Below are 71,889 nucleotides of genomic sequence, written 5' to 3'. Positions count from 1 at the left end.
ACTGCACTATATATGTGAAACCTGCTATAGGAGCAGATCTTAAGTATTCTCACCACACACCCATCAAGGTAATGATAGGTGATGGGTGTGTTAATCAGCTTGACTGTGTGATCATTTCATTATATGTGTATCAAACCCTGACGTTGTACTCCTCAAAGAGAGACGATAAAAAGTAACATCAATTTTAAAAATATCGTGGATTGAAGAAAATACAAAATTACTCTTTACAAAATGTCTGTTTAAGCAGCAAATCCCGTCAAGACAGAGCAGGACTCCCTGATGAGGACGAAGCTCCCCAACTCACGGACACAGGCCCATTAAGGGGATGCTATACTGGCTTGTTCACGACGATTATCTCATTTGGTGATTTTTTTTTTTTTGGTCAATTTCCTTAACAGTAAAGAAACTGAGTCCCCAACAGGAGAGTGATTTTGCACACAAGTGATGGCAGGACATGGGGACAGTGCGATCTCCCAACTTTAAACCATCATCAAACCCAACGAGGCTGCTGGTCTGACACCCAGGGGAATGAAAGCTTTTTTAAAAAAATATATGAGATTGTATTATCTACTTGAATATAATTCATACATCTTTATTAATATGTCTAGGTAAGAGTCATAGGGTTAACACACAAACACACACACACTTCTAAGTAGTTTATTAAAAAAAAGCACAAGTCAGAAATTCCCCCCTTTTCTCCCTCCTGAGATATTGATTTTACCTGGATGAAAAATGGCCCCAGGACCTCTGTTTCCTTGTCTGCACAATGCCATTCCTGGTTTGAGCAATTTCTAGAACCACTTTCAGTTCAGAGAGTCCAGGATTCTAATTATCAGTCACACTCCTGGTTTCATTTGGGCAAGTGTAGAGTTGCAAATCACCTGATTTTCAACAATTCCACAATGAGAGAACAGTACAGGGTGCTGGAGAGGAATTTTAATCAAATGATTCATGAGGAGGTGCCTTTTATTTCTTCCTGAGGTGGGGAAAATGCAGATTTTTAAAAAGGCACTGTCATGTGAAATACAGCTTAAGTCAGGTATTTCAAACCTTGATCCCATTAATAAAAATTTTGTTGCCAGGTCACTGGAATCAATATCTTCATGTGATTCTGCATTTTGTTTGTTTTTCAAGTATTTTCAGGAATAAAAATGTCAGTGTTATGCCTGTGGAGAATGTAATTTTCTCTGGAGGGAGGAGCACAGACACGCAGGGATCGTGAGTCCAGATCTCCTCCTACCTCTCTCAGTTCTTAGACTGGCTGCCTTCACTGTGCCAAGAATAATTATTTACATCTTTTAAAAGGACAGCAACAACAAACTCTTAGTCATCTTTGAACTGGGGGGGGCGCTTGGGTGGCTCAGTCAGTTAAGCCTCTGAGTCTTGATTTTGGCTCAGGTCATGATCGCAGGGTCGTGAGATCAAGCCCCATGTTAGGCTCTGCACTCAGCACCTTTTCTGCTTGGGATTTTCTCCCTCCCTCTGCCCTTCCTCCCCCCATGCTACTCTCTCTCTCTCTCTCAAATAAATAAATAAATCTTTAAACTGAATTGGAATTAGAAACAGCTAATTAGCCACGAGAACATCAGCAGGAGGAACAGTCCAAACATTCGGTCAGCTGGGATAAAACGGTTCTGGGGAGTCACAACACACATTGGGCTGGGTTTCAGAATCAGTGCTTCCATAAGGTTACTGATCTGGGAAAGTCCAGACATACATGCACATACATAAACTAGCCACCATTAATTAAATGCCATGGCGTTGAATAAACAGTTCAAATAATGTCAAGTTTCAAATCCATACCCACTAATGAAACAGTCTTGATACAAACTTGACCATGGGATTACCTCTGCTGGGCCATGATCCGTGAGGTTCGTATGCTTCTGTTTGTTTTTAGTTGTAGTCGGCACACAATGTGACATCAGTTTCAGGTGTGTAAGACAGCGATTCAAGTTCTCTCCCCACGAGCGTAGCTGTCACCTGTCACCACACAACACTATGACAATACCATGGACTCTATTCCTTCTGCTGTGCCTTTTAATCCCATGGCTTCTTCATTTCATAGCTGAAAGCCTGTGTCTCCCATTTTTGCTTTTAAGTGTACGGCAGACATCAACCCCTGGGATGTTTTATAAATAGAGAGTAATTTTGAAGTTTAAGTGAAAACTGGAAGGTGTACTGTGTTCAGTGGAGCGCGTGGGGCTGGGCTGCAGAAAGAGTGGTGTTTGCCCCGTGCACAAACTTTTGTCGTGTGAGGGGAATGGGTCCCAGAAGCTGCAAAGCTGGGACTCAGAGGCCACCTGCACGTCAAGGAGGAAGATGACAAGGATGAGCAGAGGGAGGGTCAGGACATTAGATAGCAAAATCTATACGTATTTGCCTCATGGCCTCAGAAAGGAATCACATGGTTTTGAGGCTTTGTACAAATGATGGACATCAGGAGCTTTTTCCAGGAGCTTCTGTCTTGGTGAGGACCCTGGGGACGGTCCTGTGATGACCCAGGTTCTTAGCAGACCCTCTCCTGGGCACTGGTGGGAGACTGCAGCCCTCAGTGTTGCCAGCATGACCTGTGGGGGTGCTGGGAGCCTCTACAAGCCAGAGGGTTTTGCAAAACAGGTCAGAGAAGGTGCCCTTGGGTGGAGACGGCCCTGACCGAAGAAGGGCCCCCGCCTTGGGCCGAGCTGGGACACACAGATGAAGGTGAAGGGCCCAGACATCGCTCCAGTCTGAAGGGCCTACGTGACAAACAGCTGCCTGCAGAGTTCTGTCTGGACACCACAAGCATCCGTCATCAGGAGGAAGGACAAGGAGGGCGGGGGCTGCCCCGGCACAGGGGTGCGAGTCTCAGAAGTGGGCTGGCCTGAGATGGTCTCACACTCTGGGCCAGCCCAAAGCCTGAGAGGCCCCGGGGTTGATTTTCATCACAAACTCTCTGGCTTACTCAACAGCCAAACAGCAACCCCTCTGCGGGCTGGGCCACCTTTGAACAGGAGGGACAGTCCAGCCTCCTGGGCAGAGGGAGGAGGAGGGGAGCCCCCATACCCAACACCAACCAGAGGAGCTGCCGGTGGGCTGGGAGATGACACTGTCAGTCGTATGTCCCTGCTGTCAGCCTCTTCATGAAAGCTGGAGGAGAAGAGGAAAGACACAGACGGGAACCCCGGCTAACTGGAGGGTTTGCAAGCACCGCAAAGGTCCATGGAGGCAGTGGTAGTGAGGGGGAGGGCAGAACCAGGGGATGCAGGGTCAGCAGGAAATCCCCTTTCAGGAGGGGTGTTCCAGAGGGGCCCCAAACACCAGCCCCATGCTCAGCACTGCCAGTGAGAGACACAGTGGTCCTCTGTGTCAAGATCTAAAGAAGGAGGCCTCCTGGGGGTGCTGCCCCCAGGACCTCAGACCCCGGCTGCCTCCTTGCGGCTGTGTCTTATGGACGGGCCACCGCCCCCCAGCCAGGGCAGCCCTTTCCAAATGGGCTGGCCCCTGGGCCCCAGTGCTGCCAAACCTCACCGGGCCAGTGGGGTGGGGACCAGCTTCTCCTCTTTCCCCATGAAAGAGGACAGGGCGCATTGCACACATCCCACGTAAGCTGGGCAGAGTCAGGGCTGAACTAGGGAAATGACCAAGGTCCACCACCCATCAGGTCCTAAAATCGTGCTTATTCTTGGGGAGGAATGCAGCATTCCAGGAAACTCGAACCACCACCAAGTCAGCCATGATTAGGTTTTCCCGTTGGGAGAGAGAGCCAAGTTCCATGTGCAGGGAGCATCTTATTCCTTGAGGGTTATTTCAAAGACACATCCCAAAAGGCAAATGTGTGTGACTTTGTCCCCAGAGCAAATAAATATTCCAACACATTGAAGGACAGGAACATCATGTTAACACAACAGTGTTCACACTTGGGCTGGCGATGGGGAAGCAGTACGATGGACCCTGTGAGCTGGGACTCTGTCTGCAGGCTGGGCGGGCGCCCGGCACCCTACGAAAACTTGCTTATAGTGCTAAGTAAAAGGGGAAGGCGAGCCTCATCTTTTTTGCTTTCGATTCCAAGATTATCCCCTGCAAAGAACCTTTATTGCAGAAACCTCAGTTCTCTATAATGGTTCCCAAATTTTTCAGAACAAGTGTGAGAAAGAAAGCTGAGTTGCAATCACTAGTTTCCTTCTCCCTCTTTCCATGTGCGTGTGTGTGTGTTTGGTTGTCTAAATAGCAAGTTATCTAGCTTTCCCTAAGTTATAAATTATGTTCTTAGATATTACTTCATTAAATCTTACAGGCAAGATTATCATCCCCATGGCAGGAACACTGAGGCTTGAAAGCACAGAACTTGCTAAAAATGGCCCAGTTTGGAGGAGTGGGGACTGGGGAGAGAGGAAGGAATCCAAACTCTAAGCCTGAGGTCCTGTACTCCACACACGGGGCAGATCTGTCTTTCCGAGGTGACAGAGGGTGTCCTGGGCAGCCCCACGGAGGAAAACAATGACGTGTGTCTAAAATTGCTTTCTCTGTTAAATGCCAGGGAACCTCAGACATAGTCTTGATGTTATAATCAAATCGCTTCTTAATATTAATTTGTGCTGATGCTTGCAAAGAAATCCCTAGGAGACCTAAAATATGCCATACATTTGAGCACGTTTTATCTCTCGTGCATCAGAATCCTCCCAGAGTTTAATTTGGCTCATGGTGTAAACAATTCCTCATTTTCATCGGGAATGTGCAGCATGTTGCTATGTTTTCGAGAAGGAGAAAAATCATCTTAATTTATGTAAAGAGAATTCCTAAAGATATGTATAATGGAGTCCATGAGGCGTAAACACCAAATGTGTAAATATCACAGAATTATCTCAGCACATATTGTCTCAGAAATGGAAACAAATCCTTGTGCTGCAAACAGTCACTCAGGAGAACCTTGAGTTTTGTGATTTTGCTATTAATGTGCACATGTAGGGCGCTGGGAGGCAGAATTCTGAGAACATCCCCCAAGATCCCCACCCCTCGGCTTTCTCCATCAAAGGCTAATCTAGGTGCGCCTGGCAGGGGACTGTGCAGATGGAATTAGGGTTCCTGATCGGCTGACCTTAACACAGGGAGAGCATCCTGGATTATGGAATGGGCTCAGTGTGGTCCCAGGAGCCCTCACAGGCACCAATGAGAGAGACGTGGCAGCGCGGAGCACAGAGATACCCAAGCAGGAGAGGGACCCCCTATGCGCTGGCCTGACGCTGGAGGGTGGGGACCAGGAGCCACAGAGAGGGGCTGCCTAGACCTGAGGGTCACCCAGCCAACAGCCTGAGTGGGAACGCGGACCCCACCAACTGACCCTGGAAGCGATTCATTCCCAAGCCTCCCGCAAGAAGCACGGTCCTGCCAATACCCCAAATTCATCCTGTGAGCCTCTAAGCAGAGAACCAGCAAGACGCAGACAGAAGCTGTGCCGGGTTCTGACCTCCGGAACCGGGCGTAAGCAACAGGTGTCACTTTAAGCTGCTAACTGTATGCTAATTTGTCACAGTAGCAATAGGAACGTGATACGGTTGAGTGGGAGAGTGGCCATGAGCACACGTGTGTGCAAATGAGCAAAAGCGCCTTCTCCACCCTCCTTTCTCCGTAGGCTACGAGAAAAACCGTAGAAGTAACACCAAAACGGAAACCGCCTAAGTGAGTTCACAGGACTTGCAATGGACTCCCCGGGGCTCTTCTTTCTTTATAACTGTTGTGGGCTTTGTACCCACGGAGAGCTTCACCGGCACAGAGGGACTGCACACAGCTAGAAGGCGAGAAGCTTTTTTATATCTCTTACTCCCCAAATCATAAGCACTTAACATTCGTTTGCATAGGCTAAATGTGCCAAATATAAAATTTAGGGCACCAATTTATCACAAGTGCTCCTTCTAAAGCAATAATTAACACATGTCAGAGTTCCTCACCTCGACATATTTTTACGTGTGTGCCAAACATGAATTTTCAACATATACACTGCATTTACTTTCCTCATTCAATTTCTTTTTTCTTTCCGATGGGGAAGAAGAGAATCCTCAGTCAGGCCTTTCATTAAATTAAAATAAAATAGTAGAACACAACATCTCTGTACCTTATGTTCCTTCATAGAAGAAGCACAAAACAAAACTAATGTGTTGGTGATAAATAAGCTTATGGTACCTACACATATTAGCCATTGAAGACTGTATTGAAACTTGAGTCATAGATTCAGTAATGACGAAGACACCATTTAGCTGTCCACTTAAAAGAGTCCACAAGAGACTTTTAAAAAATATCTCAAGCAGGTAGAAAGCATTTTTGCTGGGACATGAGTTCCATTGAGGAGCTGTGATGGAAACACAGAGATTAGGCAGAAAATTGTCAATCCACGGTGTTGCAGAGACAAGCACACACTCACGCTGCTATCCTGCATTAAGAGCTCCTAATTCAAATGCTGGAATAAGACCATTTTCCTGGAATATAGTGGTTTGCATTTTTCCTGCAAATTAAGATTCCTTCCATTTAAGAAAAGAATCAAAGAGGGCCAAAGAATTTCATAAATAAAAACAGAAGAAATGCCTTACTGCTCACTGAACGGGAGGGAGGAGTAAGGAATCCCGCCCACACTTGAGGGTGATGTTTTAAAATCCCATTTTATGTACACAGAACAGAAAGAATGATGGGGAAGGAATATATTCTATCATGGGCAAGCTGCTACCTTGGAGATGGTGCGTGACAGACTTTGAACAAGGACATGTGCCAAATGCAAAAATGTAAAGAATAAAGATATTTTAAGGATAGTGTGTCTCTCAAGGGTTCTTAGCCTTTCTGGTCACGTGGTTCCCTTGGGCCATCTAGTGAAGTTTATTCTCAGAGTAATACTTTTAATGACCTAAAATAAAATATATGGGAGTAACAATACAATTTATGGACGAAAGATTTAAATAGACAATACCAAAGATGGGAATTGAGCAAACAAGCACAGGAAAAGATGCTCAACACCATTAGTCATTAGGGATATACAAATTAAAACTGCAATGAGATCCCATTACTCACCCATACCAAAGGCAAAAATTAAAAAAGGGAAAAAGACTAAAAAAATAAAGGAAAAAACTGACAATATCAAATGTTGGCAAGGGTACAGAGCAATGGGAACATTCATGCTCTGCTGGTGGAAAAGCAAAGGGTATACCCACTATAGAAAACAGTTTGGAAGTTTCTTACCAAATTAAACACGCATGACATGCATCCAACAACCCCATCCTACTGACTTATCCAAGTGAACTGAAAACCTAGGTTCACACAAAAACTTATATGCACATTTACAGCCATTTTATTCATACATGCCACAAACTGGAACTCACCCACATGCCCCCCAACTGGGGAAAGATGAAAGGCACGGTGGTCCTTCCGTACAGCGGAACACTACTCAATAAAATGGGATGAACTATTGATACACAGCACAAGAATGATTCCGAGATCCATACGCTATGTGAAAGAAGCCAGACCCAACAGGCTCTGTAGTGTATGAGTCCAACTATATGACATTCTTGACAAGGCAAAATTAGAGGGATGGAGAACAGACCAGTGGTCACCAAGAGTTAGGGATGGGCTTGGAGGGTCTCACTGTAAAGGTACAAGGGATATAAGATGACAAAGGAAGGTAATTCTACGGAAAGAAAGGGGTCAATTTTTTCACCATCTAAATTTACAAACTCTGAGTTTTATCCACAAGCTCTCAAGAGACCCCAAGTTAAGAATTCCAGAGCCCAGACCAACATACTCAGGAATGGGATGGAGAAGAGAGTCCTGTGGCCCAAACGGCTGGCATTCCCTGTACCTTCTCAACGGGTCTCCTGCTTCAGGTCACAGCTCTCAACCCATCTGACCATGCCTGGCAGAAAACCTTAGGGCACACTTGTCCCAGGGAACCTTTTGAAAAGGTCACGATAGGGGCGCCTGGGTGGCTCAGTTGGTTAAGCGACTGCCTTCGGCTCAGGTCATGATCCTGGAGTCCCGGGATCGAGTCCCGCATCGGGCTCCCTGCTTGGCAGGGAGTCTGCTTCTCCCTCTGACCCTCCTCCTTCTCATGCTCTCTGTCTCTCATTCTCTCTCTCTCAAATAAATAAATAAAATCTTTAAAAAAAAAAAAAAAAAGAAAAGAAAAGGTCACACTAGATTAGCAAGTTCTTGGAGGCAGTGACCACGTGACTTTTGCGTCCCTAACACCTGATCTAGAGCCTTGATAAATCAATGAGATTTATCATATATTTGTTAGACAAATAAAATATCTATCTTTGCTGATTTCTAAAAAATATCAATTTTACCTATTTGCCATACAACCCACACTTCCAAGTAATTTGCCTAAAAAAATTTATTGCATTAATACTAAGGATTTATATAATAATTTAAATGTATAAAGGTATTTATAACTTTATTATTTACATAGCATACACCGTGGAAGAAATTAACCTGAAAAATTACAGTTGACAGAACGTAATTACATCAGACACCATGGATGCAAAGGACCTCCTAATTTTATTTTACAGCGAGTATTAAACTCCTTGCCCCAAATAGAATGGCTTAGTGTTGTAACTTAAAGTGTATACCAATCCAAGGTTTAATTTTACTTTTAAGATTAAGCAGCACATGTGTAATTTAAAACTGATTTGAAACAGCAAACAATGTCATCGGCCTTACAATTAATGAGGTTTTGACAAGTGCAAACAAACTGAATGCATAAATCTATTCACAACAATCGCTATAGTTAACAAACATGCCACTTTGCATGGCTATTCAGCTCATTTTCTTTTCCTACGGTGAAAGCTGATTTGTGCTGACCTTGACCTCTAAACAGCGCTCAGTGTTTTGTTCAGCTATAAAAGTTGGGCTGAAAGCAGGACGATATGAAACTAAATGCTACAATTGTTCTCTGATGTGACATGATGAGTGCAGCCCTTATCTACCAAACACTGTGCTTTCCAAAATGTTATTTCAAAGGGAGACACGAATTCCCAGCACACACCTCCAAGTCTGCATCCAGGACAGGATGTTGACTATTTTTCCCTTTTCATCAGGCAGCCTTGCAGATGGACTCAGGATCAGACAAGCATGCTAATCTAACCCAGCACAGCAAATCTGTCACATGCCCAGAAGAAATGGTTCTCTGTGCACAAAGACCATTAAAAACGTGAAAAAAAGAAATGGATCGGCATAGGGAAAACCTCCCACAGAAGGACGGATGGAATCGATATGAAGCAATGATCAAGTATGCGTTTCAAAACAGTTAAAGAACTGCCCTATCTGCACTAAGTTTTCGACTATTTCCTTCCTGCTCCGAAAGTCCAAGCTCTAAGGAAACACACAGAGGCCTGTCAGTAGTAACAAACGCAATTTACTGAAAGAGGGAGCAGGCCAGGAAGTGGGCATACCGCAAGACACCTAGACAAAACAAGAGCAATCAGAGGATGGTTTCTTCGTTAAATTAAGGGAATTTTAAAGTTTGTTCAAATGCTTTGTGTAATAGGTTGAAAATAAGTGAAAAACAGCCAATCTCCCAAACAAATCTTCTCTGAAGTTCTGCTTTAACCATAAATCTTAAGGTTACCACTAATGCAATAATATGAATCTTGAGGAAAAGAAGCAATTCAGGATTACCATATGTAGGAAATCAATATTCTCTCTAATAGTTTTTGTAGAGGGCATCAATTTTCTTAGCTAAAAAATGATGATGCTTTCTGTGTTTTATGGCTAAATACAATATAAAATATGGGAAAAGCCATCTAAAAAGGAAAAAAGCCATAATGCTTCAAATAATAATGGTAATACAATAATAATACGTAGTACATTAAAATGCACCAGGTATGTAGGAATTGCCTTTCTCTCTGAACAATAAAATTAAATCAGGAAAGTGATTTACTTTATGCCCCACCATGGAATCAGAATCATCTGTATTCTGATATAAATGACTAAAATACCTCACTCAAAAAGGTTACTTGTATTTTCTTCAGCTATATACTTTATGCCAAGATGTGACCATCTCAGAATCATGGTCTGGAAAGACAGAAGGAGGCGCATACATGCTGCCTGGACTCACAGGCAGCATCCCCTCCAAACTGTTTCTCCTCAGGGAGACCTAGTGTCCAGGTCTGGCATGCAGACGACCCTGGGCTAGGGTCCCGGCCCTGCTGCCTTCTAGTTATGTGGCCTCGAACAACTCATTTCACTCATCCAAGTCTCAGTTTACGAACCTTAAAATGGGCTGACATCTCACACACACGCAACTCTTAGACTAAAGACAACTCAGTCCCACTAAGTGAACCTACAACCTCCTCCTGCACCCTCTCAGAGGGGGGCATCTTGCCCCAATGAGTATGATTCTAGTATTTAAAGGATTATGTTCTTTAATAACACAGCCCCTGAAAATATAAGCCAGTACTTCATTTCTATCAACCAATGACCCCTATAGGTTCTAGCACTAGAGAAAAAAGGAGCCGAATCAGTCTACCTACCACGGGGGGGAGGCCACTCCACTGCACCTGCCTGTTACTGGGCAAAAAGCAACAGGAACTATGAACGCACCTGACCCATGGAGGCACCTGAATGGCAAAACCATTATCAGACACTCTCTCTCATCTCTTTATTACATTTTGGGAGCAGCTGTCTCACTGGTCTCCCCGCCTGCTTCTAGTTCCTCATCAGCCGGTCCTTTGTGCTCCCATGGCTCTCAGGACTGTTCTGGACGTGCAGAACCTATCACCAGCCTGGAGCGGAGAGTCTAGTCTCCATCTGGCTTGCCACGCCCACCTGGTCCAGGCTCCTGCCCAGCTGTCACCTCAGGGCCCCGCTCTGTTATCCAGGAAGCGTGAAAGCAGTTCGAGGAAATGGAACAAAATATTTCTGCTGTAATGTGAAAGCCTCTTACAGAAGGAAAAAAAATATGAAAGGTGAATCTTCCAAATGTGACTTCCCAGGTATAACAATGCGTGCATCTTGACCCATGCAAATGTTCTGAGGTCTTACTTCTTAAATTGCTCTTTAAACAGCCTAGCAGGTAAGATCAAATAAATACAAGCTCTTTAAAAATTGTAATAGCCCACACTTCCTTCCAGACAAGAATCATTTACAGCGGAGAAAGAAAAAACCCTCTGTGTGTGTGTGTGTGTGTGTGTGTGTGTGTTTCAGACAGCATGAGAGATTATAAGCAGTTATCTATAAACCTGAAACACTTCCTCACTGTGAGCAAAAGAGGAAGCCTAAGTGCTGGCTACTCTGCCTTGAGAAAACCCAATATACAGAGTCTTGATCTTCAAAAATAAAAGGGTTAGGAAGTGATTATTTGTTCTCTAAAAGGATTAGCTGCTTTACAAAAGGATTATCTGCAGACTTCTAAAAGGTATTAAGCTTAGCCAGTGTCTATAAACCACAAATCAAATCAACGTAACTTTTCAGGAATACATTAATGTTGTAATACTGGGTACACTTGAGACAAAAAATAACCCTTGAGCTCAGTACAAAGCAGGAGGTAGAGTGAGCACCTGCTCTTTGGGGGCTGCCCTCAGCATCCCCACTCTCTTCCTACTTCCTGGCATCCCTTACACCTGCCAGTGCAGGATCCCACCTGCCGGCCCCGCCCTCCACGTACCTGTAGCCAAACTGTGGCAGGGAGGTGCTACGGGCTCCGACCATCAATCCTACCCAAGACTTCGACTCTTCAGGGTGAGTCACAGATCCAGGGATGTTTCAGAAGTGTTCTCAGAAGCCCCAGCCGTGAGAGTCCGCTGCCAGCCATGCCCAGCAGTATCAGTGCCACGGACCACAGGCCACATCCTTACCAAAAGCTTCCTGTGGCTGCACCTTAATTGTGGTTCAGAGCCTCCTGGGCTCCTGTCCCTTTTCTGAGCCTTGTTCTCCAGACTTCCAGTTGATTCTGAGAACTATCCAGTCACCTTCTGTCCAGTTCCTGTTCTCGTTCAGTTAACCAGTCAGATTCGGTGGTGTCCGGCTAAAAGCCACAACTCATAAACCCAGGATAACAAAAAAAAGGAGGGTTCCTCACCCTCACATACTCTTTGGAAAGGGCTGCTCATTCTTGCCTGCATGAACAGGGCCAACCCATGTGACCAGTAGAATACTGCAGGAAAGACAACATGACTCCTGAGGCGAGGTCCTAAGAGGTGGTGGCTTCTGCCTTGCTTTCCCTGGGATCACTCTCTCTGGGGGAAGCCAGCTGCCGGATCATCAGGATGCTCAGACAGAACTATGGGTGGATCCCCGGGGGGAGAAACTGAGGCCTCTTGCCCACAGCCAACATCAGCTTGCCAGTCATGGAAGTGGGTCTTCGAGTCCTGGCCGAGCCCTCAGGTGTGCCGGCTTCAGACGGGTGGGATGGGGCAAGACTGCCAGTCCTGTTCTAGAACGCAGAAAACTGCATTAGCCTTGGTCAGAGGAACAGTCTCTTGCATGCCTGGGAAGGTGCGTTTCCAAGAATCCCAGGGACTCCGAATTCCTCTGCAGAACAGGGAAATGGTGCTGATGGGTGGGGTTTTCTGGCTGTTGGTTCATCACAACAGCTACTCTGTAGCAAGCTCGGCTACCGGTTGCACCAATGCTCCATAACTTCAGATTTAAAGGTTATACATTACCAAGAGTTTTTTAGGAAAGATGAAAGCACCAAATTACGTGGGTCCGTGCCATGTTTTCCACGGTCTGTCACCCAAGGGGACCCTGTTGAACACTTGCCCAGGTTGTCCCGGTTAATCTTGCAGTTTTTGGTGCTTGGGTTATTAAATATTCCGCAAGCACAGCGAGGAGAGGTGGGCAGAGGGAAACATACTGACTGCGGGCTGATGGCGAAATCCTGCTGACCAGTCACATAGCTACGTGACCTTGTGTCGTAAAAACATGTCGCCCACCTTCCCTTGGCCTTTCTGACGAGAAAAGCCATGCCTGTGCCCCTGTGACTCATCCCCATTTAGAGCACCAACTCTTTCTCAATAAAAGCCCTTCACAGTTCGTTCTCACACCTTCCTGTAACTTGTTCCGACAGCCGGTTTCCCAGAGACACCTTCGGCCTCGCGCACCGTGCTTAATGTGACTTTCACACATCGCGACACAGTGTTTAAGCTCCGCCCGCCAAAATGCGCTGGAGCCCTCCCGCAGAGAAGTCACCCCCCCCCCCCCCGCAGCCCGACAAGGCAGTGTTCACACAGAGTTCACTGGGCCCCGCTCTGCGACTTCATGGGGCGCAGCGTCCACCCACCAGAAATCAGGCGGCGGGGAAGGAGCGGCCGGAAGTAGGCGGCACTTGCGGAGGTTCACTCCCTCCCCAGGCCCCTGCAGCTCCTGCCAGAGATACCCACGCGTGAAATGCCTGTGGTTTGGACACCACCTTAGAGAAAGATTGTCACTCCCACAGAGATTGTGGGGTGTCTTGAGAGAACTTTGCTCAAAGCAGACTCTCTCTACAGAGCCCCTCAAACGGATTCAAAATGATTTTCCATCAGAAGCAAACCGGGCAAATCATTCCATCGTCCTGTTCTTCACAGACCTGCAGGCCTCGCCCTGGGCGCTAGGGGTCAGGGGCCCTGACTCCCTGTCCCCTGGACTCGTCACGCGATGAGGCAATCGGATCATCTCCTTGAGACTGGGCAACAGCAGGGAGAAAACACTGGCTATTTCTTGGACTAGCTTTGCTATTACTCATTTCAAAAGAATGGCATGCCCGCAGCTCTGAAGGGCGAAGTACCAGCTCTCGAGGCCTCTGGCCGGGCAGGAGTGCAGGGTGGGAAAGGCGCCAGGGGCACGAGGCGGCCACAGCTGCTGGCAGAGCCATGGCTGCTGCCACTGGGGCCAGCGTCTGGGGTCGCGGCAGTCAGCCCATCAACCCCAGCGTCCCGTCTGCAGGAGCGGGAGCCCGGCGGGCTCTGGGGTCCTGGGGTTCTGGAAGAAGCCCCAGCGGTGAGGCTGTGAATGGGGAAAACCAGAGAGAGGACGGGGAGTGAGAAGGAGGGAGGGGAGCCAGGGAGAGGACAGGGCCCGACCACGGCCCCACAGCCGCCCTGTCTATATGATGCTGCTGCCGGCCCACCTTGGCCTTGGTCTCTTTTGTATGCTAAAGCCAGGAGAATCACAGGAGCACATACTGACCACAAGACAGACGGTGCCCTTTAAGAGAGAGCCGGCAAAAGGGCCCCACATTCAGGTTTTACCTGCTTGCTCTGAGGGCAGCCACTCGGTCATGAGCACCTCAGTGGCAAGAGGGCCCCTGGTGAACACACAGTCAGGATCTGCACAATCAGGAACAAGGTGCGGGTCCCAGCACAAAAGGCCTTCTCGGCCCCCCCTGGATGACCTGAGGACCTCAGGGCCGCCCACGATGGGTGCCCCTGGCCCGCTCACCACACACTGTCTCTACAACAAGCCTGAGCTGGGCACTGCCAGGCTTCCAGGGGAATCCCAGGGGCAGATGCACAGACAGACACTGAAGGCTAGGCCCCAGGGAAAGATGCAGAGCAGGACCTGTGGATTTTGTTCCCTATCCCCGGCAGGTCTCCCATTGGTATCTGCTAAATGACTGAATGAATGAATGGGCGTCATGTCAATGACACCAGCATCTCCCGTGGCTGGGAGCCTGCTGGGAGTAACGGCCACCACCGCGCCACCGGAAACCCCGACCATCAGCTCTCTGCCTCTTTGCTTTAGGCCTCGTCTGCCCCAAGCTGTCCTCCTTTTAAAAGCCTCCCTTTGGGGACGCCTGGGGGGCGCAGTCTGTTAAGCATCTGCCTTTAGCTCAGGTCATGATCCCGGCGTCCTGGGATGGAGCCCTGAAGCCCCATGTCAGGCTCCCTGCTCATCAGGGAGTCTGCTTCTCCCCCTCCCTCTGCCCCTTCCCCCCACCCCCACTCTTGTGCGTGCACTCTCTCTCTCTCTCTCAAATAACTAAGTAAAATCTTTAAATAAAAATAAAAGCAACCCTTTGAACCGGCCCTCGTGAAGTCACTAACACCAAGTGGCAGGTTATCTATCGACAGCTCTCTGCTAGGACAAAAGCGGCTTGAGCAGGAGCTTGCAAGAGAGCAGAGCGCACAGGAGACTCACCAGGACAGAAGTCTCTTTCGGTTGGGACACTCAGTTGGTCCCTTCCCGATGGCTTGGGTTCTAAGAGCTGTCGGCACCATTCGGTGTGTTGGCTGGCCCTGCGAGGCGCCGATGCCTCCCTCCTGCCCGCCCCCATGGTGGAAAGTCCTGACCTCATTCCTGGGCCTGGGTGAAAGCCCCATCGTTCTCCACCCTGGTGTTGGGATTCCCAGGGGGGTGCTTTGTAAGACACGCAGCTCCCCAGCCCCACTGCACATACCCACGGTGCTCTGGGACCTCCCCTGTGACTCTGATGCACGACCTGCCATAAGAGAGCACCAGAGAGCCTGTCCTGGCCCTGCTCTGCTCTCCCAGCCTGTTCCCATCCACCCTGCATGCCAGTCCCTCCCTCCTCAGCGCTCTCCACGGCCTCGCCCAGCCCCGAGATGGGGCCTGGGCCCTCCTCAGATGGAGACCTTTCCCAGGAAGGCTCGGTGTCCTCCCATCACTGTGCTCCCTGAGCGAAGCTGGGGTCCACCTCCCCGAAAGGCCCCATGCACCCCCCACACCTTTCCTCTACGTTGGGGACCACCGGGTCCTTCTGTGAGTTTCAGTCCCCGCCCTGCCCTGCCCCCTCTGGGCCTGCATTCCCTCTTTTCCAGAGCAAGCCTAGTGCTACTCGGGCCTCGCGTGTTGCTGTCTGTACTTTCACATACGAAAGTACTGGGAGTAGGCCCGGTCCAGAGCAATGGTTACTAGTATCATCACAGATATTGCCTTATTTACTGCCATGACCACCCCCCTCCCCAAATATCGGACCTGGAGAAGAGAGGGCTGATGGCTCTACCATGGGCTTTGTGTGTCCACAGACTTGGTGGCTCCCAGGTCTGAATTTTTAAAATGATGTTAGGTCACAGCAAAGGGGCCAGGGATGCTCATGCTGTCTGCCCGTCCCGCCACCTGCGCAGACAGAAGGGGGGGCGGCCTGCTGCATGCAGTGCAGCGCTCACATAGTCTGCTCCCGAGACCTGCACCCCAGCCTCGGCCCCAGCCGGGTCTGAGGCTGCTCCACCTGCCAAGACGCCAAGCCAGGAAAGAAAGCATCATCTCCTCAAAACTCTTACGGATCACTGCCGTACGCAAAACAACAACAGAATCTATTACAAAGGAGAATAACCAGAATCGATGTCATCGATTTCTGCCTGCCACTGACCATCCATTCAGGATATGCATTTCTATGTAACAAATAATAAATCACTTGCTAAACAAAAGCACACTACACGTAAGACATACACATGCGACGGGCTTCTAAAATACCCGCTGGAAGCAACGTGCCAGGCAGAAACCACACCCAAAAGAACAGGCCTGTGTGACCCCAGCCAGGCAGTCAAGAGACGGATGCACAGCAGTGAGCTAGTAACACCTCACCTCTGGGACCTGCTCAAGGTTAGAATGCACTTCCACCCAAACAGACAAATAAGGTAGGCATTCATCTCATGGAAGTAGATGAGGGGCCTCCATGTCCTGAGACACCCCCCCACACACACACATGGACAGTGTGTCAGACACAGGAGGGACGATGAGGGAGTCTGTCCACGAGGCAGCGAGAACAGGAAAAGAGGCTCATCTGGGTCAGGACAGTGGTGCCTGCGGCAGAGAGTGTGACCCTGGGCAGGTCTCAGGCCCCTCATCACAGCTGGTGACACACTCAGACTCAACACTGAGTCAAACTGTCCGCCAAACCTCAGAGAGTCGATCTAAGGTGAAAAGGTAGAACTCGCTTTGGTTTTTGGTAAACTGAAAAGCTTGTACAGAATACATATTTTCAGTTACCTAAAAACATATGAGCAAGGTTATTAAGAAATAACTAGAAATGAGTTTGGACCTATCAGAGGCCAACGGTGGCCAAAAACAAGCCCATTCTTACCCCACTTCCTATGAGCTGGCTCTTCCGATGACAACAGCCATTATTAAATGACCTGTTCCATGTTACTGTATTGGGAATACTGTCCAATACCCAGTAATGTACACGGTAACCAAAGTTTTAATAAGAAAAATTAGAACGGTTAGCACAGTGAAGCACGGACATTGTCCCAGCCAGGTTAAAGAGTCCCTAATAGAGTCAACTGCCTGTATTCGAGAAGTCCATTTGGCTCCCCTAAGCCACCTAAAACTCAGCCCACGAGATGAGACCATCATCATCTCTTAAATCTGCATCTGGTCCGGATGTATGCAGTCTTCATAGCTGAAAACTGCGGGGCTTTGGTCAGGCAAGACTTTGTTGAAACCGTAAAAACTAAACCAAACCAAACCAGAAAGCCTGTGTGCACACATGCATTTTGCTACAGAATGAATTTGCAGTCTTCCTCAGAATCTCCAAGGTGGCCATGATTCCAAACAGGTTAAGAACTACTGGTCCATCAAGCAGACCCATGCTCCTCAATGGCTTACAAGTGTTTGGAGATTTCCAGATTTTCCAACCCTCTTGTCTCATCCCCTCCATCCCCAGGCTCCAGCTCCACCCAGACACCTCTGCTCTCCAGACTACTACTCACTGCTGGGCAAGCACATGGGAGCCCCTCTGTCTTGAATCTTCTAGCCCTGTTTGTTGCTAAGAAAATAGCCTTGAAAACCAAGCCTGTTCTACCTGGTGAAGCCCCTCTAGGACCCCCTCCACATGCCCACCTCTGCAGCCAGCATTACATTTAACACACCCTGGAAGTGAGGAGTTCTGCCTCCCATGGACATGGAACACCCATAGCACGGGCATTGTGACTTTTTTTGGTCACTTCACTACTAAACGCAGAGCACATACACTGTAGGCACTCAATACATGTTTAACATCTCTAACTGTCCCTTCTAAATGACCTTACAGACTCTTGTAAATACAACACACATTTGATGAAAACCAAGAAATATCCTTTGAAAGAATATTGTTGGCTAGCTCAGAGCGAGCCTAGCTTGGCACGATGCAGTACAAAATTATTAAATTTCTGGCTCTTGCATTCTTATGTGACATTGGGCCAAAATCAGGACTTTGCTTAAAGGAATCTAAATGGGCAGCCTGATAACATCTCCAATAGAAGACTGAACTTCAGCTGATGTTCGCAACATTAGCAAAAAGTAATTTATTGAATTACTGATGCACTTAATGAAGTGCTGCCACAAGCTTGGGGAGACAGACTGCTGAGTCAACCTCACTTCAAAATTAAGGACGGGGTTGGGTTCCTGTTTCAAAGTATTTTTACGTCCAGTACTTAAACATTCAGCTGTTTATGAAACCAAGGCTACTCCCAGAGCCAGAAAAACCACATTCTGAAAAAACAACAACAACAACAACAACAAGCGCTAATTATAAGGAATAATTTTACTAGTAACAACGCAGGTTTGAGGATGACTTGAATTAATGTGGCAGCAAAGGCCAGTTTCCCTTTGATTAGCAAACGTCTTAGGGCAGCCAAGATCGCACGGGGGGCTTATCTTTACCTGTTTAAGAAGCTGGAATATTCTAATCTCTTTGGAAGAGCATTTGCATGGTTTCTAGTCATTAAAGCAGGTGCCCTAAGGCAACATTTTGTTAGCCCAGATAGAGTTACTGTAAATCCCTGAATGTAATAAGAGACACAAATTTTCTGGCTTTTGTCCGTTCATACCAATTTTATCCTGTTATTGTGGGAGAGCTTCTGCCTCAGAGACTCAGTGTTTGGGTCTGAATATTAGCTCTAAGTGCTGACGCCACCCCTTTGCCCTCTGAAACTGTCCCAGGCCACACCCTGACCTGTAACTCTTGACCACCCATGTCTAGGATCCAGCTCCCACTCTGGGTTGAAAGGGAATTTGGAGGTAGAGCAGATGACAAAAATCAAAAGAAAAAACCTCGGTATCCGCGAGTCTCTCTGTGTCTCTCCTGCTGTATCTCTGTCTTTATCTCTGTCTGTGGGTCTCTATCTCTGGTGTCTCTCTTTGTCTCTCTGTGTCTCTGTTGCCATCTCTCTCTCCTCTCTTACTTCCTCTTCTGTATGCACATCAGTGGAGAAGTGTGCTATAGACAGGAAAGCTCTGGAAAGAAACATGGACATCTGTAGGAACAGTTCTGCTGAATACTGACCTCTTAGCTTAATTCACTAGCACCGTTTCTGTAATCTAGAAAATGAGCCAGAGCATTCTGTAGGGAGGATCTACTTTGTCTCCATAGGAAAACACGGGGTCTTCAAAGACCCATCCCATCTTCCCCCCAAAAGAGCCCCGCCTTTCACTGAAGGTGTGTTTTGTGACACACTCTGCCCTTCTCCTTGTCTGCCTCCTTCAACCCTTCACCCGGAGCCCCCCCCAAAGGAAGTGAGTCAGCACTGGAGCTCAAACGTGAGCCCACTCTGAGGACACAGCCTTTCCCATGGAGGGATCTCCACCTAGCCATATTTCACACAACAAAATAAAGGTTTTATCCCATGACAAGAATCCAGACAAGCAGACCGGGAGGGGGGGCGGGGGGGGTGGCCTCAGGGCCATGACATCAAATCAGGCAAGTGGGTGTTCACCTTTGAGGCTGGCCTTTTGAACTGGAGAAGAAAGGAAGACCAGAGCACCCGGAGTTTAATGAGGAACCTGCCGGGACAGGAGCTCCCACCTCCCCGGCCTCTGCGCTGACAGATGCGCCCTCACCCTCCAAGGGCACTCAAGTGTGTTGGCAAAGGAGTCAGGGCCAAGTCTGCCCAAAGCCAACGGAACAGACCCACTAAAGTCAAGACACAGCCTGAAAAATGCAAAGTCCTTTTGGAGTGAGAAACAAAATAAAAAGGCTTCGTACAAAGGTCACTTCGAATAATACATTGTAATCAAGCAGCCATGTGATAGGACACTCTGAAATCTTGGGTGAGGAGAAAAATGGAACTAATTTGCTTCCTAGTACAAAAATCGGTGACTAATGTTCAGCTGGAAATATCCAAATAGATTTACTGACATTAATAACCAAAAATTATGTCTGCGTTTATAGATGGAAATTAAGTGACTTGCCCCGAGGACAAAGCAAGCATGGCAAAGGAGGAATCAGAGCCCAGATTATGCCAACCCTTTGACTATAGGCCGGCCACCCCTAGACTCCGGGCACAGTAGCAGGCCACTGACCAATTGGCAAGCTCTAGGCTGGGCTCCCTACACGTGACCTCAATCCAGCCACATGACAACCCTCTCTGGGAAGTGTCACTGTCCCCATTAGAGAGACAAGAAATCACACTGGGAAAGGGTCAGTCACTTGTCCAAAGCCTCAGTGCCATGAGCCCCAATCTGACCCCATCCCTTTGCTCCAAAGTCTGTGTTCTGAGCCTGGGACTGGGAACCTAGTTCTGAAAAGCAAAATCCTCTTTGTTAGATTTGTTGCTGGTATTCAAAGTAAAATCTGCACAGGGAGAGCCTTCTGCAAGCAGCATCCTCCACTGGTCCCAGCATGGCCCCCACGCCCGTCTATCACTTCCATCCTCCACCATCTACACTTCACATACAAGTGCTGGATGCCCTATGAGTCCCAGGCAACAAGCAGGCGTCCCTCCCTCCTGGAAGAGGACCATGCAGCCAAGGCCATGCCTCGGGAGCACGGCTGAATGCTGAACACCCATTCCAGTATGAGCCCACCTGCTGGATCAAACTTAGTGCTGCCAGAACCCCAGCCTGGGGTCTAGACAAATTTTCCTATCAATTCTTCATTCTTCATCCAAGAAACACTGACATCAAAATACCTGTCCAAAAAAACACTTCAGGCTTTTAGCACATAATCAAGAACCATTTTTTTTTTTTTCCTGCAAACTGTTCCTCACTTCCTGATGGAGTTTATTATTTGTTTCTGGGCGAAAGAAGACTTTTTTTTCACCCTTTTGGCTCTCTCATACAATATACACTCATGGGCTATACGAATCAGAGGGTCTTGATTTGTATCAGAAAGATATTCTAAAATAGACATCCTTTAAAAATATGTATTCGGCTCCTATTTCATGGGGAACGGATAGAGAAGTTGTTGGCCTGAAACACAGTGTTAAAATTTTTCTATTTCATAAGCGTGATCAGCCCTTTTGAAGTATCTGTGTAGTTGAAAGAAAGGCATAATGCCCGCATTTCTGGCTCGGAGCCGGGTGCCGTTCAAGTTCAAAGAGGCTGTGAACCACATCAGAACCCCCGATACAGCCCCTGGATGGGGCGGACCCTGACAAATGACATTTGGGGAACAGCAGCCAGACCAAGAGAAGAAAAGCAAGCTGGCTCAGTAATCCCCAAACTAGGGATCTCCCAGCCCGCATCCGGCAGAAGCCCCCGCCACTGTGCACCTGCGTCTGCTCGAGGATTAATAAAATTAGTGAAACCGTATTAGCTCAGATGTGGCTTGTCCAACACCCCAACCAGCTAGAATGCCATCCAGCACTCTGCTTTGGGCAAAAAATACAGGTGACAAAATAATGAGAAGCTCACCCTCCAAAATAAACTTTTGGGAGGTCTGGGGTCAGTATTTGAAATACAAGCATGCTAAATGTGCCCATGAGCCACATCTTCCTTTAGGTAGATCTGGTACCCAGAGCGGAGGGAGATGTGGCTGAGGGGATGAGCTGGGAATGGGAGGGAGCCCCAGCCGTGGACTGAGGGCTGCAGAGTCCGCAGGATGCCTGCAGCAGCCAGGGAGAGGGTGAGATAGGTCAGTGCGCGGGAGCCAGGAGGGGCTCGGAGATGGCCCGTCGCCACACTTCCCTCTGTGAAGGTAAGCAGTGCTAAGCTGTGAATGTTTCAGGGGCAGTCCCCAGCTCCATTGCTTGTATGCTCTCGTCTAGAAGCCGTTCTTCTGACCCTGGGTCTACACACCGGGTTCCAGCCCGTCCTGCTTCTTGGCTCTGGTTTAGCTCACTTCTGTGTTGTCTCACCCACAGACTGGTTTAATTCAGTCCACGAGCGCAGGTTAATGTGCATAAAAAATTGCATTTCTGCCTCATAAACCACTCTAACACCAAAGACTGGATGGTGCGTGTCAAACAATGGACTTGCTCTTGGAGCACAGGTAAGTGGTGGCATTACGAGATTAAAATACTTAATCACACAAAATTTACATAATCATTTAAATTATCATGCAAAAAATAAAGTTAGTTAACATGTCACACTTACTGATTTCACATAGTGCTTTGGATGACAAGCAAAACATATCTATTAACATGAGTTCTGATTTTGTTAATTTACTCATTTACATTTCACTGGTTCCTAACGCACGCAGTGCACAACTTTAGGTGTTTTAGGGGTTTTAGCCTGACACAATTTACTGAGTGCCAGTCATCTGCCTTATACTTTATATGTATCACCTCTCGCTCTCAAAATAGCCACGTGAAGTAGAGATTATCACTCCCACTCTACAGAGGAGAACACTAAGGCGTCAAATTCGAATAGCTTAGCCAAGGTCACACCGGAGCCAGAATTTATGTCAATCCATACCTCAACTCCAAGTGCAAGCTCTCAAAGATACATCTTCTACCCTAAAAGCATTGACCACCTGGTAGAAGAGATAAGCTATTTGAAAAAATCAAGTGGACACAAAATAGAGTCTGATAAGTGCTCTAGGACAGGTACAGGTAACCTTCTATGGAACTGAAGGGAAGAGAGATTTTCTTAGGTAGAGGGGTCAGGAAGGCTTTGAGGAGCCTGAGGCATTTGAAGTGGGCTGTGAGGTGTGAACAGGAGTTTCTAAGATGGAGAAAAAGGGGAAGGAGATTCAGAGCAGGAGCCTGAGAAGGCTCTACCTCGGAGGATCTGGAAACCATGGGGGCGCCTTCAGGGAGCAGTGAGCCCATTGGTTCACTAGGACAGAGCCCGCCAAAAGAACTGGAGATGTTCTTGAAACACACAATTTTTTTCTTAGTGATAATCAAATATTAAGAAGGCCGGTCTTTATCCTAATGGATACATCTGTTTCTATTTTGATCGCAGAAGCTGTGAACCTGTAACTCTAGTAAAGGAATGGGGGGTTCATGGCGTTCCCTCACTGCTCCCAAACCTGCCTCCTAGAGGTCATTTGGAGTCTCTCTGGTCCAGCTCAGGCATTTCAGGACATGTGTTCAGCATCACCAGAAGAATTGGCCACATAAGCCCTAAAGGGACCTCTCTCATCTCTCCATGATCCAGTCCAATCTACATCAACAGAAATGTGTGGCTGCCTGCCAACCACAACATCCACTAAAAAGACACAAATTCATCTACTTCAGAAGAGGAGCTCCTAGAATGTTTCACTTCGTCATTTGTTCATCTGCCCAATGACAGTTATGATAAGCCTACTGGCAGGTGCTTGGCTGGATGCTGAGGATACAATATTGTCCTCAGGGAAACTATAATCCAGCCTCTCTTTCCACAGCAGTGGGGAGGCTGATGTGATCAGATGGATAAGGTGGGAAAACAGTGGGGAAGTGTTGGGCTGGTGGGGGTCGGGGGATCACAGGTTTGACTTTGGGAACCGTTGAGTTGGGGCAGTGGATATTCCAGGAGAAACATCAAGAGGGCAGCTGGGTGTGAGAATTACTGAGGAGTGGTTTGGACTGGGAAACTCACCTCTGACCTACAAGGAGGGAGTTTTGAGAAAAGGGGTATCTTGGACCAGGATGACAGCAGTGAGACAGAGCCAAGTGGACCAATGGAGGCACAGTGTGAGGGAGCATATGTTTTGACCAATTGAAACTCATTCCAGCTTCATTACTAACCACCTGGCAACTGCTGTGGATTCCTCAGGCATCCGCCTTCCTCCATGCCCCTCCAAAGCACCTTCGGCTCCCACCCCCACCCCCACGGCTGCTGCAGCCCCTCTCAGAGGTTGATGATTTACACACACATGTGAGAAGCGGCCTCTGGGCACAGCATGGGGACGAGGGTACACTGCTTCATACTCAACCCTGGGTCTCCAAGGGGTCCCAGAAGTGTCACGGTGACAGTCATTCCCTCATCCACTTCTCACAACTGATTTGGCGCAGGGGGTTGATGTGATAGGTTTTGGTATGTTTTCAAATCTAAAACCATCAATTCATCCAACGACCTGGCCTTCCCTAGGGACCAATCCAGCTCCTAGCTCATGTCAACACAGGGAGAGTCCAGCTTTTGTTTTCTTTTTCCTTGTGGGGGGTGCTGATCCACAGGTATCACTAACACCAGGGAACAAAGACCTCTGTCCCGGAGGTCATGGTCAGAGGCAGAGCCATGTCTGAGAAGGGCCGGATGCCACTACAGGCCTCTAACTGACAGTGTCGTCCCATCTCTTGGGCCTGTTCCTATGTCACCAGCTGGCCTTTTCCTCCCTGAAGGCCTGGAGCCTGGGCACAGAAAGCCCACACCCCAACACAATTGGCACACAGCTCTGCCCCATATCAGTTAGGCTGGATGGCCATGGCAGTCAGGAGCCTGCCTTAGCCACGGCAGGCACCCCACCAGGTCATGCCCATGTCATGCCCTCCTCTGGCTTAGTGCATCGTGTGGGAGACACCCCCTCCCCCTCTCCCTCCGCTCACAGTTTAAACGGGAAGGAGTCCTTATTTCACAGAGACAGAATTCCATCAATCCTGGGGATACAAAGACCTCCAGGCACTCTGGCTCAAGGGGCACCTGGAGTCATGAGCTGACCCAACACAGACCCACTGATTTCTAAAACAAGCCACCACCCCTGGCTGGTCACCATTCAACTCAACGAGCTTGCACTCTAAAACACAAGCACCGAGCCACATTCTTCTTGGAGCCATGTTCTTCTTTCCTTGAGTTTCCCGCATTGAAAGTCGGATGGAGTGGTCCTGATTCAAAATAAATCCATACACTTCCGGAAGCAGAACGTGACCCTTTCTAGAAAGGTTTGCCACGCCAAGAAAGAATTTAGGTCAGGTCCAGCACGGTCTGGCAGGGCTTGGCTCAGCCTCTCTACGATGGGTTTTCCAGCCTTCCCCATTTGGTCCCGGGGAGTCCGCAGGCGTGGCACCGTGCTGACCTCTGGTTCAGGAGCTCTGACAGGTCACCCACACCACTGACACTGCAGATCTTGGCGGTCCTGTCTGGGCCAGCCCGGCCAGCCCGCCGCCGGGGAGCTCCTCCCCGCAGCCCTTCTGAGACCCTCCCGGACTCGACGCGCCCCTCCCTGCCGAGGCGAGGGCGCGGGACCCTCGGGGCACCATCCGAATGGCTGCCCCCGCCCCTCCCAGAGTTGGCGCAACTCCTAGTCACTTTCTCAAAAGGCTCCTGTCTCTACCCCTGCATCGTGTCGCCCCCAGCACACCCCGTGGGACCCCCTCTCGCTCTCGCCCCCCTTCACCTATGTCCCTGTCGCCACCCACAGACACGCGCTCTCTGTGCCCGTTTCCCGAGGGGGAGGCGAGAGCTGCCGAGGCGGTGGCCAAGTCGGGCGGGGGTTCCGGAGCGCCGAGACCTGGGTCGCGCCACCCCCCGCCTCCCGCACCCGGCGCGCCGCGGGGCCGCCAGGGACCGGGCTCGGGGACCCGGCACCCCGGCGCGGCCCCTCCCTCCCGCCGCGGCGGCCAAGGCGGCGTCCCCGGCCTGTTCTGACCGCCCGGGGCGCACGGCCACCCGAGGGGCGCACGGCCCCCGCCCGCACCCCGCGCGCGCTCACCTCGGGGGGGCCGGTCCAGTCGCGCCGATCGCGCCGCCGCGGCGGCTCCGCATCTCCCGGGCGCCCGCCCGCCGCCCTCCGGGGCTCCCTTCGGTCCCCGCCGGCGCGAAGGAAGGTGGTGGGGACGCGCGGAGGCCGCGGGGTCCGGGCGCCGCTGGCGCCGCCTCCTGCCGCCCGCAGCCGAGCAGGAAATTTGTCCGGCCGGGTCCCGCCGCCGCCTCCGCTCCCGCTCGGGCTCCGGCTCCGGCTCCGCGGCGGGGGGCGGGGGCAGGCGCAGCGAGGAGCGGGGGCGACGCCTGGTGTCCGGCGCGGGGAGCGCACCCCCGCCGCCCGCCCCACCGGGAAGCACCCCACCGCCCGGGACGTCCGTTTTCCCAGGCTGGTGCCCCTTCCGGGGACACCCTGGCCGGGCCCCCACTGTCAGGATCCAGCCGCGAACCGAGGGTGACAGCTGTGACAGGCACTCTTACATGCGGGGAAGGCCCTTCCTACCCCGCCTTGGCCCTGGGCACCAGGAAGTGGCCTGGCTGAGGACAAGCTTTGGCTCCTACAGTCCATGCAGGGGAGTGCAGGGCACCCTGTACCGCCTCTGGCTCCGAGAAGTAGAGAGAACCCTGAAGGCTCCTGAGCCGGTGTCCTCCTCTGTAAAGACGGGAGAGGGGTGACCCCGCGGATGTTGAAGGGCTTAAGGGTCCTGAAGGCGGTACCGGGCAAAGGGTAAACACACCTACTCACTGGAGGAAGAGGGACTCCTAGGAAGGGCCTGGACCTGCTGTTCTCTGGGGACTGCTTTGCAGGTGACTCCTGGAAGCTGTGTAGGGAGCTGTCAGAGTAAAGAACGTTCCACCGGAAGGGCAGAGAGGACGCATGTTGCATCCCTTTGGTTCTGAACCAGTGTGCTGTGCCCTCTGGGTGGGTCCCAGACCTGGCTTTCCTGAGGGATCTCCCATCCCTGCTGTCGGGCTCACTCATCGGGCTTTGTGAATGCTGGTGAGCAGGAGGCAGTGAGGTCCTGGTAGCCCACCTGGAGTCAGTAGCCAGCAGGCGACTCCTGGGGCGGTAGGGGCTGTTCCAAGCAGAGCTGTAGATCCCAAAAGACTGGGGAGTAATGGGCATCTACTGGCTGAGACCGTCACAGTGGACCTGCCCAGAGTGCAACTTCCCTTCCGCAGGGGGTAAAGAGCCGTGAAACCAGTGGAGATCTTGAACTCATCTTTCCCTCCCTGCGCTGCCCAGGCTGTGTCTGGAGGATCTCGTCCCGCTCCGGGGCTTTATACGCCATCCATACGCAGGGGACTCAAACAAGGCAGAGCTCCCCTCTACAAGCTCTGCCCTTTCTCCCACCATCCCAGACCAGCCTTGCTCTTACTCAGCTTCTCCCTGAGCATCCCTGTCTCTCCCTCTGCCCCCACCTCTGATTCACCTCCAAGTCCACCTCCTGCCCAGCTCCGAAATGCCTCTTGACCGTGTCCCCTTCTCTCCTCTCCACTGCCTTCTTCTCTTCTGTGATGGCCATGGTCTCCAGCTCAGGCTCACTCCCAGACACTCCGTTCTTTACCAGCCATCCAGGGGGACCCTTACAAATGGAACCAGGTCAGGCCTGTCCCCTGCTTAAGAGTCTCCATTCAGAATAAAACCCAAACTCCTGGGAGGCTCTACCTGCTTGACATCTCAGCTGCTCTGAGCCCTCACACCTGTGCGCTGTGTTCCATCCCTCAGGGTGACTTCTGTGCTGGGGCCCAGCGCTTCCCCACCTGGACTGTCCCCCTTTGCACCTGGCTTGCACCTTCTTACTGACTGCTCCTGGAAGATCGCTCCGCACTCCTGTCCGCTTCTGCTTTCTCGGAGATGTATTCACTTGTTCCGGGCAGTCATTCCGGCCCGCCACCCGTGTGAGGGCTTTGAGCTCCAAGATGGTCCACGCCATGCTGGACTATATCACTTCACCATCTCCCACTCCTAGCACAACCCCGAGAGCTGGGAGGCGTCCATGAAAGCGTGTGGGCTGACAGATCCGAGGAGGAGGGGACCGGCACATGGCGCCAGGCAGCCTTGTCTTTACAGCCCAGCAGGGCAAGCAGCTCCCCCACCCCCATCGCCATCCCCACCCCCACCAGGTACCTGCAGGGAGCAGCCCAGGTTGGGTGGAGCCAGGTAAGCCCATGACATCCCCCAGCTCTCAGTTTGCCGGCTGCGGTGGCCTACAGAGCCAGGCTTGTGCACATGAAGGCCATCCCTTCAAGGCTCTGGTGAGCACAGTTTTGCTTGTTAATACTGCAGGGCTGTGGCGACAGTCTGTAATGCAAGGAGAGAGAAACAAGTTGCCTTTGTCAGACATCTGCTACTGGAAAGTCAACAGCCCTGGTAACATGATGAGGGGCAGATGGCTCCTCTCTTCTGGTAGCATCCTCTCTGTTGGATTCTTCCAGGAATTAAGCAATATCCCTTAACTTCTTCTAAAGTCTGAAGACATTCATCCCTGTCACACACAAGCATGTTGTCAGAGACATTGATGCCAGGATTGTGCTGATTCCCATACGGAAGCCCCTGGATCCTTCTTAACCCTCTCCGTTCTGCTTCCCTTCCTCCAGCTCAAGGCCTCTGTTGACACCTGAGTCAGTTCCCCTATTCTCATCCTGGGCTTCAGGGACCTACCACCACCGAGCCACCCTCATCTTTTGGGATCCCAGGACACGGCCCTTGCTAAATGAGCCCCCTCCTGCATTCCTGTTTGATGGCCCCTGGAGACCGCTCCTGCTTGCTCTCCCTGGGCCTCCTCTCCGCCACACCCTGCAGCTCCCTTCCTTCAACAGGCAGGAGGCTGGGGGCAGTTTTCCTGAGACTGTTACTATGACCACAGTTATGCATCTTGTCTTCTATTTCATTTGGGGACTGAGGCTTTGGGCTCAAGGTCAGGCTAACCCAGATTATGCTCATTGCACCATAAGGGCCCGGTAGATGTCAGTTAAAATTAAAAACACGCAGGCCAGAAATGCTCTCTAGGAGGATAAACAAGAAAGGCAGAATTGGTATATAGAAACCACATCGGAGCTTGCTTGTAAATGTCTTACAGAGACATTAACATAAAATTACACGACTTTAGGTGATAAAATCAGAAGGTCTTTGTGATTGATTGGCTACAGGGCAGGGCAAGCAAGAAAAACTGATTTTAGGACCTATGCCCATAATGAGGAAATGCAGGGTGGCTCTTCTGATCTCTAGAATGTGCCAGAATGAATAACTCCAATGGGTATAAAACTTTCTATTTTTACATTACCCAAATATCCTTCCTTGTCCCCTTTTTCCAAGGTATGCCCAAGTAATAACAGTTATTAAGCAATGAAATCAAGAGAAGAGGACTTTTGCAAGGAGATTTCTTTGCTATCCCAGAAAAACAGGTAGTTTTCCCCTCCTTCAGGTGCTCAGAGCATTTTAACTTCTTTCCCTTACATTACTTTTCATGATTAATAATATACATATATTAAACAAATCCTATGTGTACAGTTTTATGATAAAGACAAATACATAAAAAGTGAAATGCATATCCCACTCAGACAATGAACATTTCCATCCCCTAGAATATACCCCTCTATTCCTTCCCAGAAAATCCCCACTCCCACCAAACCAGCCCCTGCTCTGATGCTTATTATCTTAGGTAGTTTCTACTGATCTAGACCTTCATATAAATGGAATCAGACAGCAGGAAATTTTTTACTTTTAGTTTCTTCACACAGCAAAATTCGGGGGGGGCATTCATGCTTTATTACCTGTATCGGTAGTTTAGGTAATGTATCTGGTTTCTCTAGTTGCTTTTAAGATATTCTCCTCATTGTTTTTTTAGAAATGTGATTTAAGGGGTGTCTGGGTGGCACAGTCGGTTAAGTGTCCAACTCTTGGTTTAGGTTTAAGTCGTGATCTCGGGGGTCTTGAGATCAAGCCCCACGTTGAGCTCCACACTCAGCGGAGAGTCTGCTTGAAGATTCTCTCTCTCTCCCTCTGCCCCTCACCCCAAAATAAACAAATAAATCTTTTTAAAAAAATAAATGTGATTAAAATATGTCTTTGTGTGGTTTTCTTTGTATCTGTCGTACCTGGGATTGTGCTTCTTTGTTTATAAGTTTATAGTTAAATTGTGCTTCTTTGTTTATAAGTTTATAGTTAAATTTGGAAATTTTTCAGCCATTATTTTTTTTAATGTTTTCCACCTCCTCCCATTTCTGGGACTCCAATAATATGTACATGATATCTCCTGATACTATCCCGCAGGTCACTGAGGCTTTTAAAACGTTTAAGTCCTTCCTCCTCTCTGGGTTTCAGTCGGGATAGTTTCTACTGCTGTATCTTTAAGTTTACTGATCTTTTCCTTTGCACTGCCTAATCCTCTCTTTGTTCATGTCCATTCAGTGAATTTCTCATTTCAGATATTGTATTTTTAGGTCATAGAATTTTTATTTGGTTGGTTTTAAAGTAATTTTTATTTCTCTGCCAAGATTTCCCACATTCATTCATCTTTTCCTTTAAATCCTCAAATGTACTTCTTTTTTAAAAAAAGATTTATTTATTTGACAGAGAGAGAGAGTGAGCACAAGCAGGGGGAGCTGCAGGCAGAGCGAGAGAGAAGCAGGCTCCCCGCGGAGCAGGGCTGGATCCCAGGACCCCGGGATCATGAACTGGGCCGAAGGCAGACACTTAACCAACTGAGCCACCCAGGCGCCCCAAGAATGTACTTCTAATAGCACTTCTAAGCTCTTTGCTAATTTTCACATAGGTGTCATCTTTGCATCTACTGATGCTTTTTGTCCTGATTATTTTCCTGTTCCTTTACATGTTTAATGTTTTAATTGTCTGCTGGATGCAACATTCTTGAGAGTCTGGATTGGTTTTGCCTTCTGTTAGGATATGCAGATAGAAACCCTTTTGCCAGAGCTTGAGTAGCCCCAGTCCTAAGGCATGGCCTTTTTGAGGTCTGAGCTGAATGTATGAAGCAATGGACAAGGTCGTTCCACTCTAGCTGATTGGAACTCCCAGAATCCCCTCCAATCTCACAGCCCCCTCTAGACGCTTGATGATGCACTGTTTCATCCTGATAATGCACAGCTTGCTATTAGATGGAAGGATTTAGGGGCTCTTGTGAAGAAGGCTAGAGCTTTATTGAACAGCTTTGTTCTGCTTCGGTACCCTGACTCGAACATTCCAGTCTTTCTGGCTGCAAACTTGGATTTCTGTCCTCTGCTCAGAAACACAGCTGCTCCCTGGGTGAGTTTACTTCTCCATGAGGCCGTTCAGAGAGCGTCCCTGGCAGCACGCAGGGGTTGATGTGCCCACTTGCATGTTCTGTTCCTCTCAAGGATCATGGCTGTCCATTGACCCCAAAAAACCCTTTACCACATCCTTTTTTCTCCTGTCTTATACTTTTTGATGGCAGGAGGATACATTTAGTGCCTCTCACTTTGTCATGGTTGTAACTGTATTTGCCACCTTTATTTTATTTTTTTAAGATTTTATTTATCTATTTGGGAGAGAGAGAGTGAGAGAGACAGAGCATGAGAAAGGGTGAGGGGTAGAAGGAGAGGAAGAAGCAGACTTCCTGCTGAGCAGGGAGCCTGATGTGGGGCTCAATCCCAGGACTCCAAGGTCATGACCTGAGCTGAAGGCAGACGTTCAACAAACTGAGCCACCCAGGCACCCCATGCCACCTTTATTTTAAATACTTAATGACATTTGTCTATAGTTATCAACATGGATCACTTCCCCAGAGGCTGAGTCCTCTTCAGTTTTGCATCTTTAGCACTTGGCAAGCACCTTAAATGGCGCTGAGTGAAAGATTTTTAAATTAATATTATATACATTAAAGATATGTAGCAATTCAAGTTCTGTTATGTGCTGTTCCGATTTGCAATTAGTATGTATAGTGAAGTTATGTAGTTATGTTATTTAAATGGCAGTTAACATTATGCTTAAAAAAAATAGAGAATACATACACACAGCTCAAAATACAGAATGTTTTTAAAAATGAAACTGAAAAATGTAAGTCTTGCTTACTTCCTTGTTCCCCAGACAACCAGTTCACCACTCCTGATACATGGTCAGTAGCCAGTTTCTTCTCTATCCTTCCAGAAGAATCCTAGGCATTTACAAACATATATACATATGAATTTTCTGCCACCTAAATTGTACTCTATAGATATTTTTCATACTAATGCTCATTTTAGTCACCGAAGTTGATATGCAGGTGCACCAACATTTATTCGAATATGCTTCTGTTGTAAGCCACTTAGGTGATTCCCAACTGTTTTCTAATACAAAGATGCTGTGAGGAATATCCTTGTTCATATGGCATGTCCCACATATGAGAGTACGTGTGAATAGAGAATACAGGTTGTGTTTTTTTTTAACAGATGCACAATAATTTGTGTGTGTGTGTGTGTGAGAGAGAGAGAGAGAGAGAGAGAGATTCTTTTGGAAACAAGTTTTCACATATGTAAGTATGAGGGCAGGTTATTATTCCATTCACAGTAACAAATACCATTAATTACTTTACTTCTTATATGATTAGGAACCTTCGATTCAATCCCTTAGTAAACTGATGTCTAAGAATTATGGGTGATACCATTGGAAGACCAAATAATAAAACAATCCAGCACAGAAGTTCTGTGATCTGTTTCAAGTGATTTTATAATGCATGGAATACCCTTCTATTCCTCACTTAAAGATCACATCTCTCAGAAATGTTTACACTCTGGCAAAAGTATATTTTTTCCCTCAACCTCTTTGAAAAACCGTGAGACCTGCAACAGATTTTTAACAGAAGGAAATGACTCCATTTCTTTATTTTCACCATGAGATCAGCGTATATAATCCACAGAACATTATCACTTATGAAATAGTTTATGATCCATCTAACTTTTGCCTTGTATATATTTTCACTTTGCTCTAGGAATTGAGGGAAAAGTTGGTGATCAGCTATAAGGCAGCACTGAGGTCCTAGGGAGACACTTTTAGTAAAAAGGTTATAGGTAGCTATTTCTTATCAGTGGTTGAAGCAGGATAAAAAATTTTAAATGTTTGATTCCTTAAAGCATTGCAATGTTAAGAAAGGCTTTTATGTATAAAAAAGATTGCCCCTTTAATGGAAAATTCGGATCATATCAAGGCAGTGTTTCTACTGAAATACCCCAAAAGTACGTGTATGTATGAACTATATACATTTTATAAGAAAAGCATACATGGGCATGAATTAATTAAAAAGAGTAAAATAAATCCTATCCCATGTTCCAGAGCTTTGTGTGCCACGAGGTGCATATTTGTGATTTTAAAAAACAACAGCAACAACACTCACATTTAATGACCCCCATGATAAACAGAGAAAGGAATCAGCAGCTTCAAATTGTAGTAAAAAGGAAAAAACGTAACAGCTTGTCCTGGTGCATTCTGGCCACAAAGAGGGCATTTCCTTCTTCGTATCATCCAGACTAGCCTTTCCTAAAGTAAGATCCTGTATGTGGAGGACATCAGAGATTTCACTTCATGTGCAAATTGCATATTTATTTTCAGGTATTAGGAAACTATTACTAGCATACCATTTGAAATTTTGTTACAACTAAGCTCGAGTAAATGGTGTCATAGTCGATTAATTGAGACACAATTCATTTAGATCGAAACGGTAAGGACATAGAGATGCTAGTGTGAAAAATCACAGGAGCAGAGCTGAAATGAGGGACTCAGAGCCACCTGCTGGCTGCTGCCGTGACCTTCCTCTTGGATTTTGGTCTGGCTCTGCCCCCGCCGGTGAGGGCTTCGGGCCCGCACTCTGTGCTCTATGTGCAGTGGTTTCTGTACCTCGGGCTCTGACGTGCCTTCCCCTTGTCCCCTGGCCCAGGCTTGGTCTGCCTTTATGCAGCACCCCCTTCCTGGAGGAGTGCCAGGCCTCCTTGTTCCCCAGCAAAGACATGAGGCTGTGTCCCTGTCACACCCCAGGAGATTCCCAAACCTCTTTGAAAAAGGTTCTGGATCGGCAGCAAGGTCCCAGGCTCGGCCTCATCAAACTCAAAATGAGTCAAAGGCAATTCCCCTAATACGACCTCTTCCCCTGAACTCCAGGCTTGTGGGTGTCTGACAACATCCAAGCTAATAAAATGCCAATAGATTTCTGGGGTAGAGGTATGAGGGGATGTTGTTGCTGTGTTTGGGGATTTTTCTGTTTGTTTGTTTTGGTTTTTTTGTTTTGTTTTGTTTTGTTTGCAATAAGTTGAAGCTGACAGGATAGAAGTTCTGGACAAGGATGAGAGTCTGGGAACTCAGGAACAGAGGCTCAAGAAACACAACCAGCAGATGGAAACTGAGCAAGATGAGGTGACCATGACTGGGGCCCTGCGGCAGGTGATGCATGAGGCTGCCGTTGATCCAGATTAACGTGAGCTGAAGCCAACTTGACTTAGGTCAGAGCTCTAGACGTTCTCTCCCTCCTGGACGCATTTGGAGAAAAACAAGATAGAAAGCCATCCAGCCCAAAACTGAAGCTTGGAGAAGATATGAGCAAGTAGGCCCAGACAAGGTGAGCAGGCCCAGATAAGATGTCAGGGAGAAGCACCCAAAATCTATGAGAACAAACCAATGATTGGACAGGACTGCCCACTTTCAGCATAAGCAATGGGAAAAAAAAAATGCCAAGGGGACTGTGCAAATACATAGCAAGAGGAAAGACAGAGTAAACCCTCTTCAGGTTGGAAAACACTAAATCCCATGAACAGAAGCAGTTTCTCCTGTATACACTGTGCTATGTAAGAACTTATAATAAGAAGAACTTAATAAAACAAGGGAGTAATAGATAATAAAACAACAGAGATGAGATGAAAAGGAAATTTCAGAGCAAAGAAAACAAATTAGAACTCCAAACCACACAATTTCAGATTTACATATTTCATATTTTTACATGAATTAGAAAAAGACTTGGCTGAAAGACAAGTTATCATTGTGGAGGGAAGTGACAGTGCATTCAGAGGAAAAAGACAAACCACTAAAGCAATCAGAGAGAATGGGTCAAAGATAACCCAACTCAAGAATAACCAGTGTGCCTGTGGTAAGATTTTAGCAAAGGGAGCTCACGACTCACTGAAATGACACAGAAAAATTTCTTTACAATGAACTGCATGGGTAGAGTGAAAATAGAAGCGATGAATACAAAGAAAAAGAAAAAAAAAATTACACGCAACAATCTATACAAAACGTATCCAGGTTACCAAGTGACTAGATCTCACAAATGAAGACTTCTGGAGCTATGCGATTGGGACAAGTAAGTCCCAATCAGAAGCAAGAAATGAGGCTGACCTCAGGCTCTTCCACAACAGCATTCAATGTCAAAGGACAACAGACCAACATGTACAAAATTCTGAAGGGAAGACAATGGGACAGCCATGTCGTCATTCAAAAATAAAGCCTCCTTTGACCATGATGGAGTAACAGGGACCAGACTGGCCCTCCAGGCTTAAGAAATCAATAGAACAAGGTGTCTGGGTGGCTCAGTCGGTTAAGAGTCTGCCTTCCGCTCAGGTCATGATCTCAGGGTCTTGGAATCAAGTCCCATGTGGGGCTCCCTGCTCAGCGGGGAGTCTGCTTCTCCCTTTCCCTCTACCCCTACCCCCTGCTCACGCTCTCTCTCTCTCAAATAAATAAATAAAATATTTAAATAAAATAAAATAAAAAGAAATCAATAAAATAGAAAATGATATACAAAGGAATGGTCTCTAGACACCTGGCATCAGGTAGCATAGGTCTGTGATTCCTGAGAGAAAAACAAACAAGAGGAGACTGACCACTACCCCAGGTAGTTTCCAAGGAAGAAGGGGAAGCATAAAGAGCCCAAAGAGAGGGAAATGAGAAACTGGGGAGGCAAATGCAACTAAAACTGGTGGTACAGTCCTGGTGGAGAGAGGGAGCTGCATAGGGATCCCTTGAATCTTTGGTTGAGTGCAGATCCACACCTGTAGGAGGAAGCTATCTGGGGCCAGCAAAAGACCCACTGGAAAACAGTGTGACAAACACTTCCTGAAGCTTATACAGAGCTGGGAAGAAAGACCTTGTAGCATAGAATCCAGAAAGAGACCCACACAAATGAGGTCATCTGATTTTCAACAAAAATGCCAAGGCAATTCATTAGGAAATAAGCTTTTCATGACATCACACTTGAACAGTTGCACATCCACATGTATAAGGAAGAGCTTTAAACCTTACTTCATACTATATACAAAAAGTAACTCAAAATATGCAATAACCATAAATGTAAGAGCTCAAATGATAAAACTTCTAGAAGAAAACATAGAAGAAAAAAAATCTTTGCAATCTTGGGCTAGAAAAATATTTTCTAAGTATCTCATTGGATCACAATTCATAAAATAGAAAGATTGGTAAATATAACTTCACCAAAATTTTAAAATTTTTCTCTCCAAAGAATAGTGTTAAGAAAATGGAAAGGTAAGCCAGAGACTGGGGGAAAACAGTTACAAAGCATGTATCTAATAAAGGACTTACATGCAGAAAACACAAAGGAAAGAACTCATAGAACTCAACAAGAAGATGAACCAAGTTAAGAAAATGGGCAAAAGATTTACATGGATACTACACCAAAGAAAGTATACAGGTGGCAAATAAGCACATAAAAAATGCTCAATTATTAATATTAGTAATATGCAAATCAAAACCAGAGTGAGACACTACTAAGCACTCATTATAATGCCCAATTATAAGGGACTGATAACAGCAGGTGTTGGAGAAGATATGGAGCAACTGGAACCACCATGCTCATCGCTCGTGGGAATGCACGGTAGCACCACCCCTTTGGAAAACATTCCGTCAGCTTCTTCTAAAGTTAAATGCATTTACCATATGCCCCAGTAGTTTCTTTCCTTGTATCTATCCAAGAGAAAGGAAAGAAAATATCCACACAAAGACATGTACATAAATTTTCATAATATCATTATTCATAATAGGTGATAACTTGAATAAGTGTCCACCAATGGCTGAATGGATAACAAATTTGTGGGTATTCAGATGAATCTCAAAGCAAGCCAGATACAAAAAATTGCATACTGTAATTTGTCATTTCTATGAAATTTTAGGAGAGGCAAAACTGTAGTGATCCAGAAAAGTAGATCACAGAATTATTGCATAGGTAAAATGTATAGGCAATGCAATATTTCCTAAAAGAATGACCAAAATTTAAAACCTTAATAGTCAGCCTTTTCTAGTACTATAGACAAGAGAGCTTTCTCATGCATTGCTGATAGGATTATGAACTGGAGACCAATCTGAAGGCCAATTTGCGTCTGGTATAAAAAAATCCAAAAATGTTTATCTGAACCAGCAGTTCTTCTCCAGGAATTTATCCTGAGGCTATAATTAACAATCTGTAATCAGACAAGTTTATATGGGCAAAAAAAAAAAAATAACAATACTCCAAATGTCCAAAATAGAACATCGTTAAATGAATGAGGATAAATCCATAAAATGGAATAGCATCAAGTGACATCAAACGTTATAAACCTTTATAAAAGTGGCTTATAAATTGACTTGCACAGAAAATATCAATAAAATCCAAGAGTAGATATTGTGAGACTACATTCTCTTATCAAAATTACAGAAAAGTAAAAATAAATAACAAAAAATAGAAACAATATCATAAAATTATTTTACAAACTTATTCTTCAATAAGGAAGAAAAAAATTACAATATTAAGATGTTACATGTCAATTTACAAGAGACTCTACATAAAACCTGTGGGATGTGGCCAAAGTCCTATACTGAAAGGAAAATTCAGTTTTAAATATTTTCATTATTAACCCCACAACAAAATAATTAAGGAAATAAAATATTTATTTCAGAAAATTTAGAAAGAGAAAAGCAAAATAAATGTAACAACAGAAATTCAATACTGACAGAAACGACTTTTAATGTTAAAAAAATAAACCAAGAAGAATGGAATATATGTAGAAAGGAGCAGAGAAAATGGAAATGGTTAATTCAGGTGACGCCCAGAGTCCTCATTGTCACCCTCCCCTCAGGGACTGTGAAATAACCATGTACCCTTATGGGGTACGTCACTTTTCCATTTTAAAGCAAGCTGGAGCTGGCTTGAATGTGTAGACAGCCTTATGACTTTAGAGTTGAGATACCAAATCCAGGAAGCACAATGTATAAGACTGAAATATTTGACTGACTACATAGACCTTTTTAACTTTACGCAGCAAAACATCCCAAAGATGTAAAAAAACAAAACCCCTACCAATATGTGAAATACAAACCACAAAATGAATATATAGACTTATACATATATATTTGTTAAATTAATATATATATATCTCTCACATGGAGTTGACACAGGTTAATACTCTTACTGTACAATCATACATAAAAGAGCATCTCTATATAATAAATGAACCAACACTGTCAACAGAAACTTACGCAAACAAAAATACCAATGGACAATAAAAATATGAATATAAGTTAACCCTCAATGCTCCTTTTTTAGAAATCATACCAACAACCTATTTCTCCTCTCCCAGCTTGTGAAAGGTGAAAAGGATTTGTAGTAGTATGTGGTGATGGGGTTGTGGGAAAATAAGCTTTCTGCACAAAGTGCTGTTGGCCAGTGTTTAAACTGGTCCAAACTTTCTGCTGGTCTACACGCACTTGTTGACTCAACAGTTCTGTGTGTAAGCATTCATCACAAAGAGACACCTGGAAAGACTTACAAAACTGAACATAGAAGAGGCATCATCACACACCATGGGTGCAGCAGTGAAAAAGTGGAAACAATTAAAATGTCCCCCCAAAAGATATGTCGAAGTAAATTATGATTACTTGGCACAATGGCAAACCTGATCGATTTGTGAATTGTCCCATGACAAATTGTGGAGATTTGTGATAGCGCATTTTAGAGTTTAACATAAAGTAGAACTTGGTTTTAATATGAATGTAGGCATAGACATAAAGACGTGGGGATAAAAGTCTCTGCCCAAGTATGAACAGAATTACTTCTTCTAGGGTGATTTTTTAATTATATTTGCTTTCGTCTTTATTTTCGTTAGTTCTATTTGATATATTTTTTGTAATGAGCATATCTCATCTTCCTATCATGATACAAAATTATTTCACTCTGGAAAATGGGCTCAGCGACGCCTGGGTGGCTCAGTTAAGCATCTGCCTTCGACTCAGGTCATGATCCCAGGGTCCTGGGATCGAGTCCTGCATCAGGCTCCTTGCCCAGCGGGAGCCTGTTTCTCCCTCTGCCCGCTGCTACCCCCTGCTCTCTCTCTCTGACAAATAAATAAAATCTTAAAAAAAAGAAAAAAAAGAAAATGGGCTCAAAGGAAATAACTACTGAAATAACTATTTAAAAATGTAGTCAAAATACTTACTTGGAAAAAAATCTGTTTTCCCAATAATATACAATGTTGTGAAGATAGAGTAAAACACACCTATTCAACTGTGTAAAGTTGGGTGGTCAGATCCGTAAGAATTTTTCTAAAGAGCAGCTGAGCAAGGCGTAGCAACAGCGTCAGCAAAAGTTCATATGCTTTGACTCACTTCCAGAAATCCAAGCCAGGAAATACCCAGAATATGGACAAGGGTTATGTAGAAGGATTTCATGCACGTTTTTTTTTTTAATCATGAATTAAAAATCAAAAAAGCACACATGTCCTCAATAGTGGAGTATTTGTTCGTATGTCTCCAATAACTCGTTTAACAAATATTTGCTTAGTGTCAGCTCTTTGACAGACCCTGGGGTCTAGTGGTCAGCAAAACAAACATGTCCCACCTCCTGAAGCCCATAGTCCAGTTCCTCTAATGGGAAAGACAGATGACCGACTCATTCCACCAAACATAAGTTAGGTGCTATTCAAGAAAAGTATGGGGCACAAATGTGCATATACACTATTACTTTATAATCAAAGAATATGATAAAAAGAGGAATATAAACATGTTGTGAACATCTATTTACTATCTTGAGAAGTGATGTACTTGCCAGATGGAGGAGTGTCTCTGAGAGACAGACAGAAAGGATCATTTGTAAACCATTAGCCACTCAACAGGGAGGAAGGAGAGGCGGCATAAAGACCTAATGCAAGAATGTTCAGAACCATTTCCATCAGAACACTAAGGACAAATAAAGATGTACCCTCTCAAGTTATAATTTAAATAATGTGCAAATATGATCTAGTTTGGAGGAGGAAATTTGAAAGGTACACCTCTCTAGTAAGGTCTAAAAGTAAGGAGGTTGTCAACTTTGCTCTTTTCATTTCAAAGTGTTTTCAGCAAACGCTTAATCTTCTTAGCATTCCTTTTTGAACTGTTGTTAGGGTCGAGTCCTTAACAGGTAAAGCAAGTCCATGTTGTTGGTTGCTAGAACAACACTGTGGGAGGACAGGCCCTCATGTGTTAGGGATTCTAGTCCTGACATGGTAGGCTGAACTTGCTTCGAGGGCACGTGACAAAGAGTTATAAATTAATTGTGTGATGGAGGAAGTCCTTAGGAATACCGTGCCTGCCCCTTGTTTCTGCTGGTTGGTGGTCACCATGGCAACCCCTAACTGCAGACCAAAGTTCAGCCGCTGTATATCTTTATGACCATACTCATAGTCCAATGTTCCTTGGGGCATTTTGTTCCTTGAAGAGCTAGCTTTTATATTTTACAAGAACTGTTCATTCGGACTCCTTTTCTAAATACTGGACTCCAAATGATAAGGTCCAAACATAGTACAAAAAATCATTGCTTTCTGTGTTAACCATAGGACCCCTGCTTTCCTGAGAAGATGCCTACGACGAAGAAAACGCTGATGTTCTTATTGAGCTTTTTCACAAGCTTTGGGGCGTTCATCGTAGTCTGCTCTATGCTTGGGACCCAAGAATGGGTCAGCAGCAGAATAGCCATCAGTGACTCTTCTTCAAACGGTACTCTTGTTGTCGTCTATGGACTCTTTCGTGGTAACAGTCGTCAGGAATTCAGTCATGGACTTGAGGAATCAAAGAAAGACTTTGGAGGTAAATGAGAAATTAATTTGAATGGGTATAGCGAGATTGCATTAACTGGGTAAGACTCATGTCATCCTCTATTTGGGCCAAATAACTGTACAAAAATGATTTCCTTGTAAGCTCTGAGATGGCTTGTAGATATGAACATATATTTTTAATTTTGAAAATTCACCCACATTATTATTTTAGCTTCCTCGGTTCTGGTTGTGTCTGTTAGCACCACAGTCTAAATAATTCTGGCAGAGGCTCTGTTGAAGCAGCATTACCAAGTTTACTGACAAGTAAATAATTAAGTAAGTATGTCTAGCAGGAATATGGTATCCAACATAGGAGGATAGTAGGAACAGTATTTCTAGTTGTATCGACTGCAGATTTTTATTCATTTTTTAAGATTTTATTTATGTATTTGAGAGAGAGAGAGAGAGAGAGTGAAAGAAAGACAGCATGAGTGGGGTGAGGGGCAAAGGGAGAAGCAGATTCCCTGCCAAGCAGGGAGCCCAACGCGGGGCTTAATCCCAGGACTCCAAGATCGTGACCTGAGCAGAAGGCAGATGCTTAACTGACTGAGCCACCCAGGCGCCCCTAAAAGCAACATTTGTAAATTATTTAGCACCTGGGATGGACTCTGCATCGAGCAGTGTTGCATGCAGGTAGACAGGCATTATCAGCCGTGACTCGGCCATTCCCCGCTGACTTAGAAATGTGCATCATTTTCTACCTCATACAAATGTAGTATTTAGTTTGAGTTGAACCTTAAACCCTGAACAACGTAGTTCTATCTCCAAGTTATGAAATTTATCTCTTAGACATTAGCAAAAGCAACGTCTCTTCCAGTGGTCCAGTAACATTACACGCCTCCTCCAGTCCCGGCCTCAGCATCTCAGGAAAGCGAGGAATATTCCCTCTGCAGCAACCCGAAACTAAGACTTTCAAACATGCAGTCACACATTCAGTATGTGAATAGCATTTTCAAAACCAGAATGTGTACCAGTTCCTGAGCCTCCAGACACACTGAAAAATTTTTAAATATGAGATAACAGCCGGTGAATTTTTTGATTTTCATGCTGTCTGTTTGGAACCAGTTGGTTCCCATCTGAGAGACAGGGCTTCAGTGAGAGCCCTGATTACCTGTATCAGGAAAGCCGGGGAGGCCAGGGCAGGTCCAAGCCTGACTCTAAAGCCCTGTGTGAGGGAGGTGAGTGGGATGGTGTGGAGATCGCAGGGAGAGGCGTAGTCTAGAACAACCCTGAGGGCACAGGGCCAAGTGGGCACCACGGCGCCATATGGCAGCGTGAAGGAGGCTCACTATTTGCATTTGTTTTGCCTGCGTCTCTGCTTTTATTCTTTGTAACCACAGAGCTATGGTCAACTTTCTCAAGTCACTGCCCAGAGTCCAGGTGCTGTAGATCAGCCGCCCCCCAGTCAGAGAGGGTGCAGCACAATTGCTCTGCTGATGTCTGCTGAGGGCCCCCCAGAGCCTAGGGGGTGTTCACTGCTGAGGGTTTTAGCGATCACTGGACTTGGAACATTTGTAAACGGTTCTCCAAGGTAGGGGAAAGTCACATAACTAGAACGTATATCATGACGTTAAGCTGCTGCAGACCCATGGATGTTTTCCCTTGAGAGCAGAACTGGAGACCGAGCATAGCTGTTGCCCAGCTGGTTTCTCGGGACCACATGGGGCTCATCTCAAATCAGAAACCAATCGCTGGCAGCAAAATAAAATCTGTATAAATGCCACTTCCTTCCCCAGCAGTGATGCATCAACTTTTCCATTTAAGACATTAACATTATCAGCTTCTTGCGCAGGATGAGGTCACACTGAAAATTTCCAAAGAGGGGTGAATATTGCAAAGCTCGCCTGTATTTCTGCCTAGGACTTATCACATTGTGCCAATTTGGGCTGTAGATTTTGAGATGACAACACAGTACGAAGTGACAATGGCTGATTTCAACACGCCAAAAGAATCCAGCCGCCAATAGGTCTACTAATAGGGAAGATAATCCGTCAAGCCTGGCAAGGAAACTCTCCAATACGTGACTAGATTATGTGGCCGGCTCAGCCCAACAGGAGATCTACTAGCTTCATCTGGTGGCCTCTCGGTTTGTCCAATATCCAGATGAAAATTACAGTCCTTGTGTCCACCAGTAAGCACTTTGCTTTTGCTACTCCAAAAGTTCTGGATATTGAATTTCAGTCCAAAACACTTCCCTGAGCAGCTGCTCCGTGAGGGAGGGGCTGGGACACCGAGAGACACTGCACGTGGCTCCTGGGCTTGGTGAACTCGCCATTGCTTCTATCTAGAGAAAGGCCCCCGTCAGTTAACTCAGGCAGTGCAGGTCGCTATGACAGCAAGAGGAAGTTGCACCCAATCTGCCCGCCCGCACCCCTCCCCCCGGTCTCTTTTCTCCATCTACCCCGTTTGTTCTTAGGGGACTCAAAATTGCACTATCGGCCCAAGCTAAAAAATAATTAGAACAGTAAATCTGCTGCAAAAATCAATTAATTGCAAGGAGACAAACCAATGAGGCTTATTTCTTCCTTAGTACTCCTATTCACCAACCCCACCCCCCATATACTTACACTATTCCGAGGAGAAGCGACTTACTATTTGTCCCCAGAAACATGGCCACGTTGGGTGATGGAGTTTAACAGGGCAGAAAATGCACTCCCCCTCCTTCTCCGTGAGAGAACCCAGATAAATTTCCCAGAGGCTGGGCATGACAGCTGCAACTTCTTCGAAGACCTCAAAGGCTCAGCTTGTCAGGGGTATACTGTGGTCCATGGGTTGAGGAGTCTACCGGGTAAGGCTCCCTGATGACCAGGCTCCCTGATGACCAGGTGTCCGAGGAGAGGGTGCGGGCAGTTCCTGACCACCCACAAAGCCACGGGCTCTCCCTCAAGGTCTGAGGACTGATGGGAAACCAGAGCTAGGAAGACCCTATGGCAAGGGGCTCCTGAAGGGTTAAATCTCTATGCACAGAAAGCCCGATGTCCACATGACCCATTTCTGTACACTGCCCACCACCCCCAGCACATTTTCTGCCTCCCAGCTGTGGGAGCGATGGCCTCTTTCCTGAGGTTGCCAGAATCCGGGCAATTAGTTCCAATTGTGAGGTGGTTTTCCTGATTCCAACGCTTGGCCCTGAAAAAGAAGAGGAAAGAACGGAATGTATTTGCTAATTTTGTAGGCCGAGAGGAGCTGTCAGATGCTGGGGGTGCTTATTCTATTTCATTCTTGCCAACTTTCCCTGAATTTCCAGCTTTCATTGTCTGAGTTCTGAGCCAGGAGGGGACTGAGGAATATGGCTGTCATACCTGTGAGGCAGGAAATTCAGATGCTGAAATAGAATTTTAAAAGATGGCAGTTAAAATTAAGATAAATTGTTCCATTAATACAAAGAAAAGTATGAGTCAGTAGGCTCCAAATTGATGCCCTTTTGAAAAATCGTGTCTGTTAGATCTTACCAACAGTCAAAAACAAAGCCTAACCTAATTGTCACTTTCTAGTTTACTCTGAAAAAGTGAAACATTCACCATTTGCAAATGAACATCCATTTACAGCTTTTAATAAGTGTATAAAGCAGAATTACTCTCCAGGGCACGCCAGAGGTGACATTCTCCCCCACACTGAAATGTCTATTTTTTAGTTAAGTATCCAAATTATTTCTTATTGGCTAAACGCAGAGTTTATTTCGTCCCCAGCAAATTTCTGATTGGAGCTTCAGGCTTCCTCCTTTTGGCCTGGGAGGAGCAGGGTGACTGGGATGGGAAGCAATTCTTCCTCAGGGTGAGAGTTGGAAACTCCCCAGCATTCGACCCTGCACCTCCGAACAGGTGCATCCTACTTCCCGCTTTTCCCTAGTCCTACTCTTGCGCCATCATCCACTCGTTTCAAGACAGATGCGCGCTACATTAGAACCATGAGAATCCCCCGACCCCTGCATCTCCTCGGGGAGAGTCTCAGCCTGAGCTCAGGGCCTTCAGAAGGGCCCAGCGCATGGGGTTCCCCAGAGGGTAGGGGGCTCCTGGGACCCCAGCCATCCCCCCCCCCAGGCCATAGGAGGTGGCAGGCAGGACCACATGTTTTATTTAACCTTCGCCATTACAGTTCTCCCGTGGGATGGATCCCACAGAGGGCTCTGCTGAGGACGTGGCCCAGCCTGGGGGTCATTAGCAGAAGTTGTGAAACCGTCCAGTCACCGCTGGGTCCGTGTGAGCTGAACTTGGCTCCAGGCCCGCCTCTCACCGAGGAGCAAAATGTTCTCGGGCCAAGGGCGGTGACGTCATCGGGTCCGTCTTGCTGGGCTCACAGCTCCCCTCTTCTGGCCTCTGTGTTCTCCCAGGGGGTTCCCAGGGATGCGTGGCCACACCTGCCCGGGGCGGCTGCAGGTCTCCGACTCCGCTCCTCTTTCCACCAGTTTCGTTTCTGTAGCCTCTCGCTGTGCACTATCCAGAGGCAGGAAACCTGCCTCCTTCCTAGAGTACTGCCGATTGAAAATAAAAATCAGAATTAACAATCTAGATGCTCAGAACTGGAGAGAGGAGAGATCCGGCACAGGTGGTGCCCGCTCTGAGCCGGGGGTGGGCGGGTGGGGGGCGGGGGGCTGTGCCTCTCTGGCCAATGTGTTGTGGGGCTTTGGAGTCAGGGTCAAGTGTGTACAGAGCAGGGGCCAGGCGGGCAGGAGCTTTGGAATCACGCCTTACAAAGAACATTCTGGAGATGTGGGCTATTAATCACATTGGGGTTTATGTCTCTCTTCAATGACGAGAGAGGCTGCCAGACAGAGAGGAACGAGTAGATTCTGAGTTGCTCCAGAGGAAGCAGAAGGACTCCGGGCAAGAGTCATAGAGACGCATGTTTGGGCCCAACACAATGAAGAGCTTTTGTTTATTTATTTGTGCGTTGTCGTTTTTTTTAAGTCTAAATTTTAGTTAGTTAACATACAGAGCAATGTCGGTTTCTGGAGTAGAACTCAGTGATTCATCACTTCCCTACGACACCAGTGAAGAGCTTTTAAATAATGAAGGCGACAGGGCATGAAAAGGACCACCTTGCAAAGAGTGAGCCCCTTGCTGCCAGGACACACGTCAGGAGCAGGCTTGGCTGCTCCTTCCCTGGCACGCACCACGTCCTGGGGCCCCTCCAGTTCTCAGGGATCTCGTTTTTTGGAGCACTCTGGTTCAGAGAGCGAGATAAGGAGCCCCCAAGCCCTCAAACGATATCTCTCCTGGCTTTTCTGGTTTCTGTTCTTGAAAGCTGCTGTGTGACAAGGCTGGGAGTGGCTCCCCGCTCTCTCCCAGGGGCCTGGGAAACAGGAATGGAAAGAAGAAGGTTTTTACTTTCTCTTACCAGACCTCCCCCACCCATCATGGTTCTTACATCTCACAATTCCCAATGACTTTGTTGGCATCTTACAATGAACTCTGAAATCTTTTTCCCAGATTCCTTTTTCTGTATATCATTGTGGCTTTCACAGAACATCCTGGTAAACACTTTATTTAATGTGGTGGCAATCACCTAAGGCCCTAAAACACACCCGCAGCCTTTGGGGATGTTTTATAAATGCGTGGCTGGAGTTACAGGTAAGTGTGGGGACAGCATGCCTCTGGGGTCTGGTCATTTTGTGTTGTAAACAAAGGAGCAAGCAGGGGAAACAGATTCATAGGGACAGTGGCTGGTTGTGGTTAGAAACAGGAGCATGGCAAAAGCAGGAACTCATGGCTAATGGCCCAGGGCATCTGTGTTTCATTTGGCACGAATGCATATCCATGTCTGGAACTCCTTTGCACTTAAGAAAAATGCACATTTTATAAAATGTTGTGTGAGCTCAGAGGAATTGAGCTTGGGAACAATTCTGATGGCTTACCCAGGGGTCACCTTTTGCATTTAAGCCACATGGGCACTGGGTCCTCTCTAGCTCCAGGGAAGTGACGTCGAGAAGTGTGGCCGACACCTCGGTTGTACCCACACCAGTCTTCTGCCTGTCCCCAAGGCCATCTTTGCCTCCCAGCTACCTGGTCACCTCCATCAGCCCCTCCCCTCCTGGCCTTCTGTGTAATGGGCTCACCTCCGAAATCTCTGGGTGTGCCAGATCCTCTCGGTCACAGGTTTTCAGTAAGTGTCCCCAAGCGGAAGCATAGTAGTGCTCCGAGCAAGAGAACACCGTCCATGAGGAGGTGATGCCCGCTGTCAGGCATCTGAGGCCGGAATGCCCTGAGGAGGGGTATCCAGCCCTGCCGCAGCTTACCAAGGAGGGCACCCTCTTTTCTCGGGAAAATTAAAATTGGGCTGGATAGCCAGTTATCCGAAGTCCTGTGGTTGCACACATGCAAGCAGGGAATGAGGATCCCGAGGAGCCACCCCTTCCTGCTGGTGCACACCTGAGAGGTGCCCCCTGCAATTCCTACCCCCGTGCCCGAGAGGAGAGAGTGCGGGGGACAGCCAGGGTGTGGGTGGTGTAGCCCTCGGGTCTACGGCTGGTGTTCGCTTTTTGTGCGACGTGCTTACCACACACTGCTTTAGTTTTAGAGAAATTGAACAATTCTTCCCAAAGAACGCTGCATTTGGTGGTTATCCTGTTCCTGGTCCTCAGCCTGTGCACTTCGCTGCTCAGCTCTGGGCTCACCTTCTACAACAGCATCAGCAGCCCCTATCAGACGTTCTTGGGGCCAGTGGGCGTGTACACCGGGAGTGGACTTGGTGGTGAGTATCCCCGGGGACACCGGGCGCTCTGCTGACAAGCACGACCTCTGTGTCTCTGTCTCTCTGGTGCTCCGTCCCACGCAAGAACACACGCGATCCCAGGGGACCCGTGGAAATTAGGCAGACCTAGTATGTGCCAAGTTGTGTGCTGGGGCCCGGGGTTTATATCTGTAAACCTACAGAATTTATGAAGCATCTTGGAAATAAAATTGTTTTAAATGCCCTGGTAGAGAGACAAGGAGTGACATGTGGACAGGGTGTTAGCTGTTGAAATATGTAACATAAGCCAGTCTTTGCTATTGAGTATCAAACGTAAGGAGTTAAACACAATGCTCCTAAATGGACAAAACAGACTGTTGACAACAAAACTCCTGCTATGTGCTTAACTCCGAATTAGGTTCCATATAACGTACGGAAGTACACACACACACACGTGTGTGCACATGCATGCACACATTTGTGTACATACACAAACACACACATACACACATGTACACACACACGCACACACTTATTTACTCTCCTCACCTCCAAATAACAGTCAGTGTGGGCTAAAATCCAAACATGACACATCTGTATGACTGTCCCACAGAGGACCACAAAGAAGGTCATTTAGAGACTCTGGGGTCAACACCCTTCTTGTGGGTGACCTGTGAGCTCCCGGTGATTCTGTAGGGTGTGGCTAGGTCACTTTGTTTGTGTATTGTCAACGTTGGGGTCGGGGTGCAGCTCAGATGGGAAGCAGATCCCAGCTTCGGTCACAGTATGTGTGGCTCTCACTGGGGCTTCTCGAGGCTCGGCAGCCACTGCGAATGCCCAGGACGGCTGCCAGCCGGCCCACGCCGTCAGAACTCTGATTCCCTTCGGTGCTTGTCTCTTGATTTTCCCAACGCTCTCTCTGGTGTTAAGCAGTGAGCTGGTCCCCTTAGAGGCAGGATGGCTGCCAGCAACCCCAGGAGAAAGGACCTCTTTTCCCCCAAATCTGACTCTCCCTAAAATTTTCCTTCCCCACCCCTGGAGCAATCTCCATGGCCACCAGTGGAGTTGAACTCACCGGCTGCCCCACCCAATGTCTGGGACACCTGATCCCTTGGGGCTGGGGCTGGGGGCAGCTCCAAGAGGAAAATCAGGTGCCAGTTCCAAAGGAGGTTTGGATGTGGGGCCGCAGGGACAAGACGGGGACCACATCGCCATGCTACGGCCCATGGGGCTCAAAGCCCATTGCTTCATCAAGCCTGTTTCTGCAAGGTCGGAGTTTCCAGCTCTTTGTCTCCACAGTTGAGGATAAGATGACTTTGCACCTGGCAGAGGCCGTTGCGTGTTTGTGGAGGAAAACATGAAAAACACAGGGCCTGTGGCCTTCCCCTCAATCCCCGCCTACTTCTAACAACAAAGAATCCTCTGACAGGGAGAGAGCTCCTGCGGCATTCCTTTCCAGCTTGGGGCAAGTTCTAAAACACAGAAGGGGCTGTCAGGTGGGCAGAGAAACAGCCCGAGACATGGATGTGTAAGGAGGAGGTCTGCATTCTGGCAGGGGTCACAGGGAGATCTTTGTGGCTTTGGGCTTCACGTCCGGCCTCCTCTGAATGCCCCTCCTGGCCTCTTGATCCCAGTGCTCTGGGAAGCCAGACTTTGGCCCTGAGTTTGCCTCTGGGGACTCCCAATCTTCACATGAGCTCTGAGTGTGCAGAACGTAGTGGAAACTCTAGGTGAGGCTCGGCCTGCAGAAGGCTTTTATGCACAAACATGCCATTGACATATCCTTGCTTTGGGTCATCTTGGCAGGAGACTTGGTCCCCTTGGTCTCTTGAGCCAGAGGGAAGTGCCGCAAATCCCCATTGAGGCTGGATTTGAACAAACTCCCCTTGGCTGCAAGGAAGAGGACCTGGGCTTCCTAGCGTGGTTTGTGGCTCGGAAGGAACAGGAGCAGATTCTGCTTGGAGGAAAACACAGCAGCATCACAACCTCCCAGGCTCCTGTGCCCTCTGACCCCAGCCTGCCCTTCGCCCCCACAGCGGCCTGGCATGGCCCGACCCTGACCACAGGGGATATAACTGTGGACTGAGAGAATGTCGGGGCCTGCAGAACTTTGCAGATTGTTTGATCCTTAGCCCCGGAGCCCAGAGAGCAGAAAGTGATGGGGCAAGTCACATGGCCTGGTGGGGACAGGCCAGGCCTGGAGCTTCCCCTGCCACTACAGGGCCCCCTTCACCCCTCTGCAAACCCCCTGCCCCAGAGAGCCGGGGACGCAGACAGGGAGTGGCAGCTCCTTCCTGCCGGGGCTCAGGTCTGCACATGTCAGCAGCGGCCCCTTCCCGATTCAAATCAAAGCCAAGCCCGTCCCACTGCAGAGAAAAGTGTGTGACCCTGTGTTCACCCTGCCTCTTTGTGACTAAGCTTTTATAAGAAATTTCACAAGGGCATAATGAAGGATAATTAGGGAGTGTGAGACGCGTAGAGCTTCAGAGGAGGGGGCTCTTGTATGTCCAAATGACTGAGAAGTAAAACCATCACGCTGAGCATGAAAGTCCATCATCAAGGACAATCCAAAGCCTTCTCCTCACACAAAAGCCCTCGAGTCAGGGCCTTTGGAGGACTGGGAAAAGTTTCTGGGTGTGGGCTACGGCCAGGACACATTGACCCCAGAACGTCTGTCTAGTTGTGGGTAAATATTCTCAGAGATGGGCAACCGTTCCCTCCGTCAGTCTTGGAACATTCCATCAGCTCAGAGAGCATCCCACACCCTCTGGCCTCTGCCACCTCCCCACTCCCAGCCCAGCCCCATTCCAACCAACCACGAATCTACTCTTGGCCTTGGTCAGGCTGATTCCCTTTGGAAGGTGAAGAATGAGGTCCAGAGAAGCACACAAATCACCCGGGGCTGCGTGGCTGGAGCCTTGGAACCTGGCTCTCCCCAACTCCAGAACTCTGTTCTTCAACTGGGCCAAGGTGGCTGTCCAAAGTCACTACCAAGACACACTCTCCAGGGGAGGACATCTGTGAAGAATAAAAAAGGGAAGAGAAGACCATCAACAAGTTCTCTTCTCACATGAGTTTAGCCAGGAGACCCTTCCTGGTTGAACACCATACTCCACTGCAAGCAGAATGAAAGCCCAGCCTCTGAGCCAGTGTCTGAGGCTCTCCGGGGTGGTCTCTTCCTCTGTAGTCGGTGCTCAGGACCCTCAGAGCAGCTCCCCATGGGCCGGGTCCTGTCTCGAGGTCCCGGGGGCTCCGGGCTCCCTGGCCCCCGTGTGTCTTCGTGTAGACTGCCTCTTCTGTTTGCAACGCTCTGTCCTTCGCGTCCTTGTCACCCATCCAGTCCTCTCTAGAAAGCTTGACTCTCCTGCCTGCTCATTCTCTGGTTCATTCCACATATCTCTGCCTGCACCGGCCAAGGGAGGGGTCCTCAACAGGCCCTTCGGAAAGGCCTTGAACCGAATTTTCGCCCTTGGCCGGACGCTGCCCTCAGTCTTTAGCGGTTCGTGCCTAGAATCTAGCTCAGGTCTTACACTTCTTTTACATTTCAGTACCTAGAAGACTGTAAGCCCCCCCCCCCCCCCCCCCGTGTACATGTTCCGTACATACCCACAGAGCACAGGTTCCATTAAGAAAGAAAGTGACATTTAAAAAGATATCACCGTATCATTTATGAGACTGAATCTTCTTTCCAGCCTTCTTCATTTTCGTGACCATGATACTGTTTGTGGGGAACACACAACCCAACCATCTCTCGGAAGCCCTGGCCCAGACGCTGTACCAGCAATATCCAGCAGCTGCCTACGGAAGAACGACCCACAGCTACGGTTACTCGTTTTGGCTAGCGCTGCTTGTCATTCTTCTAAGTATTGTCTCTGTGGTCATTATTGTTTTCTACCAGAAGGCCAGATACCAGCGAAAGCAGGAGCAGAGAAAGCCCATGGAATATGCTCCAAGAGATGGAATTTTATTCTGAATTTGATGTTATATTATTTTGTTATTAGGTCTATTCTATTGTACATCAGCTCCCAAGCAGTGACTGGCTCACTTGTCTGGGCAATCAGCAAGGTTAAGTGCGGCTCTGGCTGACTGTCATTTTGTGATAGTTTTGTATCTCATGACACTCCATGAATGATGTCACATTGCAAAGGGTTCTTCCCACTAAGGTGGGGACGACGAAGGGGAAATCTCTCCAGTCCACGCAGTGTTCAAAGTGGTAGAATGATTACGAGACTATGGACCCTCCCGACCCCGGTCTCACTCTCTAAGACAATAAAGGTTTGTGGTATGCACTTTTCCTTTAAGTAGCTCAAAGCACGTTAGCACCTGGGATCTCCTTCTCCTTAGGAGGGACCAGGTATTTTTATTCCACTGTATGACTGAAGACTTCCAGGTACAGAGAGATTCAGAACTCGTCTTTCCAGGACCAGGTATTGGAGGCAAAAGGTGGGCAAAAGTTTGGAATAAATGCCCTGGTCCTGTGGACCCCTGGTTGCTGACATAATTCAAACCCAGTAGTGGGTAGAAGTGCTGATATATGACCTTCAGACCCATTTTTGAGGTTCCAAGGGGCAGTTTTTGTATGGAAGAGACTAGGAAGTGAGAAGATTTAAGAAAGATAAAAATTATAGTCCTATAGCCTCCACACTAGGGAGGCCAAATGTATTTTTGGTTTAAAAGGATTGTGGTGAATTAGTCAAAAGGGAAATGTAACTTTGCAAGAAGTTCTAGGAACCAACCCTTTGCTGTTGACACAGTATAGTTGGTCGGATGTGAGTGGATCAGCCATCAGCGGATTCCGGCCCAGCCAGAGGGTAAGAAATGGCCTAGAGCACTGGGCTTGCAGGCATTTCCAGAGTGAAGTTTGGGCAGATGGAGAACACAGATGTTGGGTTGCCCTCTAAGACCGGGTGGGTAAAATTGGTTCACAGACTCAAAAGAACACAATGGGCCACCAGGAGATTTTTGAAAAGATTCAGAATGGATTAGACCCACTTTGCCAGTAGGATATTCTTCCAGAAAATCCCTTTGAAGATCTTCTGGGCTTGAATATCCCACAAGTCAGCCAGGTTTCACATTGACAGGATTCTGAAATAATGACCCGACATGTCTTGATTGAACCAAAGTCAAATGGAGCAGAAATTTAGTGTAATTTACACTCTTAGTGTAATTTACAAAGCAGCAACCCTTTGGACAGAAAGATCTGCTTTATGAAGCTATTAGGGATTCACGACCTTCTTATCTACTATTTTTTAACAATCTGTCTTAGAGTAAATATTTTTCATTCAAGAAACGCCCATTGAATACCTATGATGCGATTAGCAGTGTGCTAACGCGGGTTCCTTCCACGGCAGAGCTTACTGTGGAGAAGTCAAGACAGGCATTCCAAGAGCAGCTGTTAAATTTCACATAAAACAGGGACTTAGTCACCAGACTGTGCTCATCCTCTGAAGGTCAGTCCTCTATAACCACCCACCCCAAAGTCAAGGTTACTCTAACAAATTAACTTACTGTGAAACTTTGAACATATTAAAATTATGATTCTAGTGAAAAAAGTTCTAAATTCTTAGACGCTAAAAACATTGTTGTTCTTCGAAGTTTGCATTTTATAACAGATTTTGATAATGTGGACAAGTAATGGAAAAAGAAACGGCTATGGGTGACAAATCCATGCAAATGATCGCTGAGTAGGCAGGTGCTCACACCCCGTGTTAGTTAATGCAAAGGACACTACAGGATATAAAGACCGCGCGTTCTCATCTCAGAGTTTGAGCAGCACCTGGTTTCTTTAGGGGACAAACTATCTCTATCCTTATATCACAGATGACCTTTAAGGAACCATTCAGAACAGGAATCTGATATGGGGAAGTACGTTCAACAGTTCTGGAGATGAACAGCTTGACTCTCTCTTACTGTGTCTGAAGGTAGACGCTAATGACACTGTGTGTGTGTGTATTCCCTAGAAATCCTGTTAAGGAAGAACAAAGTTTGCAGACCACTCACAGACATAGATGGGATTTGCTGTTCTAGAATTACTTCATAAATGCGCATTACATTTGTTGTAGTGGAACTACACAAAACACCATTTTCGAAGTCTGAGCTATTCTGCGGAATTAGAAGTTTGAGCGGTCATAATACGACCCCTTAATTAACCCATGTGGTCCTATTTACGATGAGCTGGATGACAAAGTTCATCCACATCTGCAAAATAAACAAATCATATAGAGTATCATACTCTTCAATTTTACAAGAACACAGGGTCTATGATGATAATTTTAGGGAAATTCATTCTTTACGCTAATGTCAAAGTGATTAGTGCCCCCCTCCCTCCCCAGTGAGCTGATGTTTGCAAAGCACAATGGGAGCCAGGGATACCCTCCAGGTAAGCTTTGCTATCACTATTATAATTTTATTTGATCATCTCAACAAACCCTGTGGATTAAGCAGGGCAGGAAGAATTGTCTCCTTGGATATGACACTTTTCAGGGTCTCCATAGCGCTCCAGCAGCCAGCCCCGCACAGCCATACAGTAGTAGTACTCCTGTGAATGCCACATGGCCATATATATAGGCAGACCTACCAGCGGCCTTGCGTCCTCTGGGGCAGCTCGGGCTCTTGGAAGCCCCGGGAGCGTGCAGATGCTGCAGAGGGCAGGCAGGCGCCAAGCAAGCTCCGGAGCGGGCTCTCCTGCCTGTACCTCGCCCGCCCAGTGACCCTCTCCCTCCTTCACTGAAACCCGCCACCGAGTGCAGACGGGGAGCCGGGTTCTTCGTTGCCTGATCCGATGTCTTTCTGCAGCCTGAATAAGGATGGGGCACAGTTGCCTGATCCGATGTCTTTCTGCAGCCTGAATAAGGATGTGGGCATGGCGTGTGTGGAACAGATGGTTCAGAGGCAGGAGCCTTTCTGATTCTGAAATTGCAGCTCAGAGAGACTGGTCCTTTGTCCCTGAGCAGCACTGTGCTCTCCTGCCCTCGGCACCCCGCACCCCCCACCCCTGTGGGGGGGGCGGTGGGCACATCAATCCTTCAGCCCGGGGTGTGGACGGCAGATTCCCTCCGGAGCAGCCCTGTTCCCCGTCCTCACCCCCAAACACCCCACCACCCGGGACGCGGAGATGCAGCTAGAGGCTCCATTTGCAAACTGCTCTGGGATCTCAGAGCCGGCCATGTCACGGCCCCTTCTGAGCCTCTGTTTGCTTTCCCATGACTAAAAAACAAAACGTAGATAATAGAAATGCCAATTAGTGTAGGATAGAGAGGGAATTCTGGAGTCAGGCTGCCCGGGGTGGAGAAGCTACTTAACCTCCGAGAGCCTCATTGTAATCACCCGTGAGATGGGTTGACAAAAGCAGGATTGGCTCTCAGGTTATGGGAAGGGACCCTGCCGAGGCGAGCAAAGGGCTCCTGGCCCTGGAGACCCGGCAGCCACCCCCCTCTGTCACAGACCCTTCCTACGTAAACACTGTAATCAGATCTCAAGGCGAGACATGCCACCACCCTTAGCTGCTGCAGGCCACATAATTCGTTTGCTTTGTAAATGAGCAAGCAACAAACCCCTTAGACCCACGGAAGTTAATAAACTTGACCAAGCATCCGAAGCTGGCAAGTGGCAAAGCAGAAGTCGAAGCAGGCCTCGGACGCTTATTTGTTTTTGCCTACATTTGACTGAGTTCCACAAGTGTTGTTTGCATCAGGCTGGCGGCCCAGGCCTGTGGGGTGGGGGTGGGGGTGGGGGTGGGGCGCACGGGGACGACAGTGGGCAAGGAGCGAGGTCCCCACAGAAAGTGTGGCCTCCTGGGTGTGCCCGGCACATTTCGCCGCATGTGTGAGTCTCACGGCGGCTCTCGTTCCCTCAGAACCAAAAGGAGCGCCAGGCTCAAGCAGAGGGTGCTAAACTTCAGCCGGGCTGGGTGCTAACCTGAGCTGGAGAGGGTGGGGTCTTAGTGAAAGGACACGCCAGAGAAGCCGGCACATCCTGTGGCCAAGGGACTTTGTGCTCCTAAAAATAGAAAGAGGGCCCGATTACTCATGATGCCCAGGGTCACTGGCTGACTAAGGCTGTGCTCAGGGAGGAACTGAGATACGTGGGAAGCCTGACACATTACATGCCCCGAGTGGGAGGCCCCGAAGAATGCCCAGATTCTGTTCCTGTTCCGCATGCTCTTCCCACTGTGTGTCCTCACCCCGCCCAGACACTGAAGATGAATTACGCCGGCAGAGATTCCGACAACATCCTAGCTCCTGCTACAAGGAATTTGTGTTTGTGAAGGGCTTCAGGTCGCGGCGAAAGCTTTCTTTTCAAAATGTTTCATTGTTTCGTAGGAAAGAAAAATGTAGATAGACGTGCATTGCATTTTATGCCTCTGAGTTTTAAAGACACTGCTTTGTAAACGAACGCTCCTCCCACCGCCCACCTCACTCCTTACCGAGAGGGTAGACGTTTAATGTTTAACCATGACCCTTTGTGAAATGCTCTGCTCCGAGCACAGCGACGGCGGAGCTCACGGACGGCTGGGTTGCGGGTCTCGGGGCTCTGCCGGGAGGAGAGGCCACAGCAAACATGACCGTCTCTTAGTGTGTCCTCCCCTAAACGCTCTACAGGAGGTTTCATTGGCTCCTCACAGCAGAAGCATGGGCTGGTTTATAATTAATCCCATTTTTTAGGCAATTGGGAGAGACTGAGCAGAGATTCCATCCTAGACCCTCAGCCCAGGCCTCCTGAGAGGTACGTGGCTGGGACCAATAATCTTACAGGGGCACCACACATGCATATGAAAGGGTCGTAAAACGTCTCAAGTGCACCTGCAAGCATTAGACCTTGGCCTCCACTGGGCGTCCCCCAGGCATGTGACATTTGGGGTGAACTGAGATTGCTGGATTTGCCAACATTTTAAATGGGTCATCATTCACCTTTTGATTAAAACTTTCACCATTTTCACCAGGCAGTACACATTGTGTGTAATCTTCATGTATTTAAGATAAGACTAACCTCTTGTTGTTGGCCCCGTCACGGTTGTGAGTAGGAATTAAGTATCTATTAAAGCAGGCAGTATAGGACGGAAGGCACATGCTTCTGTGTTAACAGCCTGGGGCTTTAGTGAAGACGCAGCACACGAATATTTACTGAGTGCTTCGTCTACTTAAGACACGAAGCAGGAGCTCAGGACCCTGCAATGCACAATAGGCATGGAGCATCCAGTGTAGCTGGACAGACAGACAAGTCCACCATCCCAAGGTGGCTTTCGAAGCAGAACCTCTGAGTGCTGTGGGAGCATCCGGATGGAGAACCTGAAGGCTTCCCTGAGAAAGACATGGTCTTAGCTCCTCTCCAAACTCTGTGACCTTGAGCAAGGACCACAACAGACTTTGGAGGGGATCTAATCCAACCCACTGGTCACACGGAGGAGTCAGGGAAGTTGAAACACGGTGAGCTAAGGCACGGCTTTCTTGTCTCTGCTTCCTCATTTGAAAAATAAAAATAAAATGGGTACAAGAAGATTTAGGAACCTCTAAACTCTTTTTTTTTTTCCTTTTTATTTCATGGAGTTGATTTTTTAAAGAAACACTTATATAAACACCAAATGTGATCGGGTCAAGTTTTCAAGTATGGAGGACACCTGTAACAGGTGTGTTCCAGAGAATGTTCCAATAAAATTTTATTTTCGTGAATGCTTTTATTCTACAAGGGATATAATGAGCCTACTCTGTGGGGATCTTACTTTCCTGCACAGTGTTGTTGAAACATTATCTTCAGCTTTTGCCTAAAAAAAAGCAATGAATGAATGATGACAATCAATAGCTCATTTCATGCTCTAGACTAGCGGATCTTTTAACAACAACAACAAAAAATCTATTTTCCAGACTCTTCCGTCATTTTTCACTTATGCCAGGGGTACATGTGCTGTTGAGAAACTCCAGGGTCATCCCTCTGGGAGCTCCATGGTTTTTACTGAGCATCCCAGCCCACGGACATCTCATGTCCCACTCGAAATGCAGCTCCTCGGCAAGACTTTCATAGCTACTCTCTGACCCGAGTCAATTAATGCCACACCAACTGAGAAACGGCCAACTCCAGTGTCACCCAATGTAAATTGTCTAGTTTAATGCCTCCATGAAAATGTGTCCATCACGGACTTGTCCAATCAAATAAAAACTTGTAAAGAATTTTGATAGCAAAGTAGGTGATACATCACGTTTGGAGAGGGTCGTAGAGGTTGGTGGCATTGAAGACCCTGAAAAGCTTTTGTTTACTTGGGTTGATTCTGCCAATATTTACCACATTAGAAATTAAAATGATTATAAGGACACCTGGGTGGCTCAGTCAGTTAAGCATCTGCCTTCAGCTCGGGTCATAATCCTGGGGTCCTGGGATCAAGTCCAATGTCGGGCTCCCTGCTCAGCGGGGAGTCTGCTTCTCCCTCTCCCTCTCCCCACTTGTGCTTCCTCTCTCTCTCTCATTTACTCTCTCTCTCAAATAAATAAATAAAATCTTTAAAAAAAATAAAAATAAAAATCAATAAATACATTACATGCTAATATAACATTTTAATGAAAAATGTGAAAAATTTTGAAACAAAAAGTATGAATCTCATCAGTACCTGGCATAATAGAAGAAGCTGGATTCTCACGTCTGCTCTGTCTTCCATCTGTCATGGTAAGTTATTTTAAATCCGACCACACACAGAGATATAGTCGGAAAAGGGAGGAGTATTTTAATGGTCTTTTTAGAAAACCATAGATATTCTCCTTTGATACTACACCAAAACTCAACCAAGGGCCATTACTTAAAGGTCAGTTGTGATGTGAAATCTGAAACTATATGAGCGAATTTTACCTTCTCTATTACATTAAAACATTGTATTGATCTCTTGTGCTGTGAATGGACCTTTCAGCCATGCATGACTTTGTAATATCAAATATTGGTCACTTAAAAAATACCAGTTCACTGAATTATGTGGCTCTTACAAAAGTTGATAAATTCATTATAAACATTAAAAATTCACTTTTGTAAATACTGCCACCAATTTCATCAGAAAAGTATGTAAGCATTGGGGAGCTAGTGAGCTCAGCTTGGCAGATACTGCAAGTTTTCCAAAATTCCAATCTTCACTTGAAAGCTCAAATTTTATCATTGGCAACCAAGACTGTCAGTTGTTTTCCTTGAAGTGACAGACTCACTTTATTCATTTTGGAGAAAAAGTTGCCAAGTAGCCAATGCTGAATAACCATAGTTGGGTAGTCATTCTTCCAAATAAAGATGGAGTTCCATGAAAAAGGCAGCGGAGCTCATAACTCAATGAATCACACACGTGTTTTTCCTGGAGACGATCATGTACTTCAGTGTGCAGCAAACAAGTTGTATGCATATCTTTGTTTTGATCAAAAGTGTTCCTAATTAAAACTGGTCATCTTTTTTTCCACCGCAAGCACGTGGTGGTGAAGAACACAATGATGTCTAGTGCAGTTGGATGCAAACACCTTGATTTGTGCTGAGGTGTAAGCAATTTTACCCACCATTGTTTTTTCACCATCAGTTCAAGTATCAACCCAGTAAAAAAAGGAAAATAACGTCTTAGTATTATAATGAAAATAGTTCTGACCTCATAGACCCCACGCAGGAGTCTCAAGAACCCCCAGGCGTCTGGGACCACTCTTTGAGAACTGCCTCTATAGATATTTCCCATCAAAACTCTGCCATTTGAGAACAAGTGAGCTGGCTAAAACTTATTAAAAAGAGGTCACACACCTGATTTTGGTGTTTCCATTGATTAGGTTTCAGTGTAGGATTGATTTCAGAGTTGAAACGTTCTGATCTTTAAGACAATCTTCTATTTAGTTTGTTACTATTCACTTCCCAGTGGGTAAGTGTGTCTGGGCCTTTGAGCAAAGGCCCCTTCCATAAAAGGTGATCCACGAAGACCAGTCAAGAACCCAAGTTAGTTTGATGACCCGGAGTTTATATCTCCATTAAAAAGGATTTGGATGGTTGCTCATTGACTTAGGGAAAATCAACTCATCATTTCACGGGGCCACAACAAGGAAGTTTGAGGTCAACATTTCCGATGGGTCTGGGGTGCATCCAGTCTATGGGTCCCAGACTGTCATCGTGTGGGTCCACCTCCACGACATTGTCAATCTCTGTGTGTTTACCACCCCAAGGCCCCGCTCCATAAATTAGAATTAACTTTCTTTTTGAGGGCTTCGTGATGTTTTTACAAAAATTCATATTTTTGCAAAATATTTACAATAATAATTCCTTTGTCTTAAAGAACTTGCCTGGAATTAATGGGAAGTATATCTAGTGATGTAGAAATAAGCTGTGCTCCACATGTGGAACCTGATTTTAGGCTTTAAAATCACAAGCCAGGGGCGCCTGGGTGGCTCAGTTGTTGAGCATTTGCCTTCGGCTCAGGTCATGATCCCAGAGTTCTGGGATCGAGCCCCGCATCGGGCTCCCCGCTCCACGGGAAGCCTGCTTCTCCCTCTCCCACTCCCTCTGCTTGTGTTCCCTCTCTCGCTGTGTCTCTCTCTGTCAAAAAATAAATTAAAAATCTTAAAAAAATAAACAAATAAATAAAATAAAATAAAATAAAATCATAAGCCAGTTTCTGTTGGAGTGGATGCTCCCTTTGGGAGGTTCACCCAAAGACCTTCTAGCATGAGATTTTCTTTAGATCTTGAGGGAAATCTGCTTCTAGAATGTTCTCTGAAGGCTCTGGCTTCTGTAAGTTTCGTTTTAGGCTGAGATCATCCATAATTTTCTTTATGCTATCTTTAAATGCAGGAAATGAAGAAAACAAAGAAAGGATCATTTTATTGACCCCTCAAAGTGCAGAAAATGTTTTTAACAAATCTGGGCTGGGTTTTGAATCTTTGGCAGCTCGATCTTGGATATCTCAGCCTCCAGCTGTGAGAAACAAGTGCCTGCTCTTTCAGCCCCCGAGTCTGCGGCTTTTTGTGGCCACAGCCCTAGCTTACTGTGACAGGCTCTTTGGACCCACTCACCTAAGGAGCCATGGGGAACTTGAGCAGAAGGCCGGCCCAGAGGTAACTGTCTTCCATCAGCACCAGGGGGTAAGTAGCAGCAGGTGTAGGAAAGCAGTGAACTGGCCAGTGACCCTTGAGTAGGGTGGAGGGAAGAGGCAAGGAGCTAACCCCAAGCGTGTATGCTCCAGGTGAGGACAGATTGTAGCAAAGAAGGAAGAAGAACACTCCGTGCAGGTGGATGGTCAGCAGCATATGCCCTGGATCTGGCACGTATGCCCCTGTGTCACTTAGGAGACACCTGGCTGTTGTTATCTGTCCCCAACGACTCACCTGGGTTCAGGGAGGGCAGCTGGTGCCCAGGTCAGGAGGAGAGATAAGGGCTTTCAAAGACCACTGTCTGAGCTGTGAGCATGTGAATAGAGCAAAGCACAGGGCTTGTGCCTGCCTGGGACCCCACCTGTGAAGAAAGGAAATCCAACAAGAGCTTCCAAAGGAGACTAGGTATCTTGATCACCACCAGCTAGACGTGAGAAGAGATAGCCACAAGTTTTGAGGGACCACGATCCCAAGGGTGGTGGCAGAGGGAAGCATTTTCCACAGGGAAGAGCTTGTTGGTCCCAGATAGGAATGAATGAGAGCATTATCCTGGCTCCTGTAAGTCACCTTAGGAATGTGCGGACCAGAGGTGTGGAAAAGGCCAATTAATCAATGTGCTCCTTATCACTGGGAACACCTGCTCTGAGGAACAGTCTTGCTTCCTTGCCTAAGACTTCACCGTCAGAGAGAGTGGCCAGTTACACTTCGGGGGGCTCCCAATCGGCCCAACTTCACCCAGACACATCATGTTCTGATGTCCTTCAAGCCAAGGCAGTAGGAGGCCGAGCTCGAGGGGCAGTTTTAGCATGGCTGTCCGCGGCGGTGACAGATGGTGCCCAGCTCCCCTGCAGGAGGGGCACACAGCTCCCACACGGCCCTGCTGTGCGGGGACTCGGGAGAAGGTGGCAGTGCTGGCCAGCGCTCTCCTTGTAGGACCGGCCTGGAGTGCATTCACTGCATCTCCCCGAGATAACATATCAGCTTCACGTGATTGGAAAAGCGCCAAGGGACAACCTTCACTCTGCTTCCCACACATCCACAGGTGGAGCCCCAGGGCCCACCGAAGTCCCACTCCCAGCGAGATGGAGCAGGAGGGCCCTGCAGTGGGCAGGCTCTTGGGAGGTCTGTGTGCGGCGGGGGTCTCTGTCCTCTGTCCCCGCCGAGGCGCCTCAGGTGGGAGGTGATGGGCATTGTCAAGCTTCTCCAGCTGAAGGTGGACAGTGGGCCCAAGAGTGTTCTTTGGAACAAATAAATAAAGAGAATAAAGAGAAGCAAGAAATATTTTTTAAAAAGTGTTTTGCCAGCTTTGGCCCTCACATACAGGAATCAGTAAAGTGGGATGTTGACCGCCGGAATTTGGGGTTCCGCAGCCCTGAGTGTGAGCCTGGCTCTGCCTCTGAGAGCCTGGTCTTGACCACATCCCTGTGGCGGGGGGGGGGGGGCCTGAGGGGTGCCCTGGTGTTCCCTCATTTCTTCATCTGGGAAGAGGTGTTAACAACAGGCCCCCCGCAGACCATCGTATGTTGTACAAGGTTCCACGGGACGGTCTATGGGCAGGCCTGGCCCATGGCCAGCACCTGACGTGGCAGGACTACTGTTAACAGCGTACATGATCATGAGAAACCACAGCAGCTCCTCCTGTGAATCAGCGAGCTCCCCGCCCCCCACCCCGCAGTTGACTCATCTCCAGATGGGTCTCTGTCAGAAGGAAGGAGGGGAGGAGAGGGCTGGACACAGGGCCAGGTGGGGCCAGGGCTCTGAGGGGCTGGGGGTGGGGGTGTTGCTGGGAGCCCAAGGAGGGGCTGATTGAGGAGGGTGGAAAACCATAGTGCTGACTCCTTATTGCTGAAGACACAACCACCGAAGGATTTTCCCTCCCTCCATGCCTGTGGTTTGGGCAGGCCGTGGGGAGCGGGGGGCAGGGCAGAGACGCAGCTGGTGGGCACTCTTGGGCCCTGCAAAGCCCTCACTAAGCGTCGTTATGTCTGATGATGTCCTCGTGGACTTGTGGGGAAGTCTTGCAACGGGAAAGGAGTGAATGACCTTCCGTCTTGGGAAGACAGTGGCTCGGGGGCTCTCAGGGCTGGGGACATTGGGAGGAACGGCGCTGGCCTTCCAGAGTGAGGAGCAGGCAGAGCTGCTGGGGGCAAGTGTGGGGAGCCTGCTCCCACCCCAACTCCTCCATGGGTAATGCATCATTCCCATTTTCCAGGGTAGGCTGTGCAAAAACACTCTGTTAAGCAAGATGTAAGCAACCCATTTTTAGACAACATACAAACACACAGAAAATAAAGAGAATAATGTGCCCAAAACCCCTGCTCCCACCACTCCGAATTTGAAATGTTGGAAGTCTTTGCTCGACATCATTAATCATCAGGAAAACCACAATGAAATACCACTTCATACCCCCTAGTCTGGCTGGAATCAAAGGGCCAGATAGTAGTAGGAAGTGCTGGGGAGGATGTGGGAGAATCAGAATCCTTGTGCATTGCTGGTAGGAATGCAAAATGGTGCAGCCACTTTGAGAAACAGTCTGGCTTCTGCTCAAACAACGGAACGGAGTCACGTACAACCCAGCAATTCCAGCACCGTAGAGACACCTGAGATAATTGAAAACCCACGCCCACATAAAAACTTGTATGTGAATGTCCATGGCAGCATTCTTCGTCATCGCCAAAAAGTGGAAACCATCTAAACCTCCACCAGACGAGGAATATATAAACAAAATGTTGCATATCCACACAATGGACTGTGACTAGGGCCATAAAAAAGAATGAAGTTCCGACACATACTACAACATGGATGGATCTTAAAAACGTGATGCTCAGCAAAAGAAGCCAGACACCAAAGCCCGCAGATGGTATAATTCCATTCCTATGAGATGTCCAGGATCGGAAAATCAGGGAAAACAGAAAGGGTTTGCTAAGAGCGGGGAAGGGGAGTGGGAGAACCGGGGAGTGATTGCTGAAGGTGCAGGGCTCTTCCTGAGGTGATGAAAATGTTCTAAAATTGACCGTGGTGATGGTTGCACATGTGGGAACAGACTAAAAACCGCGGAATTGGGGCACCTGGGGGGCTCAGTCAGTTAAGCATCTGCCTTCGGCTCAGGTCATGATCCCAGGGTCCTGGGATGGAGCCTCGCACCGGGCTCCCTGCTCAGGGGGAAGTCTGTTTGTCCCTCTGCCCTTCACCCCGCTTGTGCGCTCTCTCTCTTTCAAATAAATAAATAAAATCTAATAAATAAATAAATAAAATTAAAACCACTGAATTGAACGCACCCGTGGGTTATATGGTATGTGAATTTTATCTCCAATAAAGCTACTTAAAAGTCTGCGGTATTCTTCTCCAACATTTTTCACATAGAAGAAACAAAATATTATTAACCGTGAGGAAGTCCCCTTTCTGTCCCTCCCTGGCTACACTCCCCTCCCTTGTCCCTGATGCCACCATGAGCATGGATTCCCTTACAGTCTGCTTTGGATCACTGTTCCATGTGCCTCATGCCCCTTGCTCCCCTTTCTCATTTAACCACCACAAGAGCTCTATGAAACTGTGCCATGACTACCTCCCTTTAACGGATGAGCAAACTGAGGTCATAAAGGTCACAATTGAGCTACCCAAGGTCAAAAAGCCAGGTTGACTAGGGTTGATGCTATTGGTCCATCTCTGTGTTACAAATCCAACCTCCATTCCTTATTTTTCCAGCAAGCTCCTTTGGCCAAACCTCACAAATGATCCCATCGATCTGTGTCCCTGAAAAGAATGTTGCAAATAACATTAACAGTGAATATGTTGCGTGCAGAAATCCCAAAGCATCTCTGGTATTTCCCAGGAAACATTTTTATCGTCCCAAGGTGACTTTTATAAGTCCTTGTCTAAAAGGTGAAAAATTGCTACTCTGAACAGCTCAAGCAGACGGTCTAGATTTCTTGAGCAGAACTCTACTAATTCTCATGTCCCAGACCCGCAAATGTCACAAATCTCCCTACAAGTCTTGAAAATGTTACTACTTTTTTCGGCAAAGGATGAAAAACAGAGAGGAGCTGAGATGCTTTGCATTTCAGACACTCCATCATGACAGAAATGGACCTTCTTGGAGCCATGAAATAGTTGCCAAAAAAGGGAGAAGTCAACAGATGAATTCTTCTGGAAGGCCAACCACAGGGCCTCAGACCCCTCCCACCCCAGACACCCCACTTCTGCTGCTCGCTTTAAGAAACCAGCCACTGAACGCCTGGGATGAGCAGCTGAGCCCACTGGCTTTTCTGGGGCCCCAGTATCTGCAAAGTATCACGGGAGACACAATGATGAACAAGATCTGGCCCTTGCCTTCAGCGTAATATTACTTATTAACTGATACCAAGTTGTTTCTTTTTTGTTTGTTTGTTTGAAGTTTTTTTTTTATTCTTATGTTAATCCCCATACATTACATCATTAGTTTTAGATGAAGTGTTCCATGATTCGTTGTTTGTGCATAACACCCAGTGCTCCATGCAGAACGTGCCCTCCTCAATACCCACCACCAGGCTAACCCATCCTCCCACCCCCCTCCCCTCTAGAACCCTCAGTTTGTTTTTCAGAGTCCATTGTCTCTCATGGTTCGTCTACCCCTCCGATTTCCCCCCCTTCATTCTTCCCCTCCTGCTACGTTCTTCTTCTTCTTCTTCTTTTTTTTTTTTTTTAACATATATGGACCCTCAACTCTATGGTCAACTCATCTTTGACAAAGCAGGAAAGAATGTCCAATGGAAAAAAGACAGTCTCTTCAACATATGGTGTTGGGAAAATTGGACAGCCACACGCAGAAGAATGAAACTGGACCATTTCCTTACACCACACACAAAAATAGACTCCAAATGGTTGAAAGACCTCAATGTGAGACAGGAGTCCATCAAAATCCTAAAGGAGAACACAGGCGGCAACCTCTTCGACCTCAGCCACAGCAACTTCTTCCTAGAAACATCGCCAAAGGCAAGGGAAGCAAGGGCAAAAATGAACTATTGGGACTTCATCAAGATAAAAAGCTTTTGCACAGCAAAGGAAACAGTCAACAAAACCAAAAGACAACTGACAGAATGGGAGCAGATATTTGCAAATGACATATCAGATAAAGGGCTAGTATCCAAAATCTATAAAGAACTCATCAAACTCAACACCCAAAGAACAAAGAATCCTACCAAGTTGTTTCTTACTGAAAGTCAGCCCATAATAGTGAAACATGGCAGGGTTTTTTAGACACACTTTACACCCAGGAACAGAGACACACAAATTAATTGGTGCATCTCAGGCCATGGTGTTTGGTGGATGAGCTACTGGCCACAGAACCCAGCTTCGCCCAGGGCAATCTAGATGAGAACCTCACTGTTATGGGTTGAATTGTGTACCCCAGAAAGATATGTTGAATTCCTAACCCCAGTACCTGTGAATGTGGTCTTACTTGGAAATAGGATCATTACAGGCATAGTTAGTTAAGAGGAGGTCAGACTGGAGGAGGGCGGGCCCTTAGCCCAGTATGACTGGTGTCCTTAGAAGAGAGAAATCTGGACACAGGGACGCATGCAGACCATAATGCCTGAAGGCAAAGACACAGGGAGAAGAGAGCAGGTGGAAACAAGGCAGGGACTGGAGTGACAAGGCCACAGCTGAGGGACACTTGGGCCACCAGGAGCTGGAAGGGCCAAGGAAGGATCCTCCCCTTCTCTTTGTTGAGCATGGAGTCGTGGACCTGGGTCTTGCCCGCCCTTGCTGTTCTAGGTTGCCTCTGCTCCTGAGCCCTGGACTACTCCCTGTCTGCGAGAACCTAGCCTGGCTTCACCCCAGGGTCCCTCGAGAGCCCCCGAGATGGGCTCTTGGGCTTCTGCTACCACAGTCCTCTGTGGTCTCTCTCCGAGAGGCTCTGTCAGTGACAGGACACAGAGTTGAGTCCCCTCAACCTCTTGACTAATCACAGGGTCTAAGTCGAGGGTCCAGAAAAGTACCCCCAGGCCTGTGGACACTGGTCAGCTCTTTCTAGGACCCCAAGAGACTCGTGGAAGGTGCCCATGCCCTGGCCCCAAAGAGCCCCCTGGCCTCAGCCAGCCCCAGCCCCTACAGGACCATCTCGATGTTTCCTGGTCCCCTGCAGCCTTCTCTTTCCAGAAATCTGGTTCCAGGGTGTGTCCAGGCCCCTGAGACGAGGAGGGTGTGAGGAGCCAGGCAGCTGGGGGAGATCTGGGCCTCCTGGCCCCTCTGATGATGAGGTCCCTGCCCTTGACGAGCCTGCACCTGGCAGGAAGCTTCCCCACCCTGAACCTGGGTCCTTGCTCAACTTAGTGGTGCCTCTACAGCATGTCCTGAGAGCTCCAGGCACGGGTCTTGCATCCGCGCCCATGGGCAAGCAGCTGCCAGAGGTCCGGGGGTCCCCGGGGGTGTGACTGGAGGGTCCTGGCCCCATGGGGCTCTGTCCTCTGGCCCTGGCGCCGAATGCCCACCACAGGACATAAAGAAGAAAGCAGATGCCCTGAGGAGCCATAGAGACAAATAGGAGAGACCCAGAGCTGCTGGGATGGCTCACTGGCCATGCCCTGGGGAGGCTCCCCATGGCCATGACCGGCTGGCAGGAAGGCTGTGGGGTGGGGCAGACAAGGGGTCAACAATGGTTTGAATGAATGCATGGAGGATGAATGAGTGAGTGAGTGTTCAGGCAGGAGGGAGGGGAACTGGAGGTGTCAGAGCCGAACACGGATCTTCTCTGTGCACCCCACCACCCCTCACCCATCCCCCTACCCTATCCCCCCCCCCCACACACACACAGCTGAGGAGTGACAGCCTGGGGACTTGGGAAGGAGCCAGGCAGGGTGGGTGGGTCAGGGAACCTGGCTTTGCTCTCACTTGGTCAGGGTCTCCTGTCCTAGCCTGGGCCCCTGTCTGCCACCGCCTGCACTCCCCAACCCCACTTCACTTACCTGTGAACTGAAGGGGCTGCCCTAGACCAGGGCTCCACAAACTGCGTTCTGTGCCCAAATCCAACCAGACACCTGCTTTTGTAAACAAAGCCTTACTGGAACACAGCCATGCCCGTGCTTCATGCAGGCTGTGTAGACGCTGTGGGCCCCGCAGGGCTGAATAGCTGGTCAGACCACCTACAGCCAGAAAATCCCTAAGTATTTACTCTGCCCCCTGCTCTAGATGAGCCCTTCTCAACCGGAGCAGCACCGCCTCCTTGCGGGCGATTTGGAAATTGCACGTCTGATGAGTCAAGTAAATAGTCATTATAATATCTTCTATAAATACAACTGCGGAATCATTATGTTGTACACCTGAAATTAATAAAACATTGCATGCCAACTATACCTCAATAATAAAAAATTTTAAATGAAATCTTGCCAAAAAATAAAAATAAACATGAAATCTTGCCATTTGCAACACTATGGATGGGACTAGAGAGTATAATGCTAAGTGAATTAAGTCAGATGAAGACAAATACCATATGATTTCATTCATATGTGGAGTTCAAGAAACAACAAAAAAGACGAGCAAAGGGAAAAAGAGAGGGAGAGAGAGGCAAACCAAGTAACAGACTCTTAACTCTACAGAACACACTGACCACACCATCACCTATTTCCAGGAGTTGGGGGGGGTCATGGTGGAAATAGGTGATGGGGATGAAGGAGTGCACTCGCCATGATGAGTACGAGTAATATATAAAATTGTTGAATCACTATATCGTGTACCTGAGATTAATACAACGCTGTATGTTAACTGGAATCTAAATAAAAACTTAAAAAAAATTACTTTTTTGGTTCTTGCAGTTCTGCTTTATATAGAGTTAAGCCATCATAATTATCTTTGAGATTTGGAGCACAAGCAGGTGACAGTCTCTATGGACGTCATCGGAGGCATTGAAGAGTATTTCTTGCCACAGCAGGGCATCTCTTCTCAGCAGGGACAGACTCCACATCAGCAACTGCGCGGCCGTTTCAATGCGACACCACTAGAGGGCAGCATAAGCCCGCGTGCGGCTGGAGCCCTGGCCATGCACCGTGGATCTCGCCGCGCCCAAGAGAACCTTGTGGCCTGGTCCTGAGCTCTCAGCAGGAGTCACGGGCCTCGGAGCGGGGTCCAACCGTGCAGGGGTGATTCTAGTCTATGAGACATATGGGGGAGCAGAAGGCCACCTGCCTGTACTCGGATGTCCGCCCCCCCCCCCACCCGCTGTGTTTCTGGAGATGCCCTTGTCCTCAGAGATGCTCCTTCAGATGGAGCTCTGCCTTCCGCATTCCCTCCTGCCAAAGAAACCTGCCCATTCAGCTAAACTGACCCTTTCTCCAATTTATTTGACCTTAGGGTTTTTTGTGGGAGCTTGTGTGTGTATAACAATTACTTAACACTATGAAGCGGGCATTGGGGAATGCTGACTTAGCATTTTAGGGGATGCTCCTTTTTTTTTTTTTTTAAGTGGGATTTTGTTCATTTTCAAGTCATCTTTCCCAGTGACAGGGTTTGGTTTTCCCCACGCACAGTGCCCCTCCCCTACAGGACTGAGCAGACTCAGGGCAAAGGGGTGTGTGCCAAGAGGGAGAGTGGGGCTCAGGGATTCTAAGTGCACTGGGACCTCATCTGTCACACCTATGGGCGAGTTCGCTCCTCCTGATCCCTGGGTCTCCCGTGGGCCCTCATCTGGGGAAACTGTGAGTTACTGACAAAAGCAGCCGAATGTCGATAACCATAACCCAAGCATTATTTAAGAAATGCAGGGGCCCCAAACCTCGGGCTCTTCCTCTCCATCTGAGTGGGTGCGTCTCCCTGCTGGACCATCTGGGCTGGAGGCTGGGAGCCCAATTGGGGGGGGTCCTCCTCTCCATCCCCTCCAGCCTGAGAACACAGCCCCCTGCAGTAGGACTAGATCGCTGGTGGATGCAGCTGGGGAAACGCAAGCTGCTGAGCAGCTAGATTAACCTCGCACCTCCATGATGCAGAAGGTCACCCAGCCAATGAGAGTCCCCATCATCATTAACGAGTGTCACCACACTGATTTTTGCTGAAATCCTTTTAAGTTCCACGCCTATTACGTCCTTGTGGATTCTGAGTGTTGGAAACCCCCCTCCACCCAACCTCACCCACTGACCCATGACAACCTAAACTATGTAATTCTCCCACTTTGGGATCAGGCCACCTCCTCCATGCAGCCCTCCAGAGCGCCCTCTGCTGCACACCCTCAGCATTTTATTTGCATCTCTTGGCCCCTGTCATCCCACCCATCCCACCCCCAGGACAGGCTGGGGGGTTCTGTCACTGGATCCTTCTTGCACAGACTAAGTGGATTAAATTAATCATGCATCAATGAAATTATTTGCTTCCCCTGAAACTAGGTGACCACTGAGCATATTCCTCGCAGCTGCCCAAAAGCAGCCAGAGAGTTGATAACTAGCAAGAGGATGGTATTCAGACCCACTTTGGGCAAGCGGTTCTAATGTCCTGTCAAGAGTTAGCATCAAGGCACTGGGCTCTCCTCTCCAGGCCCCCTCCCCTTCCCACTTGTCAGCCTCCCCTTGGATGGGTCCCACCTCATGCAGGGGGGGCACATCTCCTCCTGGCCCTCCTCCCCTCCCTCGGGCAGCTCTCCCCCCTCGGCCTGGCATGTCTCCTGCGCTTTCCCATTTGGGGATCCATGCATCCTGGTCCTGCCTGGCCCTCCCCGTGCCTTCCTTGTGGCCTCTCCTGCTGGCCACAGCTTTGTCCCTCCTTCCAGCACCTTCTTGGACATCCCCACCAAAGCAGAGCCTGGTCACCCTTCATTCCTCTGGAAAATCTCCCAGCTTAAAGTGGAAATTATGAAAGGCTCTTCAGAAGGTCTGGTCAGAGAAGTCTTGGAATAGACCCCAGCCTCCTCTCTCCGAAAACAGTCACCTCTGTCTCCTCAAGCCAGCTTTCCGTGTCCTCCAGGCTCCGTTTTCAAGGCAAGTGTCTCAGGCCCTCCCCTCTTCCCCCCACCCCCTTGTGTGGCACCTACCGCCCTCCTGCCTTCCCCCTGCCCTGCATGTGCACTGCCCTGCTCTCCCCACAGCCTCCTCATCCCTGCCACTCGCCAGCCACTCTCCTCCCCACCTCCCGCGGGCCCACCCCTGCTTCTGGTTGTCTGGACTCCAGCCACCCAGGAGTCCCCAACACTATACACTGTCCAGGACCAGTTCCCCGTCCTGCCGGCCCGTCCCTCCATCTTCCTGAGCTTCGTTGCTAGAGGCAGCCCCCAGGGTGCCCCCGGGGTCACTCTGGAGCCTGTGGCTGTCCCCCTTGTCTTTCGGTAGGCCGTTCGTCATGGGCAGGCCTGCTCACCCCACAGCTTCCCAAAGCTCTGGCCTTTGGGGTTTACCACCCTCACCCCCCACCAACCAGCCCAGCCCAGGTGTGTCCCCCTGCCTGGCCAAGTCCCACTGTGCCCTGTGGACAGAAAGGCGCAGGGGGTGCCCCCAAATCAGCAGTCAGGGTTCACAGACCACACTTCTGAGTGTGCGTGCTCTGAATGCTTGGCTCGATGCTCACACTCAGGTTTGAATGTTCACTCTGTCCGTCTCAGAGAGGGATATTTATAGCAAACCCCTTTCTTCTATGCCTTGAAGAGGGGCAGCCCCAGCTGGAACCCGGCTTCCTGAGCAGCACATTCACCAGCAACAAAGCCCGAGAGCCCCTGCGCATGTACACCCCTGCCTCCGGCCATCTCTGCCTTGTGGGTCTCAGCCCCCCACCCCCCTGCAGAACTCCCCACCACCCCATGCGTTGCTTCAAGAAACAAGCTCTCTGGTGGTGGAAATTGAGATGTAAAAGTTCATTATTTTATTGGGCTTAAAAGAAGAAGAACAACAACCAGCCAAGAGGATTTGTTTTCTGCTTTATTTTCAGAACAGGTTTTCACTTGATTGATTGTCACCTGCTCTGGGGGAGATCTGTGTCCTGGACCCTCTTGAGGGCTGACCCAGTGAAGGCCACGCAGCTTCTTGTTGGATGATTAATTCATTGTTTTTAAAAGAAAGTAATCAGGAAGAATCTCATGAAGCTGGGGGTTTCCCTGAACGAAATACTCTCAAAGACACTGCCCGTCTTCCCAGAACAGATCACAGCCGCTTTGGGCAGGTGAGTGAGAGCTTTAGGTTAATATGAGGCTTGCTTAATCCTTCCTAGAGTGGAACCTGTTTGCATTTTGAGCAAACTTCCTTCCTGGGCCTGGCGGGGTGGAGGGCAGTCACACCAGCTCCTTCCACCCTCTCCCCTTTGATGGGATTATTGGGGCTGGTGGAGGATCCATTTCACCTAATAGGCTCTGACCGATGGCCTTTGGCAGGGTCAGTTCATAAACATCCCACGGCCTGAGGGAGAAACATTTCTTTCTTCTTCTTGAAAAATTATTTCTCACAGTCCATTTACATTCTTTCTCAATAGGGATTTTCCA

The 71,889-nt window shown here is 47.9% G+C and overlaps 1 protein-coding gene across 1 annotated transcript; it reads left to right on the top strand.

Annotated features, from left to right (window-relative positions):
* Window positions 1-40,233: 40,233 nt before the first annotated feature.
* Window positions 40,234-51,603, top strand: CLRN3 (clarin 3). The gene is made up of 3 exons (XM_021703855.1): window positions 40,234-40,705; window positions 47,224-47,403; window positions 51,075-51,603. Exons 1-3 carry the CDS (start codon window positions 40,477-40,479, stop codon window positions 51,353-51,355), a joined length of 690 nt encoding a protein of 229 aa, XP_021559530.1. The 5' UTR covers window positions 40,234-40,476; the 3' UTR covers window positions 51,356-51,603.
* The last annotated feature ends 20,286 nt before the right edge of the window (window positions 51,604-71,889 follow it).

This window comes from Neomonachus schauinslandi, chromosome 6, assembly GCF_002201575.2.
Source record: "Neomonachus schauinslandi chromosome 6, ASM220157v2, whole genome shotgun sequence".
NCBI lineage: Eukaryota > Metazoa > Chordata > Mammalia > Carnivora > Phocidae > Neomonachus > Neomonachus schauinslandi.
The sequence above is the reverse complement of the archived record's forward strand: the minus strand, read 5'-3'. Positions and strand labels throughout refer to the sequence as shown.

What these genes read in the sequence shown, in the direction of transcription:
- CLRN3 (XM_021703855.1), top strand. Translation starts at nt 40,477, where the DNA reads ATGCCTACGACGAAGAAAACGCTGATGTTCTTATTGAGCTTTTTCACA. An exon ending in ATCAAAGAAAGACTTTGGAG is followed by an intron (nt 40,706 to 47,223) that starts GTAAATGAGAAA and finishes ACACTGCTTTAG; the next exon opens with TTTTAGAGAAATTGAACAAT. An exon ending in CACCGGGAGTGGACTTGGTG is followed by an intron (nt 47,404 to 51,074) that starts GTGAGTATCCCC and finishes TCTTCTTTCCAG; the next exon opens with CCTTCTTCATTTTCGTGACC.